At 47.3% G+C, this 60,948-nt stretch overlaps 1 protein-coding gene across 1 annotated transcript; it reads left to right on the top strand.

Moving 5' to 3' along the window:
- Positions 1-15,528: 15,528 nt before the first annotated feature.
- Positions 15,529-47,258, top strand: FBXO30 (F-box protein 30). The gene is made up of 3 exons (XM_075267392.1): positions 15,529-15,611; positions 39,168-41,163; positions 46,047-47,258. The coding sequence occupies exons 2-3, from the start codon at positions 39,181-39,183 to the stop codon at positions 46,248-46,250; spliced, it is 2,187 nt and encodes a 728-aa protein (XP_075123493.1). The 5' UTR covers positions 15,529-15,611; positions 39,168-39,180; the 3' UTR covers positions 46,251-47,258.
- The last annotated feature ends 13,690 nt before the right edge of the window (positions 47,259-60,948 follow it).

The raw sequence follows: 60,948 nt of genomic DNA, 5'->3' as shown, positions 1-60,948 counted from the left end.
TGTCTTATCCTGCAATAAACAAGACCTTATACAGTAATGTGAATAGACAGATACAAAGGCCTTGTTGATAAAACAGTGTTGGCATTTAAACGGTTAACTCCTCAGGCTGCATCATCTGTCACCATGGTAACCGCAGCCACAACCAATAGGATTGCAGGACAGGAATTAGAAAAATCAGTTATCTGCGGTCAGTTATTAGATGAGAGAAGACGTCCACGTGAGCGCTCTGCAGACCGGAGGACGCTGGTAAGTGAGCGGGATCTAATACTGAAGATCTTATGACATGACTGATCATTACACAGACTGTATTACAGGGAACACTAGGGGGCGACTGTGAGGAACTGACCAGTATTAGTCTCTCTTCACATCAGCTTCTCCCTGTTTATAGGAAACATTTACATGAATGTCTCCAGTCATTTCTAATAAGATTTCATGGGCAATGGGACACTTGTAGCTTCTCTCCCATCCCCCAGCTCCCTGTGGGGTTCCCATAAAGGTAGGAAAGAGGCGACAGTATGGCCAGGACAAATGTATGAGCTCCAGTATAAGCTGGTGGGAGATCATCACATGACATCAGATGTATAACAATGTGCTTACATAGGCTCCATACAGGACTCAGATTTAGGTTTATGGGGGAAAAAACCCTAAATATATCAATTCTGTCATATTATATATATCTCACTGCTGCATGACTTACCATGATGGACTTCACTGGACTAGAAGATCTTCTGGATAATTGTCTCCTAATAAATAAGAGCAATGTATATTGTTATTGTGCCGGTGACTTCTATTGTACAGACACTATTCTATTAGGTCCATATCACTGCTCCTACCTGGCCCCTCCATACACCTGGCCCTGATAGAAATGCTTATTATCCCCTATTATCTTACTGTATATATCTGTAATATGTGATACAGTGACAGACGGGGGTCCCCGGGCCCACCAGAGGACATTATAGTCACTGCTGGCCCTCTATGGATACAGAACATATGTATGCCCACTATTACTTCTACCATTGATTGTAGTGGGCTGTCACTCGGTAGTTGTTAGTTTGGGTGCTCAGAAAAGGCATCTCACCGCCATAACCAAAAGGAATTGCTGGCACTCACAGGGAATCAGGAAGAATTATGTATTTATTTGCATCTAAAAGGGAGGGATGAGAGAGATGTGAGGCCTGGAGGGAGAGAGGAGAGAGATGTGAGGCCTGGAGGGAGAGAGGAGAGAGATGTGAGGCCTGGAGGGAGAGAGGAGAGAGATGTGAGGCCTGGAGGGAGAGAGGAGAGAGATGTGAGGCCTGGAGGGAGAGAGGAGAGAGATGTGAGGCCTGGAGGGAGAGAGGAGAGAGATGTGAGGCCTGGAGGGAGAGAGGAGAGAGATGTGAGACCTGGAGGGAGAGAGGAGAGAGATGTGAGGCCTGGAGGGAGAGAGGAGAGATATGTGAGGCCTGGAGGGAGAGAGGAGAGAGATGTGAGGCCTGGATGGAGAGAGGAGAGAGATGTGAGGCCTGGAGGGAGAGAGATGTGAGGCCTGGAGGGAGAGAGGAGAGATATGTGAGGCCTGGAGGGAGAGAGGAGAGAGATGTGAGGCCTGGAGGGAGAGAGGAGAGAGATGTGAGGCCTGGAGGGAGAGAGGGGAGAGATGTGAGGCCTGGAGGGAGAGAGGGGAGAGATGTGAGGCCTGGAGGGAGAGAGGAGAGACATGTGAGGACTGGAGGGAAAGAGGAGAGATGTGAGGCCTGGAAGGAGAAAGGGGAGAGATGTGAGGCCTGGAGGGAGAGAGGAGAGAGATGTGAGGCCTGGAGGGAGAGGGGAGTGAGTCAAGGAGGGACAAAGGAGAGAGGTGTGAGGCCTGGAGGGAGAGATGAGTGAGGCCAGGAGGGAGAGAGGAGGGAGATGTGAGAAATGGAGGGAGAGAGGAGAGAGATGTGAGGCCTGGAGGGAGAGAGGAGAGAAATGTGAGGCCTGGAGGGAGAGAGATGTGAGGCCAGGAAGGAGAGAGGAGAGAGATGTGAGGCCAGGAGGGAGAGAGGAGAGAAATGTGAGGCCAGGAGGGAGAGAGGAGAGAGATGTGAGGCCTGGAGGGAGAAAGGGGTGAGTCCAGGAGGGAGAGAGGAGAGAGATGTGAGGCCTGGAGGGAGAGAGGAGAGAGATGTGAGGCTTGGAGGGAGAGAGGAGAGAAATGTGAGGCCTCGAGGGAGAGAGATGTGAGGCCTGGAGGGAGAGATGTGAGTCCAGGAGGGAGAGAGGAGAGAGATGTAAGGTCTGGAGGGAAAGAGGAGAGATGTGAGGCCTGGAGGGAGAGAGGAGAGAGATGTGAGGCCTGGAGGGAGAGAGGAGAGAGATGTGAGGCCTGAAGGGAGAGAGGAGATGTGAGGCCTGAAGGGAGAGAGGAGAGAGATGTGAGTCCAGGAGGGAGAGAGGAGAGAGATGTGAGGCCTGGAGGGAGAGAGGAGACATGTGAGGCTATAGGGATCTAGATAGAGTTGTAAATGCAATTAATGTAAGCTGTGTACTGCATGTACATAAATCTGTAGTTACATACTTGTCACTTAAACATTATATACTATATACTGTAAGTATAAGTTGTGTATTGTGTATATTTAAACATATAGTTAATTACATAGAATACATATATCTGTTATCCATTATAGTACATTATTATCATTAGTATCCTATAGTAGATTACTAGGAGGAGAGTAGTGGTAGGGGGTTAGTGTAGGAGGGAGAGAGGAGAGAGATGTGAGGCCTGGAGGGAGAGAGGAGAGAGATGTGAGGCCTCGAGGGAGAGAGATGTGAGGCCTGGAGGGAGAGATGTGAGTCCAGGAGGGAGAGAGGAGAGAGATGTAAGGTCTGGAGGGAAAGAGGAGAGATGTGAGGCCTGGAGGGAGAGAGGAGAGAGATGTGAGGCCTGGAGGGAGAGAGGAGAGAGATGTGAGGCCTGAAGGGAGAGAGGAGATGTGAGGCCTGAAGGGAGAGAGGAGAGAGATGTGAGTCCAGGAGGGAGAGAGGAGAGAGATGTGAGGCCTGGAGGGAGAGAGGAGACATGTGAGGCTATAGGGATCTAGATAGAGTTGTAAATGCAATTAATGTAAGCTGTGTACTGCATGTACATAAATCTGTAGTTACATACTTGTCACTTAAACATTATATACTATATACTGTAAGTATAAGTTGTGTATTGTGTATATTTAAACATATAGTTAATTACATAGAATACATATATCTGTTATCCATTATAGTACATTATTATCATTAGTATCCTATAGTAGATTACTAGGAGGAGAGTAGTGGTAGGGGGTTAGTGTAGGAGGGAGAGAGGAGAGAGATGTGAGGCCTGGAGGGAGAGAGGAGAGAGATGTGAGGCCTGGAGGGAGAGAGGAGAGAGATCTGAGGCCTGGAGGGAGAGAGGAGAGAGATGTGAGGCCTGGAGGGAGAGAGGAGTGAGTCCAGGAGGGAGAGAGATGTGAGGCCTGGAGGGAGAGAGGAGAGAGATGTGAGGCCTGGAGGGAGAGAGGAGAGAGATGTGAGGCCTGGAGGAAGAGAGGAGATAGATGTGAGGCCTGGAGGGAGAGAGGAGAGAAATGTGAGGCCTGGAGGGAGAGAGGAGAGATATGTGAGGCCTGGAGGGAGAGAGGAGTGAGTCCAGGAGGGAGAGAGGAGAGAGATGTGAGGCCTGGAGGGAGAGAGGAGAGAGATGTGAGGCCTGGAGGGAGAGAGGAGAGAAATGTGAGGCCTGGAGGGAGAGAGTGGTGAGGCCTGGAGGGAGTGAGGAGAGAGATGTGAGGCCTGGAGGGAGAGATGTGAGTCCAGGAGGGAGAGATGTGAGTCCAGGAGGGAGAGAGGAGAGAGATGTGAGGCCTGGAGGGAGAGAGGAGAGAGATGTGAGGCCTGTAGGGAGAGAGGAGAGAGATGTGAGGCCTGGAGGGAGAGGGGAGTGAGTCAAGGAGGGAAAAAGGAGAGAGGTGTGAGGCCTGGTGGGAGAGATGAGTGAGGCCAGGAGGGAGAGAGGAGGGAGATGTGAGAAATGGAGGGAGGGAGATGTGAGAAATGGAGGGAGAGAGGAGAGAAATGTGAGGCCTGGAGGTAGAGAGATGTGAGGCCAGGAGGGAGAGAGGAGAGAGATGTGAGGCCTGGAGGGAGAGAGGAGAGAGATGTGAGGCCTGGAGGGAGAGAGGAGAGAGATGTGAGGCCTGGAGGGAGAGAGGAGTGAGTCCAGGAGGGAGAGAGGAGAGAGATGTGAGGCCTGGAGGGAGAGAGGAGAGAGATGTGAGGCCTGGAGGGAGAGAGGAGAGAAATGTGAGGCCTGGAGGGAGAGAGTGGTGAGGCCTGGAGGGAGTGAGGAGAGAGATGTGAGTCCAGGAGGGAGAGAGGAGAGAGATGTGAGGCCTGGAGGGAGAGAGGAGAGATGTGAGGCCTGGAGGGAGAGAGGAGAGAGATGTGAGGCCTGGAGGGAGAGAGGAGAGAGATGTGAGGCCTGGAGGGAGAGAGGAGAGAGATGTGAGGCCTGGAGGGAGAGAGGAGAGAGATGTGAGGCCTGGAGGAAGAGAAGAGATAGATGTGAGGCCTGGAGGGAGAGAGGAGAGAGATGTGAGGCCTGGAGGGAGAGAGGAGAGATATGTGAGGCCTGGAGGGAGAGAGGAGTGAGTCCAGGAGGGAGAGAGGAGAGAGATGTGAGGCCTGGAGGGAGAGAGGAGAGAGATGTGAGGCCTGGAGGGAGAGAGGAGAGAGATGTGAGGCCTGGAGGGAGAGAGTGGTGAGGCCTGGAGGGAGTGAGGAGAGAGATGTGAGGCCTGGAGGGAGAGATGTGAGTCCAGGAGGGAGAGAGGAGAGAGATGTGAGGCCTGGAGGGAGAGAGGAGAGAGATGTGAGGCCTGGAGGGAGAGGGGCGTGAGTCAAGGAGGGAAAAAGGAGAGAGGTGTGAGGCCTGGTGGGAGAGATGAGTGAGGCCAGGAGGGAGAGAGGAGGGAGATGTGAGAAATGGAGGGAGAGAGATGTGGGGCCTGGAGGGAGAGAGGAGAGAAATGTGAGGCCTGGAGGAAGAGAGATGTGAGGCCAGGAGGGAGAGAGGAGAGAGATGTGAGGCCTGGAGGGAGAGAGGAGAGAGATGTGAGGCCTGGAGGGAGAGAGGAGAGAGATGTGAGGCCTGGAGGGAGAGAGGAGTGAGTCCAGGAGGGAGAGAGGAGAGAGATGTGAGGCCTGGAGGGAGAGAGGAGAGAGATGTGAGGCCTGGAGGGAGAGAGGAGAGAAATGTGAGGCCTGGAGGGAGAGAGTGGTGAGGCCTGGAGGGAGTGAGGAGAGAGATGTGAGTCCAGGAGGGAGAGAGGAGAGAGATGTGAGGCCTGGAGGGAGAGAGGAGAGATGTGAGGCCTGGAGGGAGAGAGGAGAGAGATGTGAGGCCTGGAGGGAGAGAGGAGAGAGATGTGAGGCCTGGAGGGAGAGAGGAGAGAGATGTGAGGCCTGGAGGGAGAGAGGAGAGAGATGTGAGGCCTGGAGGAAGAGAGGAGATAGATGTGAGGCCTGGAGGGAGAGAGGAGAGAGATGTGAGGCCTGGAGGGAGAGAGGAGAGATATGTGAGGCCTGGAGGGAGAGAGGAGTGAGTCCAGGAGGGAGAGAGGAGAGAGATGTGAGGCCTGGAGGGAGAGAGGAGAGAGATGTGAGGCCTGGAGGGAGAGAGGAGAGAAATGTGAGGCCTGGAGGGAGAGAGTGGTGAGGCCTGGAGGGAGTGAGGAGAGAGATGTGAGGCCTGGAGGGAGAGATGTGAGTCCAGGAGGGAGAGAGGAGAGAGATGTGAGGCCTGGAGGGAGAGAGGAGAGAGATGTGAGGCCTGGAGGGAGAGAGGAGAGAGATGTGAGGCCTGGAGGGAGAGGGGAGTGAGTCAAGGAGGGAAAAAGGAGAGAGGTGTGAGGCCTGGTGGGAGAGATGAGTGAGGCCTGGAGGGAGAGAGGAGAGAGATGTGAGGCCTGGAGGGAGAGATGTGAGGCCAGGAAGGAGAGAGGAGAGAGATGTGAGGCCTGGAGGGAGAAAGGAGTAAGTTCAGGAGGGAGAGAGGAGAAAGATGTGAGGCCTGGAAGGAGAGAGGAGAGAGATGTGAGGCCTGGAGGGAGAGAGGAGAGAAATGTGAGGCCTGGAGGGAGAGAGTGGTGAGGCCTGGAGGGAGTGAGGAGAGAGATGTGAGGCCTGGAGGGAGAGATGTGAGTCCAGGAGGGAGAGAGGAGAGAGATGTGAGGCCTGGATGGAGAGAGGAGAGAGATGTGAGGCCTGGAGGGAGAGAGGAGAGAGATGTGAGGCCTGGAGGGAGAGATGAGTGAGGCCAGGAGGGAGAGAGGAGGGAGATGTGAGAAAAGGAGGGAGATGTGAGAAATGGAGGGAGAGAGATGTGAGGCCTGGAGGGAGAGAGGAGAGAAATGTGAGGCCTGGAGGTAGAGAGATGTGGGGCCAGGAGGGAGAGAGGAGAGAGATGTGAGGCCTGGAGGGAGAGAGGAGAGAGATGTGAGGCCTGGAGGGAGAGAGGAGAGAGATGTGAGGCCTGGAGGGAGAAAGGAGTAAGTCCAGGAGGGAGAGAGGAGAGAGATGTGAGGCCTGGAGGGAGAGAGGAGAGAGATGTGAGGCCTGGAGGGAGAGAGGAGAGAAATGTGAGGCCTGGAGGGAGAGAGTGGTGAGGCCTGGAGGGAGTGAGGAGAGAGATGTGAGTCCAGGAGGGAGAGAGGAGAGAGATGTGAGGCCTGGAGGGAGAGAGGAGAGATGTGAGGCCTGGAGGGAGAGAGGAGAGAGATGTGAGGCCTGGAGGGAGAGAGGAGAGAGATGTGAGGCCTGGAGGGAGAGAGGAGAGAGATGTGAGGCCAGGAGGGAGAGAGGAGAGAGATGTGAGGCCTGGAGGGAGAGAGGAGACATGTGAGGCTATAGGTATCTAGATAGAGTTGTAAATGCAATTATTGTAAGCTGTGTACTGCATGTACATATATGTGATGAAGAGATGTGAGGCCTGGAGGGAGAGATGTGAGTCCAGGAGGGAGAGAGGAGAGAGATGTGAGGCCTGGAGGGAAAGAGGAGAGATGTGAGTCCTGGAGGGAGAGAGGAGAGAGATGTGAGGCCTGGAGAGAGAGAGAGGAGAGAGATGTGAGGCCTGGAGGGAGAGGGGAGTGAGTCAAGGAGGGAAAAAGGAGAGAGGTGTGAGGCTTGGTGGGAGAGATTAGTGAGGCCAGGAGGGAGAGAGGAGGGAGATGTGAGAAATGGAGGGAGAGAGGAGAGAAATGTGAGGCCTGGAGGGAGAGAGATGTGAGGCCAGGAGGGAGAGAGGAGAGAGATGTGAGGCCAGGAGGGAGAGAGGAGAGAGATGTGAGGCCTGGAGGGAGAGAGGAGAGAGATGTGAGGCCTGGAGGGAGAGAGGAGTGAGTCCGGGAGGGAGAGAGGAGAGAGATGTGAGGCCTGGAGGGAGAGAGGAGAGAGATGTGAGGCCTGGAGGGAGAGAGGAGAGAAATGTGAGGCCTGGAGGGAGAGAGTGGTGAGGCCTGGAGGGAGTGAGGAGAGAGATGTGAGTCCAGGAGGGAGAGAGGAGAGAGATGTGAGGCCTGGAGGGAGAGAGGAGACATGTGAGGCTATAGGTATCTAGATAGAGTTGTAAATGCAATTAATGTAAGCTGTGTACTGCATGTACATAAATCTGTAGTTACATACTTGTCACTCAAGCATTATATACTATATACTGTAAGTATAAGTTGTGTATTGTGTATATTTAAACATATAGTTAATTACATAGAATACATATATCTGTTATCCATTATAGTACATTATTATCATTAGTATCCTATAGTAGATTACTAGGAGGAGAGTAGTGGTAGGGGGTTAGTGTAGGAGGGAGAGAGGAGAGAGATGTGAGGCCTGGAGGGAGAGAGGAGAGAGATGTGAGGCCTGGAGGGAGAGAGGAGAGAGATGTGAGGCCAGGAGGGAGAGAGGAGAGAGATGTGAGGCCTGGAGGGAGAGAGGAGACATGTGAGGCTATAGGTATCTAGATAGAGTTGTAAATGCAATTATTGTAAGCTGTGTACTGCATGTACATATATGTTATGAAGAGATGTGAGGCCTGGAGGGAGAGATGTGAGTCCAGGAGGGAGAGAGGAGAGAGATGTGAGGCCTGGAGGGAAAGAGGAGAGATGTGAGGCCTGGAGGGAGAGAGGAGAGAGATGTGAGTCCAGGAGGGAGAGAGGAGGGAGATGTGAGAAATGGAGGGAGAGAGGAGAGAAATGTGAGGCCTGGAGGGAGAGAGATGTGAGGCCAGGAGGGAGAGAGGAGAGAGATGTGAGGCCTGGAGGGAGAGAGGAGAGAGATGTGAGGCCTGGAGGGAGAGAGGAGTGAGTCCGGGAGGGAGAGAGGAGAGAGATGTGAGGCCTGGAGGGAGAGAGGAGAGAGATGTGAGGCCAGGAGGGAGAGAGGAGAGAGATGTGAGGCCTGGAGGGAGAGAGGAGAGAGATGTGAGGCCTGGAGGGAGAGAGGAGAGAAATGTGAGGCCTGGAGGGAGAGAGTGGTGAGGCCTGGAGGGAGAGAGGAGAGAGATGTGAGGCCTGGAGGGAGAGAGGAGAGAGATGTGAGGCCTGGAGGAAGAGAGGAGAGAGATGTGAGGCCTGGAGGAAGAGAGGAGATAGATGTGAGGCCTGGAGGGAGAGAGGAGAGAGATGTGAGGCCTGGAGGGAGAGAGTAGAGATATGTGAGGCCTGGAGGGAGAGAGGAGTGAGTCCAGGAGGGAGAGAGGAGAGAGATGTGAGGCCTGGAGGGAGAGAGGAGAGAGATGTGAGGCCTGGAGGGAGAGAGGAGAGAAATGTGAGGCCTGGAGGGAGAGAGTGGTGAGGCCTGGAGGGAGTGAGGAGAGAGATGTGAGTCCAGGAGGGAGAGAGGAGAGAGATGTGAGGCCTGGAGGGAGAGAGGAGAGAGATGTGAGGCCTGGAGGGAGAGGGGAGTGAGTCAAGGAGGGAAAAAGGAGAGAGGTGTGAGGCCTGGTGGGAGAGATGAGTGAGGTCAGGAGGGAGAGAGGAGGGAGATGTGAGAAATGGAGGGAGAGAGATGTGAGGCCTGGAGGGAGAGAGGAGAGAAATGTGAGGCCTGGAGGTAGAGAGATGTGAGGCCAGGAGGGAGAGAGGAGAGAGATGTGAGGCCTGGAGGGAGAGAGGAGAGAGATGTGAGGCCTGGAGGGAGAGAGGAGAGAGATGTGAGGCCTAGAGGGAGAGAGGAGTGAGTCCAGGAGGGAGAGAGGAGAGATGTGAGGCCTGGAGGGAGAGAGGAGAGAGATGTGAGGCCTGGAGGGAGAGAGGAGAGAAATGTGAGGCCTGGAGGGAGAGAGGAGAGAGATGTGAGTCCAGGAGGGAGAGAGGAGAGAGATGTGAGGCCTGGAGGGAGAGAGGAGAGATGTGAGGCCTGGAGGGAGAGAGGAGTGAGTCCAGGAGGGAGAGAGGAGAGAGATGTGAGGCCTGGAGGGAGAGAGGAGAGAGATGTGAGGCCTGGAGGGAGAGATGAGAGAAATGTGAGGCCTGGAGGGAGAGAGTGGTGAGGCCTGGAGGGAGTGAGGAGAGAGATGTGAGGCCTGGAGGGAGAGATGTGAGTCCAGGAGGGAGAGAGGAGAGAGATGTGAGGCCTGGAGGGAGAGAGGAGAGAGATGTGAGTCCAGGAGGGAGAGAGGAGAGAGATGTGAGGCCTGGAGGGAGAGAGTGGTGAGGCCTGGAGGGAGTGAGGAGAGAGATGTGAGTCCAGGAGGGAGAGAGGAGAGAGATGTGAGGCCTGGAGGGAGAGAGGAGAGATGTGAGGCCTGGAGGGAGAGAGGAGAGAGATGTGAGGCCTGGAGGGAGAGAGGAGAGAGATGTGAGGCCTGGAGGGAGAGAGGAGAGAGATGTGAGGCCAGGAGGGAGAGATGAGAGAAATGTGAGGCCTGGAGGGAGAGAGTGGTGAGGCCTGGAGGGAGTGAGGAGAGAGATGTGAGGCCTGGAGGGAGAGAGGAGAGAGATGTGAGGCCTGGAGGGAGAGAGGAGAGAGATGTGAGGCCTGGAGGGAGAGAGGAGAGAGATGTGAGGCCAGGAGGGAGAGAGGAGAGAGATGTGAGGCCTGGAGGGAGAGAGGAGACATGTGAGGCTATAGGTATCTAGATAGAGTTGTAAATGCAATTATTGTAAGCTGTGTACTGCATGTACATATATGTGATGAAGAGATGTGAGGCCTGGAGGGAGAGATGTGAGTCCAGGAGGGAGAGAGGAGAGAGATGTGAGGCCTGGAGGGAAAGAGGAGAGATGTGAGGCCTGGAGGGAGAGAGGAGAAAGATGTGAGGCCTGGAGAGAGAGAGAGGAGAGAGATGTGAGGCCTGGAGGGAGAGGGGAGTGAGTCAAGGAGGGAAAAAGGAGAGAGGTGTGAGGCTTGGTGGGAGAGATTAGTGAGGCCAGGAGGGAGAGAGGAGGGAGATGTGAGAAATGGAGGGAGAGAGGAGAGAAATGTGAGGCCTGGAGGGAGAGAGATGTGAGGCCAGGAGGGAGAGAGGAGAGAGATGTGAGGCCTGGAGGGAGGGAGAGAGGAGAGAAATGTGAGGCCTGGAGGGAGAGAGGAGTGAGTCCGGGAGGGAGAGAGGAGAGAGATGTGAGGCCTGGAGGGAGAGAGGAGAGAGATGTGAGGCCTGGAAGGAGAGAGGAGAGAAATGTGAGGCCTAGAGGGAGAGAGTGGTGAGGCCTGGAGGGAGTGAGGAGAGAGATGTGAGTCCAGGAGGGAGAGAGGAGAGAGATATGAGGCCTGGAGGGAGAGAGGAGACATGTGAGGCTATAGGTATCTAGATAGAGTTGTAAATGCAATTAATGTAAGCTGTGTACTGCATGTACATAAATCTGTAGTTACATACTTGTCACTCAAGCATTATATACTATATACTGTAAGTATAAGTTGTGTATTGTGTATATTTAAACATATAGTTAATTCCATAGAATACATATATCTGTAATCCATTATAGTACATTATTATCATTAGTTTCCTATAGTAGATTACTAGGAGGAGAGTAGTGGTAGGGGGTTAGTGTAGGAGGAGAGAAGGGTTCAGCGGAGGAGGGAAGGCAGAGGAGAAGAGGGGAGGTAAACGGAGAGCTGAGGTAGTAGGATGTGTAATATATCCTCTATCCTATGGATAGAAGATAAATACTGTAGTATATCCCATTTAATATGATAATACTTATAGGAATCTATGTAAAAAATATAGGTAAAGGTGTGTGTGCTAATTATATATGACGTGTCTGTATCTATTTTACTTATTTGTATGTACAATTTGTGCAGATGTCTGCATTTTATATATGTTTTGTCCAGTGTGTGTATATATATATATATATATATATATATATATATATATATATATGTGTGTACACTTATTAGGATGTATACATATACAGTTCGGGTACATTACATAAGTGGATACTACTTACTGACTATTACTAAGGTCGCACTACATGATAGGTGAATGAGCTCAGTACAGATTTTTTTCACAATACCTTGTAGTGCTTTCTTTCATTTTGCCATTTGTCCATATACAGTATGTGTAAGGTGTGTATTGCATGTATATATTTCTCTAGTTATATACTGTATATATACCTGTTTTAAGTTGTACCACTTATGTATTGTATCTCTATATACATTAAGTGTATAAGGTGTATATTTAAACATTGAATAGACAGATGTTATATTACATTACTATTACTAGTATCCTATCATATATTACTATGTTTTAGCCATAGAGATGTTAGAGCAGAAATTCTGCATGACATGTTTGATCCCATCGACCACTTAGTGGCCTTATTACGATGGGTCCCTATACTAACACTTTACATATAGGGCAGGAGATCACCTTCTTATAGACTCACTGTTACAGGGCAGTTTATAAGAACTTGATCTTTGGGGTGTATAGAGGGTGGGGGTCAGCATTTATTCTAGAAGTATAGTCTTAGTGTAGGGACCCATCTGAATGAGGTCGCCGTGACGTGGCAGATGGGCTCGCACAATTTACTAAATTGTGCGCCAAGAACCTCACGTTTATAACTGTAGTCAGTGATACATGAAAGTGTAGTCTAAGAATTATATCATTACAAGCTCCGCACCAGAAGTATCAGCTCACTTGTCAGAACTGGGTCTAGTCTGTGTATCTAGAACTGGATCTAGTCTGTATCTAGAACTGGGTCTAGTCTGTGTATCTAGAGCTGGGTCTAGTCTGTGTATCTAGAACTGGGTCTAGTCTGTGTATCTAGAACTGGGTCTAGTCTGTGTATATAGAACTGGGTTTAGTCTGTATATCTAGAACTGGGTCTAGTCTGTGTATCTAGAACTGGGTCTAGTCTGTGTATATAGAACTGGGTCTAGTCTGTGTATATAACTGGGTCTAGTCTGTGTATATAGAACTGGGTCTAGTCTGAGCCTCTACAACTAGGCTCTGGTTCCTCTACAAACTTTCCTGGTTTCATCAGTCCTCATCTAATCTACCTGCTATTTTACTTTCCATCCATCAAAGTGTAACATTTTCTTTATTTTTATTGCACATTATATAGGAAATGTTTCTGTAGCTGTTTTCTCGTATACTTTAGGTTTGGCTTCTTATTAGTAAAAAAAAAAAAAAAAATCAGGGTGACAGTACCTATCAGATGATGTATGGCAAGGGTCCTCAAACTGCGGCCCACCAAGCACTTCTGTCTGGCCCCGCTGACAACGCCGGCAGGCGTGCATTTATAACGAAGCTCCTGGGGAGCTCGGGCCAGGCCATGGAGCGCACTTCACTTTACCTATTGGAGGGCACCGCTCCCGATGTCTGTGCGACCTGCTCTGCCTCCGGCCCACTGTTTAAAAAGTTTGAGGACCCCTGATGTATGGTATTGTTCTTTTTGGATCTGTGCCCCAGGTGAAGAGCTATAGGTGCTGGTATCGTAGCTCTTCACTGTCAGAAGACGTTTCTGACAGTCACTCAGGAATGCCCTTCCTCCCAGTAGTGCCTATAGCTCTGTACTGTAACACCGGGGAGGAACGCCCCCCGCCCCTCCTGATAGTCCATAGAAGAGTTCCTCACTGCTCAGGGCTCGTTCACATCTGCGCCTGGCACTCTGTTATGCAGGTTTCCGTTTCCTGCATAAAACAGAGCAGGAGACGGAAGCCTGCAGGATTCTTTCTCACCCATTCATTTGAAACCACAGAATGGAGACCCGAACGCAGGTGTGAACCTAGCGTCAGTGTTATCACTAGGCAGTAAGCAACGCCCCCTTCACAGTACAGAGCTATAGACACTGCTGTGAGGAAAGGTGTCCTGACTGTCTGAAATGCCCTTCTGACCGTGAAGAGCTACAGTACCGGCACTGATAGCTCTTCACCGGGGGCACAGAATGGGAAAGCTGAATTCAGCGCACTGTCGGCTTTCTAGCGGTATATTACAGCGCATGTGCCCCAGGAGGTGAAGGGTCCTCTTTAAAGACCTTAGGAACACTTTAGTAAACAGCAGTGATAGGCAGTGCAGTACATCAAATCCTACTAATATATGTGTGTTTGGATGTTTGTGTGTTTGGATGTTTGTTCCTTAATCACGCAAAAAAAACGCTCAACCGATTTGGCTCAAATTTTCAACAAACATAGTTCCTAGGCAGGATTGAACTATAGGCTACTTTTCGTCACAATCACAGACATATGTTTTTGCCAGGACCCCCACAAAACCACAACTCATACCACCAGCTCTGCAATCCCACACACTTTTTAGTATAGCAAGCCACAAACTCCCTATTGCCCACTCGGGCCTAGCTTCTAACCCCAGGCAGGGGAGGAGGCCGAGGCCGGGGTTGCGGAGGTGGGTGCAAAGGGGTCAGGGGGGAGGGAGGGGGTTGGAAAGGGGACTCAATGACACCTAGACAGGCGAACGGATTTGGCTGAAATTGCACACATACATACCTTGGGTCCCGGATTGAACGATAGGCTACATGGAATTCCCGTACACCACTGCAATTCACTCCCGTGACCGATGCTTTTCACTTTTGAATTCGCTGCAGGACCTTGGATGTTGTAGGACCTGGGATGACGTCATCCCAGCCCCATCAGCAGCTCACCTGGATGGGTGCTGCTTCTCTATGTGGGCGGAGCTATCGGCCGGTGTCCACAAGAACATGGCGGCTCTCAGAGGTCCAGAGCATCCTGAACCAGCGCCCGTACTCTGGGGCAGCGAGAAGTGCGTATGCTGCCCCGCCTGTGTGGGCTTACCACAGGACCGCAGTACTCTGCTGCGGCCGGACAGGGGGTCGCCTGCGCCGCGGTCTGGAACGCCGGTTTGGCCTGCTATCCCGTGGCGGCTGCGGCCTCTGCATGTCCGTCGGGGATGTCGCCGATGTCTGCTCAGGGCTATCTACAGTGTCATTCGGCCGCAGGAGAAGGGTTGTGACGACAGGTGAGTTAGGGGACTTTGCGAAGGGAGAGGGGTGGGGTGTTGGGAGTGAGGAGGTTGCTGGTCCAGTGGGGGACATGGGAATGTGAGGCCTGGGCAGGTAAACCCGGGGGCCCCTGGAAGGGGGACAGGACCGCCACAGCGCCCACAGATGGAATGGGGGCACATGGCTTGCTGCGGGAGGGGGGCCCTCATAGGCACCCCTGTAACATCGGTGCACGGGGAGCCTGGGGTTTGGTGAGGCCGTGGGCACAGGTTGGTGGGAGGAAAGGTGACACAGGGTCTGGGGGGGGGAAGGGGTCACTGGGTAGGTAAGACAGGGAAGGGGGCATGGGGTGGTGGGAAAAAGGGGGCACAGGGTAGGTAACACGGGGGAAGGGGGCATGGGGTTGGGGGAGAAGGGGACATGGGGCTAGGGGGGAAAAGAGGCACGGGTTAGGAGAAAGAAGCGAGCACATGAGGGAGTGGGTAGGAAAAAAGGGGGTTGGCGGGCACCAGGGGAGAGATGAGGAAAAGGGAGCCACTGTGGACACAAGGCAAAGGAAGAAGTCTGCGTGGCGCTACAGGTGGGTCGCGCAGGGGTTCAGGGTTTTGTGGACGAAGTCGCGGGTACTGCTAGTTAACAATATGATTATGTGGCAGGTACAATATTTAAACATTTGGGGCCCCAACTTTAATTTTTCCGAGGGCCCCACTTTGTCTAAATCCAGCCCTGGTCTGGTATTAGTTATCCATTGTAGATTTGCCCCACAAGTCTTGTAAAAGTTACAGCCTAACCCTACACTCGGCATGTTCATTGCAATGTGTGTATGGCCATGGCCTGAGTGACAGGAATCAGCCCCACACTCAATCCTTCCAACAAAATGGCTTCGAGCGCTCGCCTGGCGACAGCTAGTGTCAGGCGAGTGACGTCACCTCCTCCTTTTTTTCGTATTAGAGCTGGTGGGCGGGAAGTGGGAGGAGACTGCGTGACGCGACTGATGACGACATAGCGACGGGAAGGACGGAACAGAAACAGAGCTGGGAGCCAGGCGAGTGCCGGGGGTGCCGCAGATGCAGGGGGAGCAGTGAGCGGACAAGTCAGGTATAAAGGAAGTGAAGAGGCGGCAGCTTGTGGCACTGAGGAGGCTCCGTCCAGACGAGAGGAGGCCGCAGCTCCGGTGCCCGGCTCTGGTTTCCTGCACACAGGCGGGACGAGGTGAGACCTCTAGGCCCTTTGTAGCTCCCTGGCCCGGCGCACTGTTTATGTCAGTGGCCTCAGTGTACACAGGCAGTGACGTCATTAGGACAACTTCAGGGCAGCCGGTGACGGCAGACTGTGCTCGGTCCTCACAGCCGGACTACTGCGCAGCTGCGAGACTGCACCGTGTGGGAGAAGTTTCCTCGGAGTTGTGTTGTCTCCATCTGTATGTGATGCCTGCCGCCCTAGTGCTTGTGTGGGACTGTAGTGATAGCAGTGAGTGACAATACACAAGCGCTGCTGCTGCCCCGAGGACCCTCAGTGTCCTGGGAATAGATACACTACATGGCCCGGGCTCAGGCTCCGCCTCTGTGTGGGCTCCTGCAGTTTTGCCTTGTCACTCTGACTGCACTTGTGTGACCTGAGGAGATGGTTGTGTGTGTGGGGAGGTGATTGGGGTCGGGACTGTCAGGGGTTGTGTTGTGTCACAGTTGTCGCCTGTAGTCATAAGGGTTTCGTGCACATGTTGTCACTCTGGATAAAAGATGTTACGCAATGGTTGTCATGGGACAAGTCCATGTGTAGCCTGACCATAGATGTAAGGTAGATGTTTACTGCCCCGACACCCCCAGGACCATGTAGTCTTGTGTAGTGCTAGTGTGCAGATGTATTGTAGGGAGGAGGCGGGGGGCGTAGTACTCAGCATCTTAAAATCAAACCCATCGTGACTTATTCTCTCTATTTGGCCTCATTCAGACATCTTTGTTTTTTCCGTGTTCTCCATGGACGATACACTGACCCAACTAATTCTATAGGCGTATTCGGACGCTACATAGATATATATATATATATACACACACACACACACCCATTGAATTCTATAGGTGTACTGAGACTTAAAGGGGTATTATAGTTTTTATTTTTACTGGATAGGGAGGCATAACATAACACCCACTATATACTCACCGATCTCTTCATCTGGGGGTTCAGTGTAGTCTCTGTGATATCCTGAGCGTGAACAGAACGTCACTGCCCAGCTGACACGTCCTGTGTGGGCCAAAGCTCAGGAAGACCGGGGACCTGAGTTACCTTTCTGTTTCGGGGATCCAGAGGAGAATCTCAACTCAGGTCCCCAGTCTTCCTGAGCTTTGGCCCACACAGGATGCGTCAACCGGGCAGTGATGTACTGCTCACGCTCAGTCACTGACTGGCAGGACATTACAGAGTATATACAGTGTTAACCCCGTTATTTATTAGAATGAAGTACGGGACACCCCTTTAATGGGTTCGGCACTGGAACACCCCTTTAACAGGTGCTTGAAAATCACAGACAGCACATGAATGTCCTCTGTGTGTTGCCCATTTTTCACAGGCCATTGTAAGCAGGCTCTTAGAAAAGCAATGTCATGTGACCTTTTCCATTTGTTAGGGCTAAAATTGTTCATTTTTTTTTTTTTTTTTTTTTGGGCATAGTCTGCTTTTCATGACTGTTTATGCGTGGAAGGAAAAGCACAAACAAACCACACACAGATGTGTGAACTACGCCTTAGCAGTGGTAACATTAAAGAGTATCTGTCGGGGCCAAATTATCTGCCATTCTTGTGCCACATAAGGGGCTTTAATAGGAGCAGAAACCTACCTTTGTGGCACAAACCAATAGAGCAATGCAGACATAATCCTCTTTTTAGAAATATGCAAATCGACCTTTAAGTGCATGAGGGGCGGGGCCAATGTGCCAGTGTGAGAACCGAGGCTCAAGAGGTTGAAAACGTTATTCACAGCGAAAGGAGCGGCACTTCCATAGGCCTGTCTGATACACTCCTACACCGCACTACTATTGGTTTGGGGGACTTTTTAAACCCCCTTAGGCTCAGGCCCCACGTTGCAGAAACGCAGCTTTTTTTGTTCCAGTTTTTTGAACAAAAGTCAGGAGTGGATGGAGCAGAAGGAAGTATAAGAATGTCCTATATATTTCCCATTCCTGTTATAGCCGTTATAGGCTTTGGCTTATAAAACTGCACAAAATCTGCAACAAAAAAGATCTGCGTTTCCGCAACATCGGGCCTCAGCCTTAAAGAGCACCTTTCATGTTCTCATAAACATGGAACAAACAATTGTACCGAGCGACCAAATTCTGTCCGCTCCAACAGTCCTTTTGGAGGTATTGACAGTAATAAACTGGAGCACCGATGAGCAGCAGGAAACCCAACACCCACACCGGGTGGTATAACAGGGATAAATGACCAGAATTCGGGAATAACACTACGCTGACTACAAAATTTGGAGTCAGCACAGTGTTATTCCCGAATTCTGGTGGTTTATCCCTTTCGTGTTCTCAGGCACATGTGGATTTATATGCTGCTACTAAGCCAACAGTATTCTGAATTCAGCCCACTGTCGGCTTTCCCGTTCTGTGCCCCGGGGCTGGAGATATCAGTACCGTTAGTTTTGTCACCGATCTCTCCCCACTGTCAGAAGGGCATTCCTGACAGTCTAGGTGGACTATGAGCAACACTCCTGACTGTACTCGTCCATATATACTGGGGAGGGGGAACGTTCTTCACAGCTTAGCGTCATCAGTGGGTGGTAAGGAACCCCCCCGGCGGCGTTGGTGTTTCTCACAGCCCAGCTAGACTGTCAGGAACACCCTTCTGATGATGGGGAGAGGACGGTGACAAAAGGCACCAATATCTCCAGCCCTGGGGCACATAATGGGAAAGCTGACGGTGTGCTGAATTCAGCGGTATATAAAAGCGCATGTGCCCGAGGATGTGAAAGGTCGTCTTTAAATCTAAAGATGTAAAGAAGCAGAGGTGCATGCTCCATCCCATGCCGGATTATGTGAGGTATCGGCATTACTTCTAGAAGGAACTGTCACCCTAATACGGCACCTAACAGAGCGTCATATGGCAGCACATGTAGTATATGGAGCCGCTGATGTCTGTGACCAGCCCTAAGATAACTTTAATAACATTTAGTCTTCCTTTAATAGAAACCTAATGCACTTTTCTCAGTGACTGCACAGGAGGATGCTGGGTTGCAAGTTTCCATCTTATTGCTGGGCGATGCCATCACTTTATGCCCAGGGGTCTGATCCCTGCTGATTCTGAATATGACAGCGACACAATGCCGGCTTAGCACTGACCGGTCAGTTTCCCTATGGCCAGGAGATAAAAACACCATGCACCATGGCCTCTCCAGTTTGGGTACAGAGGGGTCACAGACATCAAACCCTCACCAGGATCTTAATGGGAAGGCCTATTGTAGTAATGTGCCGTCACTTAAGGAGAAATTTACCTTTTAAAACTCTTTGAACACGTCTGTGAGATGTCAGTAAATTTCTTCTGCGGGAATCTGCATCATGGGATCCCAAATTATCTCTAAAACAAAAGATTTCTAGGACCATAGCTTTGCGCTTCTTTGTTGTCTTTGGTGAAGTCTGAGACCACTCCATGGCTAAGGAGCAGTCCGCCCCCTCTGGCACTACCTAAATTTTTCTTATACTGGGCATGTAACAAGGCCTTCTGCTTCAGAGAGATGGATGCGGTCTCCAGATGTCCCATAGAGATGAATGGAGTAGCGGTATGTTTGTGCCCCCTGCTGCTCCATCCATACAGAGCAAATGGTGCCCCATTCTTGTGACTGGTGGTGTCTGGTCACTGTGATCTCCTCTGACTGGTATCCGTACGCTTCTATAGGCTGCCGTGACTGGTATCCGTGAGCTTCTATAGGCTGCTGTGACTGGTATCCGTACGCTTCTATAGGCTGCCGTGACTGGTATCCGTACGCTTCTATAGGCTGCCGTGACTGGTATCCGTACGCTTCTATAGGCTGCCGTGACTGGTATCCGTACGCTTCTATAGGCTGCCGTGACTGGTATCCGTACGCTTCTATAGGCGGCCGTGGTGACCTTATTTGCTGGATAGAGCTAACCTTACTTTGCTGTGGTCTGTAGAGATAGTTTTATGGAGAAGGCTGTACATCTGCTCTCCATAGAATAACCTTATCAGTCTGTGTTGCCCCATCACCATTGCCACCACCTGTAAGATCCGCAGCCCTACCCCGATGTCATAGATTTGGGCTTTCTCCATACTTGTAGGGACTATGGCTTCTGCTAGTTCAGTGTCTGCGATAATGGGGGACTTGGCGAAGCCCCAGCAGGTCCTGCCCTTCTGTATGATTCATGAGGAACAATACTCTTATCCGTGTCTCTTATTTGCTCTGCTCTAACCTGTGTGTGATATAGATATATACTGGTGGAGATATATACTGGTGGAGATATACAAAACCATATCTGCTGATGACAAGTATGGGGTGACACATGGCATTCAGCGCCCGGCTCGCTGCACATTAATGGCTTCTTCATCTGCTAATGTTTCATTTGCCTTTCTCAAGACCGGACAGGCCGAGCGCTGCAGGGAAGATTTACTGCTGGATATAGTTCAGATCCCCTGAATATTTCTCACTTCCCAGTATAATAGATCTGGAGGTGAGGACTAGAATGTCTCGGCCCTACACATTTACAGCTGTGTGTGTGACCCTATAGCTGGAGGACCTGCTCGAGATGGATGTCTGTCTCCTGTCTGGTCCTGTTCTACTGTATGTCCAGTGTCAGGGATATCGGGCAGCCATGTGCCTCTCCCTCCATAGAGTTTAGGATTTCATTCAGATTGCATTTACATTGGTGTGCGGGTGACAAGCACTTAGTTGTAGAGTCAGAGGGAAGGGGGTGAATGTGGGAAATTCTTGGCCAGTCACTGACATAGCAGTAATGAATGCTTCAGGATACTTGGGTGACTCCAGCACAATTTATAAGACTTGGATATCCCTTTAATACAGTGTAGTGTCATCATGAACCACCTTACCTGGGCAAGTCTGTAGTCTGCCCACCGGGCCTTTAAATGGCTTTCTCATACTTACTAAATTGATTTCTTCTTAGGACGGTGACTTTTTAGGGAGTCTCACATCCGGACCTCCAGCCGATCAGCAGTTTTCACTAGTTATCAAGCACAGCGCCATATATTGTACGGTGTCTGGTCGTGGTATCGCAGCTCAGTCCATTCACTGAACCCAATGTACGTGATGTCACGTAGCCCATGAGGTGGAAGCCATTTCACACAGCTGATCTGCTGGGTCCCCGGGTGTCAGACACTTGCTGAGCGTCAGGTGATAACCTTTCCAAACCCTTAAGAGCTCATTTTAGAGTATCTCTCGCCACATCTAGAAACTCCAGCTCTTTGCATCCTTTGGCCCACTCCATTGATCCTGGTGCAGTTGGTTCCCCTGTAGTAAGTGCAATGGGTTCCTGTGTTTGATATACTTATCAATGTCTCTAATGTCACATGGGTGATCTTGGACCAGAAGAGGCGAGCAATGGCAGAGTTTGGAGTAATCCTTTATATCTTCTTTCTGAAATCCTAAAAAAATATAATCAGAAAGATTGATATACGTCTACGTGTTTGCAGGCAACATGTACTAGGCACAGCGAAGGGGAGGACTTGACCACAGCCCCTTAATTTACAACCCCCTTCCCTCCCTCTAGACCAGGGGTAGGGAACGTACGGCTCTCCAGCTGTTGTAAAACTACAACTCCCAGCATGCATACTTGCTCTGCTGTTCTTGGAACTCCCATGGAAGTGAATGGAGCATGATGGGAGTTGTAGTTTCACAGCAGCTGGAGAGCCAAAGGTTCCCTATCCCTGCTCTAGACTATACATTTGGAAGGGGGGGGTGGATTCCCAATTTCTGAATTAGAATGGCAAGCATTGCTTGCACATCCAAGCTGATCCGACCTAGGGCCGCAACTCAATTAGGCCTAGCACGTTCCTCCATCACCTTTATTGGGAATCGGAAGGAGCACCCAATGTTTGCCATAGGGGGCTAGACTCCACTAGGTCCCCTTTCTATTGGTTTCTAGTGTCCTAACCAGGAGCAGCAGGACCCAGCGACAGATCCCATAATCGCCATTGACTGTTTAACTCTATAGTGTCTGCTAGGCCGCTTCCTTATGGTTATCAGGTCTGTGTTTTCCGTGTAAATCTCCCTTTATTTAGTCACGTCTGATATTTTTAGTGTCCTCCCCTCTTACATGTGTGAGGTATTGTGCATGTCCTAATAACAGTCCTGTTTATACAACGGGCCCCACAGAGTCCTATTGTAACGGCTGTGAAAATCAAATCACTTTACCTAATAAGGATTACTAATAGGGTTAAGCTGCTCATCTCATGCACGGCCATTGATTTCCACATAGCGCACAGTTTATAGGACATTAATCCCTTAAATATTTAGCGTGTTCGCTTGTGCGCGGTCACAGGTCCTAGTACTAAGATGTTATCCGGGTAAATCCAAGGTGCCGTTCCTCGTCTTATTCTCAAATCATATGTAATAATGTTTTCCTTAAATTTTTTTTTTTTTTTGTGTGTGTGTGTTTAACCCCTTCCTGCATCATCCTGTTTAGGTGTTTCATACAAATATTTCTATACTGACATTAGGCCTGAGCGGGTGATCAAATTAAAGGGATTGTCCAGGATTTATCTTTTTATCGGCTATGAGTATCTGATTGGGGGGAAGGGGGGGGGGGCAACAGACTGCACCACATGGGAAGAGGGTTAAAGCCAAATTGCAGATTGCAGTTCTAGCTAAAACAAAAATGGAGAAATCATTTGTTAAAACAGGTGGGAAAGTGATTTTTCTATACCACATATACTGCTGAATGTAACGCTCTCAATCCTATCTCAGCTTTCATATGACACCAGAACCACTGTTCTGGGTTGGCTAAATCCAGCGCGATACAGCTAGTTCACACGTAGTTTTTTTGGTCCCGCGTCAAAAAACTGCCTCCCATTGAATTCAATGGGAGCCGGTCATTTCCTTTTACCGCTCACGGAAAAAAGAAGCGACCTGCCCTATCTTGACGTGGATTCCCCTGCGTCCACGTCAAGACAATCCCTCCGGACTAGGCCGATTCATTTGGGCCTAATCCTGAGCAGAAAGCCACGGTTGTTGGGAGCCACGGCAGGCGCATTTTGGTCCGGATTGTGACGTGGCTTCCCGTGTCAAAAATCAGGACCAAAAAAACTCACGTGTGAACTAACAGGAACCTGCTTGCACAGAAAAGGGGGAAAATTATCAAACAAAATTTAAAAAATGATATACAGTAATTTCTATCAGGAAGCAGCAGAGGCCTCCCAACTGCAGACTTCATTGCAATCCCTACACTATGTTTAGATACAATAAAGCAGAAAAGGACCAGAAATACAACGCTATATTTAGCAAATGGTGTGAACAATAACACGCCTTCTGAAATCAGACACTGAAGTCCGTCTATTCTCATGAGACACCAGGAAAGTGTTTTTACTAGGTTTGCCTTATGTAGGGTCTGTGTGATACATATAATCGGGCAGTATGTTACAGTTTTTATTTTTCTATTTTAATCTTACAGGTATCACAAAAATTTTTTTTTTTTAGAGTATGTCCCGATGGAATTAAATTCCCAGAATGAAATTTCTCCAGCAAATTTTACTTCATTTCAGCGCAAAATCCAAATATTATGTGCGGATCTCTAATGGAAGCCACCATGTAGGCTGCCAATGGTGAAAATCTGCAACATAAATTGACATACCGTGTATTTAACCCCTTAAGGACCAGGCCATTTTTTGGTTTCGCATTTTCGTTTTTCCCTCCTCACATTTCAAGAGCCATAACTTTTTCATTTTTCAGTTCACAGAGTCACATGATGGCTTATTGTTTGCGGGACAAATTGTACTTTGTAATGGCATCATTCAATATGCTGTGCAATGTACTGGGAAGCTGGAAAAAAATTCAGAATGAGGTGCAATTGGAGAAAAAATGCATTTGCGCCATTTTCTTATGGGTTTAATTTTTACAGCGTTCACGGTTTGGTACAAATGACATGTTACCTGTGTTCTACATGTCAGTACGAACGCGGTGATACCAAATTTATATAGTATTTGAAATGTTTTGATACTTTTAAAAAAATGATAAACTTTGCAAAATAGAAAAAAAAATTTGTGTCATCATGTTCTAACACCTGTAACTTTTTCATATTTCCATGTATGGAGCTGGTTGTGGTGTCTTTTTATGCGGGACAAGATGACATTTCTATTGATACCATTTGGGGAAAGATCTGATGGTTTGATCACTTTTTATTCAATTTTTTATAGGAGGCAAAGTGTTGGAAAAAACGCTTTTTGGCTGTTTTTATTTTTTTTGCCGCTACGCCGTTCGCAGTACGGGATAAATGTTTTAATATTCTAATAGTTCGGGCATTTTGGAGCGCGGGGATACCTAATATGTTTATGTTTAATGTTCTTTAATTACTTTTATAGCTAATCTAGGGAAAGGGGGGTGATTTGAACTTTTATATTTTTTTTATTTTTTTAATACTTTTAAAAACTTTTTTTTTTCTTCTGTTACATTTATGATCAGACCCCTTAGGTACCTTGAAACCTAGGGGGTCTGATCGCTCATACTATTCACTGCAATACTACAGTATTGCAGTGAATAGCAAAATCGCAGCACTTCTATTAGACGATGCCTCTGGCCTCTGGCATCGTCTAATAGATCTAGTGCAGAGACAAGCCTGGAAGCCTTCAATAGGCTTCCGGCTGTCATAGCAACCGATCACCGCCCTCTTGTGACGTTCAGGAGGGCGGCGATCGGGGAAACATGGCGGCGCCCATGCCGCCGGCGCCGTTTACACACTGCGGTCACGTTTGACCGCAGTGTGTAAAGGGTTAACAGCAGCGATCGGCTCGGGCACCGACCGCTGCTGTTATTGGCAGGTCCTGGCTGTATTATACAGCCGGCATCTGCCGTGTATGGAGCGAGCTCAGCGTGTGAGCTCGCTCTATACATCCCCATGCGACCCATGACGTACAGTTACGTCAAGGGTCGCTAAGGGGTTAAATCCTCACGACAGGTCTGATCGCAAAACTACTTCTCTGTCCTTTCACCCGTCACCTGATCTGGGCAGAATCCGCCATCCGCCACAATTTGCGTGTGTGAGGTCCCCCCCCCCCCCATGCGTTAAATAGCCATGCGTCCCCTCATCTAATGGGTCTTTTTATATTTAGCCCCCCCCCCCCCGTGATGTATTACCATGGTGATTAGGAGCTGCTGAAGATTGCCGCCATGGTAATACATTACGGGGGGGGGGGGGGTTTAAATACAAAAAGACCCCTCTGTTGCTACCAAATACTTTCACTTTCATTTTGCAATCTATATTCTTTTGCTGTGTAGAAGCATTGCATTGTATTATAGTAGCAGGTGTGTCGCCTAGTGTTCAAGTGGCCGATAACTTACTCACCTGTCCACACTTCTGTTCAGACCGGCCTCCGCTACCTGATTTAAGCATTGCTGGAGGGGGCGCACACATTTTTCGGTATGGAACCCCAAAGTTTCTGATGGCAGAATAAGTCCTCTTGCACTCGTCGTGTTTTTCATGGCGAGCTTGCTGACTAATTAATTTCTATGGTCCCATACGCACAACTATGAATTTTCTTTGAGCAAAACTCGGGGCAGGTCCTATTCCTGTCAGTTTGCGTCCCCTGCCTGCTGATTCCAATGAATGGGGCCACAGAAGCGCAGTCCGTGCACAGGCTTTTAATGTCAACATTAAAGGGGTTATCCAGTTTCTAATAGTGAAGGCCTATCTTAGGCCATCAATATTAGAACTTATGGAGTCTGACACCCAGGACCCCCACAGATCACCAATATTAAGGCAGCGAGGGAGAGTTGCGCTGCTCACTTGCCATACAAACTGTATGGTGACTTTCCCACGCTGACTCTCTGATCTGCAGGGGTCAGACCTCTTCAAATCTAATATTGAAGACCTTTTCAAGGATACCGTATATACTTGAGTATAAGCCGACCCGAATATAAGCAGAGGCCCCTAATTTTACCACAAAAAACTGGGAAAACTTAGTGACTCGAGTATAAGCCAAGGGGGGGGGGGGGGGAATGCAGCAGCTACTGGAATATTTCAAAAATTAAAATGCTTGGAGTTTTTGGGTGCAGTAGTTGCTGGGGAAGGGGAGGGGGTGTTTTGGTTGTCTGTCTGCCCCTTCCCTGAGCTTGAGGACTGTTTCCCCCCCCCCATTTGTAATTCAGTCTGGCTGTATATAGGGTATCTGCAGTGCTCCTATTAATCCCTTCCCCATGGAACAGGAGCACTGCAGATCCCCTGTATTCAGTAGACCGGGCACTGTCAGACACAGGGATATCTAATGTGTATGTGTTTTCACAGTCATTTTCTACTTTTATATGTATTCTAGGGAAAGGAGGGATTTAGAACTTTTATTCTTTTATTACATTTTTTTAAAGCTTCTTTTTTTCACTATTTTACGGGAGATTCTATACATTACTATTGTGACTGGTCATAGACCACACACACACACACACACACACACACAAAATATATAATTTTTTTTCTTTTTTTTTTTTTTTGCTTGACCCGAGTATAAGCCGAGGGGGGCTATTTCAGCACAAAAACTGTGCTGAAAAACTCGGCTTATACTTGAGTATATATGGTAGGTCATCATTCTTTGAAGCCAAATAACCCCCTCACTGAAAATGTTCTGGTTTTAGAATGTAACAATTGAAAAAAAATTAAATAAGGATCCATGTCTTTAAGTATCAAACTAGGCTGTGTCCTTAATGGGTTAAAATCAGCACCATCAAAATATATAATTTTTTTTTTTTTTTTTTTTTTTTTTTTTGTCCCCTTAGGGTGTGGACCAGATTTAGTAAAATCACATCCACTTTGCAGCCACTGTAAATGTTGTGGATTCCCCTTTGGATAGTTTTCAGCCTATTCTGTCTCACGTGGACTTGCTCTTAGAGTTAATTTAGTGTTTCCCGGTAAGTCTTATAACTCCCTAGAACACGGTACAGATAGCAATCATGGACGGCTCCAGATTAGAGCGGAAATGTCACCCTTATGACTCAGCATCTGGCCGCGGGGAGAGTCTGGCCGTCTTTTATAACACACAGACTGTAGAGAAGTGTCAGAGTTGTGTGCGAGGCGGCGGTGTCATTTAGTGTACAATATAGTAGGATTTATGTAGGTTTTATTTCTTACAGTATTTGATCTTCTATAGTCTGATATGTGGACCAGTTGGATCATTATATTCTTCTCTCCGCGCCCTAGGTCAAGTGTGACCAGCAGCAGCTGTCTTGGCCACAAATGGCAGGGAGGGCTGATCAATGGTGAGGAATGCTCAGATGTCTCAGTAAATCATTGCACATTGGGATCTGTACATACCTCTCCACCCCGGCATATGCCGTACTGTACTAATCCTCACAGCAGACACTACTCTGTTCCCAACAGAATTGACTTCTATTACATCATTATCTTCTACTTTTCCCTTCTCCTTTTTATAGCCTGGTAAACCTAAAAAGCATCTGTCACAGTTTTTTCGAGTTACTGATCTATTCCCATGGGTAACTTTAAATAAATGTCCCCTGAAAGTGTTACCGGGTGCAAAAGAGTCTGAGAGGGTTTGTCTGTCCTTGAAAGAGTCTGAAGACCAGAGATCCAGTGAGCGCTCTGACCAATCACATGGAGCGTTGTTGACCAGTGAAGGTAATGTCACATAAGGCAGTCAGCACGTAGCCTACATTTTCAGCATCCTTCCAGTCCTTTATTACCTCATACTATAGTTAAGGCTTCGTTGACATCTGCGTCACAGATTCCACCGAAAAGTGGTGGAAAGAAAAGTCCTGCACAGAGGACTCGTCTCTCCACCAGTTTCAGTATAAAAAACGGTCAGAGGATAACAACACTTCTTAGGGAGTGGGCACCTTTACAGGCGTATGGAGTCTTAAAAGCCATTTTCGCTCCACTGGGGGATTATGGGAAAAATATGCAAATCTGTTTTCCTAATTACATCCTGGAAAACTTATTCATAAAAACGGTGGGACTCTGACATACACCTCATTATAGTCTATGGGGTTAGCAGGTTTTATTGGGTGGGCTCACCGGTGTTTGGGTCCCCTGGTGGATTAAAAGCGGACAGCACGGCACAAGTAAGAACCTAGCCTAATACTGTAAAACATGCAAAGAAATGGCCCATGGCCCTGCAGATCAGTTTAAAAGGACTTTCTCTGAAATCATCAGAGCATTGGACGCCCCCTCGGACAGCACTCGCGGTTGTGTACAAGGAGCCTTAGTCTTAATGCAAAGCTTGGTCACACTACCAGACCTGCAAACTTTGGGGTCCATTCATACAGAGGAACATGGTGAGGAATTTGGTGTGGAATTTCAGCGCTGAAGAAAAAGCCTCCCATTGACTTCTATGGGTTCCTTTTTCTACTAGAAGAAACCCATGAAGTCAGTGGGAGGCTTTTTTTTTCTGCGCTGAAATTCCACACTAAATTCCTCACCGTTTTCCTCCGTGTGAACGGACCCAAATAGAAGTGGTGCAGCAGCTCTGTCCACTGCGTAGCGGCGGTTCTGGGGAACTTATTACCTGAATAGGAGCGGCGCTGCCCATCCATGAACAGTTTCTAGCACCCAGAGGCTGCTGTAACAGCTAGTTTTGTATGGAGGTCTTGTTTTAGACCCCCACAGATCACATACTGATGACCTAACCCCATGTTTAAACATGTCTGGGGCAAAGGAAGGGTGGGGGGGGGGGATTGGTCTGGGCTCAACCTTTAGTTTTTAATATAGGCAATGCAGTAGGTAGATGGTAGTATAGATAGATATTATACACCTATATACTGTGTATAGCTCATATATTATTAGTTGCAGTTTCTTGTGGCAGATTATATTTAGAATCGGTCACTAACAAGTGGTGTTGCTGACTGACCTGGGTTTTTCACCCCTTTTCCCCAGTAAGTCACAGGGGGTTGCCCTTTTTGTAGGAGAGTTCTCTGTTTAAGAACCTACAGCGGGTGGCAGAAGCTGGTGTGAGACGTGCAATAGATTGCAGAATCCTCTATTCCCTCTTGTGTCCTCTAGGGGACGCTCTATAGGTTACAATGTAGTACGCAGGCCCCACAAGTGGCATCTATAGTCTGTGGCTGGCCATACATATTACATAGCCGTTGGCCTAATATTCCTTATCTTGACGACTCTGTGAATGAAGTTTCGGTGCGTTTGCTTGTTTGGCCGATGCTTCATTCATTTCTATGGTCTTCCGGAATTGCAGTCTCCCGAAAAGTCATAGAAATAGAGAACTAGTCGGGCAAGGACAGCAGCATTTCCTGCAGACTTGTGGGCCCCTGTTCTCCTGATCCCTGGGGGCCCAGTGGTCTGACCAGCAGTCCTACACTTATCCCTTTACTGGTAATAGGGGATAAAGGGGCTTCATCATTACAACCACTTGGCGCTTTATTTATAGCTTTTGCTGTATGACTTTCCACGTGTGAGGGATGAAGAATCCTCCAGGTACCCGCTTTATACTCTGCAATGAGCTGCCCATAGTATGTGCCTTTTATTATGTGTGCAGGGTTATATACTGCTGGACTCCGTCTCTACTGGAATAACCTGATAGACTACGTTTTTTTTCTTTCTGGTTGTTTATAGTCGTTGGAAATGTATCTGGTCCGCTGCCCGGAATTGAATGTGCAGGAAATCTTTTTGCTTTCCTTTTAAGGCCTGACAGAAGACGGTGCTTTTCATTTAGTGTAGTTTGTGCATCTAAGTGGTACTTGGCCATCCAGAGGAACTCCTATATTGTTTGTGGCCTTTGTTAAGAGCCTTGCCAATAGCAAACCGGACATAAACATTCAAGCAAAATAATAGTAGAGCGCAGTCTAGTTGGTTGTAGGCGCTTGTTATCCACAAACCTGTTTGCAGGGCATCAAAAAGAACAGCGTTTGGCTTTATGGACCCCAGTGCTGCTTATTAGAGATGAGCGAACAGTGTTCTATCGAACACATGTTCGATCGGATATCAGGGTGTTCGCCATGTTCGAATCGAATCGAACACCACGTGGTAAAGTGCGCCAAAATTCGATTCCCCTCCCACCTTCCCTGGCGCCTTTTTTGCACCAATAACAGCGCAGGGGAGGTGGGACAGGAACTACGACACTGGGGGCATTGAAAAAAATTGGAAAAAGTCATTGGCTGCCGAAATCAGGTGACCTCCATTTTAGACGAATAGTGGATTTCAAATCCGGGTCATATGAGAATGTGAACTTTGTGACTATGAGACAGGGATAGCTGTACAGGCAGGGATAGCTAGGGATAACCTTTATTTAGGGGGGAATGTTATTAAAAATAACTTTTTGGGGCTCTATCGGGTGTGTAATTGTGATTTTTGTGAGATAAACTTTTTCCCATAGGGATGCATTGGCCAGCGCTGATTGGCCGAATTCCGTACTCTGGCCAATCAGTGCTGGCCAATGCATTCTATTAGCTTGATGAAGCAGAGTGTGCACAAGGGTTCAAGCGCACCCTCGGCTCTGATGTAGGAGAGCCGAGGGTGCACTTGAACCCTTGTGCACCCTCAGCTCTGCTACATCAGAGCCGAGGGTGCGCTTGAACCCTTGTGCACACTCTGCTTCATCAAGCTAATAGAATGCATTGGCCAGCGCTGATTGGCCAATGTATTCTATTAGCCTGATGAAGTAGAGCTGAATGTGTGTGCTAAGCACACACATTCAGCTCTACTTCATCGGGCTAATAGAATGCATTGGCCAGCGCTGATTGGCCAGAGTACGGAACTCGACCAATCAGCGCTGGCTCTGCTGGAGGAGGCGGAGTCTAAGATCGCTCCACACCAGTCTCCATTCAGGTCCGACCTTAGACTCCGCCTCCTCCGGCAGAGCCAGCGCTGATTGGCCGAAGGCTGGCCAATGCATTCCTATGCGAATGCAGAGACTTAGCAGTGCTGAGTCAGTTTTGCTCAACTACACATCTGATGCACACTCGGCACTGCTACATCAGATGTAGCAATCTGATGTAGCAGAGCCGAGGGTGCACTAGAACCCCTGTGCAAACTCAGTTCACGCTAATAGAATGCATTGGCCAGCGCTGATTGGCCAATGCATTCTATTAGCCCGATGAAGTAGAGCTGAATGTATGTGCTAAGCACACACATTCAGCACTGCTTCATCACGCCAATACAATGCATTAGCCAGTGCTGATTGGCCAGAGTACGGAATTCGGCCAATCAGCGCTGGCTCTGCTGGAGGAGGCGGAGTCTAAGATCGCTCCACACCAGTCTCCATTCAGGTCCGACCTTAGACTCCGCCTCCTCCAGCAGAGCCAGCGCTGATTGGCCGAATTCCGTACTCTGGCCAATCAGCACTGGCTAATGCATTGTATTGGCGTGATGAAGCAGTGCTGAATGAGTGTGCTTAGCACACACATTCAGCTCTACTTCATCGGGCTAATAGAATGCATTGGCCAATCAGCGCTGGCCAATGCATTCTATTAGCGTGAACTGAGTTTGCACAGGGGTTCTAGTGCACCCTCGGCTCTGCTACATCAGATTGCTACATCTGATGTAGCAGTGCCGAGTGTGCATCAGATGTGTAGTTGAGCAAAACTGACTCAGCACTGCTAAGTCTGCATTCGCATAGGAATGCATTGGCCAGCCTTCGGCCAATCAGCGCTGGCTCTGCCGGAGGAGGCGGAGTCTAAGGTCGGACCTGAATGGAGACTGGTGTGGAGCGATCTTAGACTCCGCCTCCTCCAGCAGAGCCAGCGCTGATTGGCCGAATTCCGTACTCTGGCCAATCAGCACTGGCTAATGCATTGTATTGGCTTGATGAAGCAGTGCTGAATGTGTGTGCTTAGCACACACATTCAGCTCTACTTCATCGGGCTAATAGAATGCATTGGCCAGCGCTGATTGGCCGAATTCCGTACTCTGGCCAATCAGCACTGGCTAATGCATTGTATTGGCTTGATGAAGCAGTGCTGAATGTGTGTGCTTAGCACACACATTCAGCTCTACTTCATCGGGCTAATAGAATGCATTGGCCAATCAGCGCTGGCCAATGCATTCTATTAGCGTGAACTGAGTTTGCACAGGGGTTCTAGTGCACCCTCGGCTCTGCTACATCAGATTGCTACATCTGATGTAGCAGTGCCGAGTGTGCATCAGATGTGTAGTTGAGCAAAACTGACTCGGCACTGCTAAGTCTGCATTCGCATAGGAATGCATTGGCCAGCCTTCGGCCAATCAGCGCTGGCTCTGCCGGAGGAGGCGGAGTCTAAGGTCGGACCTGAATGGAGACTGGTGTGGAGCGATCTTAGACTCCGCCTCCTCCAGCAGAGCCAGCGCTGATTGGCCGAATTCCGTACTCTGGCCAATCAGCACTGGCTAATGCATTGTATTGGCTTGATGAAGCAGTGCTGAATGTGTGTGCTTAGCACACACATTCAGCTCTACTTCATCGGGCTAATAGAATGCATTGGCCAATCAGCGCTGGCCAATGCATTCTATTAGCGTGAACTGAGTTTGCACAGGGGTTCTAGTGCACCCTCGGCTCTGCTACATCAGATTGCTACATCTGATGTAGCAGTGCCGAGTGTGCATCAGATGTGTAGTTGAGCAAAACTGACTCAGCACTGCTAAGTCTGCATTCGCATAGGAATGCATTGGCCAGCCTTCGGCCAATCAGCGCTGGCTCTGCCGGAGGAGGCGGAGTCTAAGGTCGGACCTGAATGGAGACTGGTGTGGAGCTATCTTAGACTCCGCCTCCTCCAGCAGAGCCAGCGCTGATTGGTCGAGTTCCGTACTCTGGCCAATCAGCACTGGCCAATGCATTTCTATGGGGAAAAGTTAGCTTGCGAAAATCGCAAACTGACAGGGATTTCCATGAAATAAAGTGACTTTTATGCCCCCAGACATGCTTCCCCTGCTGTCCCAGTGTCATTCCAGGGTGTTGGTATCATTTCCTGGGGTGTCATAGTGGACTTGGTGACCCTCCAGACACGAATTTGGGTTTCCCCCTTAACGAGTTTATGTTCCCCATAGACTATAATGGGGTTCGAAACCCATTCGAACACTCGAACAGTGAGCGGCTGTTCGAATCGAATTTCGAACCTCGAACATTTTAGTGTTCGCTCATCTCTACTGCTTATAGCCAATGAGACTGGGAATAGTTTATTACTAGATTGGCAGATTTGCATAGTAAATGATGAAGGAGCTCTCGTATGTATCCGTGTTTGTCTGAATCCTGACATTCTGATTCTGAATATAAATATATTCCCTTGAGTTTCTTCGTCTTCTGACAATTATGCTGACTGTACACATAAGATAGCTGTCGGACGAGCAACCGTCCAGCCAACAGCTATCCTGTTCAATCCCATCACATACATACGGGGTCTGCTCACCTCAGCGAGTGCTCTTGGTCCAACCTTTATTGACCAGTGTAATTGCAGTTATCCAGCACTTTTTTTTTTTTTTTTTTTTTTTTTTAAAAGTCCATCATTTTATTAGTAAATCATTAAAGGGATCCTGTCATTAAAACACAATTTTTTTTTTTTTTCTGGTTGACACGTAGGAATAGCCTTAAGAAAGGCTATTCTTCTTCTACCTTTTAGATGTCTTCTCCGCAGTGCCGTTTGGTAGAAATCCCGGTTTTCGACTGTATGCTAATGAGTTCTCTCGCAGCACTACGGGCGGGCCTCAGCGCTGAAACAGCACTGGGGGCGTCCCCAGTGATGTGAGAGCACTCTCTCCGGCGACACCTCCATCTTCTTCAGGAATGTCCTCTTCATGCGTCTTCTTCCAGCGCAGGCGGTCAAATTTGCACTTACGGTGTAAGCGGCCAATTTTCTTGTGGCTGCGCGCATACGCAGTCGGCTCTGCCCGAGGTCTACAAGTTTGACTGCCTGTGCCGAAAGAAGATGCGTGAAAGTTGTGTTTTAATGATGGGATCCCTTTAAAGGGGTTGCCCAGTAATTGAAGCAACCCAAGGTGTGGCGGCTGTTGCCCATTCTGTATCACGTTGCTAGTAGCCCTGAGGATCAGGAGAGGGACTCTGTGACTTATCACTATGATTGGTCCCTTTCTCCAAAAGCCGCTGTCCGGTGCGAGTCTGGAGAGCCCATATAGATTGGACTGTTAATCGATCTCCCTAGAGTTGGTGTGTCCAGCCAGTAACCATTCAATGTATGTGGCCATTTTTACGTTGAAAGGTAACACCTTTTTATGAAGCTGGAGCAAAGGATGACGTCGTTAATGACTTTGCTCCTCCCCCATCTTGCACCATTACTGCTGCACGTGACACAGAGCATGCTCACAACACTCTTACACAGGTCTCTACTGCAAACTGGATCTCTGAAATTGCTATTATAGGAGCTGCAGCAAGGGGAAAAAAAAGTAAAATAGATGACGGATAGGAAGAAACCCGAATTCTTGCGATAATCTGCATTTAGTTTTAAAACCAAGATTTAATGACTTTTAGTCGTTTGCCTTTTTCAATACGGCTGCATGCTAGATCCATACTGAAATCTGAGATTAATGACACTGTGTCCTTAAATACACTCTTGAGGTCTTGTCCTGACAACTCTCAAGAAGCCCAATACACGAAGCCAAAAGCGTTCTCAAGTAGAGCGAGCCGCATCAGCTGTGTATGCGGTGGGGGAAGGAGGTGACCGAGGCGTCTAGGGGAGAATGTGCACATGCTGTGTAATAAGGACATGGCACCATTTCGTTTGCTGTCAGATTTTTATGGAATCCAATGCAAAATACTTCTATGCCTTAATCTAAGCTATAGAGACCCCTAAACTGGAGCCATGTGAGTACATAGCAGTGGGTATAGGGATAGTCCTATTATAGCTCCGTGCAGGTCTCTACAACATGGAGCCATCCTATCAGCCATAGAGACATACATAATGGGTAAATAACTATATAAATATGATGGAAACAAACAATGCTGAGGTTATAGGGTTTTGTTTGGGCTGATTTCACTTTAGCAGACTGTAGATTTTTACCTTGTTTATAAGGGTGAGTCCTGTGGATCTGTCTGTGCACCCCCGAGGTCAGTGGCAGGTGAAGGACTCTATTACTCAGTCCTGCTCCTGCCAAGAGTGGAAGTGACTCCGGTCCTGGTAAGTGAACCCTTTAGATGCCATGGTCAGTACTCGCCCCACTGACTAAGTGCTTAGACACAGAGAGGGAGCTACGGAATAAAGTGGCGCTGATTCTACCACGATAACTTGCGTAAGAATCAGCGCTGCAAAACGGAATCCCATTGACTTCAGTGGGTTCCGTTTAATGCGCATAACACATTGAAATCAATGGGAGGCTTTTTAACCCATTGATTTCAATGTGTTCCATGTGGAAGACGGAACCCACTGAAGTCAGTGGGAATCTTTTTTTTTTTTTTTTTTTTTATCAGCGCTGATTTTGCCACAAGTTATCGTGGTAGAATCAGCGCCACTTTACTCCGTGTGAATGCTCCCTTACCTTTTTGGCCCGTCCACAATTTAAAGTGCAGGCTCTGCGGCCGTTTATGGCCCAGGACACACACCTGGGGGCGCAACCTATTCCAGACCCACCCTGGACCACGCATAGGTCAGGAATCTTCGGGATATATCAAATCAAATAGGCTTTATTGGCACGTCCGAATAGATATTTGGCATTGCCAAAGCTAATACAGTGGGGGGGGGGGGGGGGGGGGGAGAGAGAGTTGGAGTCGAGGGGGAGAGTGTGTGTGGGGTGATTTGGGGTATATATATCGGGACTCCAGCACTCTGCCTGTTACTTTCTCACAATATATATATCTCTCTATCTAATTTGGGGATACAGGCTCAATTAATATCGGTAATGTTATTTACACTGCATAAACATTACAAAATGTAACTCCGAAATAGGACCATTAAAAATTATATATTGTCCAGCAAAAATGTAAGTATTGGTACAGCTGGCCCAGCACAAAAAACATATCTGTTAAGGCTCTTGGTAGGCAATGAGAAAACAGAGCTGGGAGTAGACTGCTTTATAGTGGCCGATCTCTGCTATTACAGCTCTGCTTCTGTACATTGAATAGAGTCTGCTACTACACAGTGTACACAGTCGTCTGTTTTCGCTACACTATGCAGGTGTCGGACCTCCATATCCTATGTATAGGCCATTAATTCAGTATCAGTTAAGACCTAAGGAGATAAAACCATTTTATTTTAGCATTGTTATAAAAATCTGCCATAGTTCACACTTCCCCCCCCCCCCCCCCATTACACCCTGGTTTCTCCTCTGTGCTGTTTTGCAGCAGTGCTGCGATCTGAGGACGTTCCTAGTGCTGTGAGCTGCGATCTGCCTCCTACGTGAGCGGAGACGTTGCATAATCCTGTTATACAGAAGGCACAAGCTGCTGGTCACGGGTTGTTGTGGGGCCGCCGGCCTTATGGCCTCTGCAGGAAATACCCTCTCCAGCTCTCCGCTCAGCTGCCGTTCATAAAACTCTGCTTATGTTCGTGGAAACCATTGCATGGACTTCTGTGGAAATGTTATTTATAGTTTTCTCTCCAAGCAGACTCTTCTTGTGGATTATCTTTCCTAGAAAACAGCTCGGTTACAAAGAGCTTCGTAATGTAAGGAGGGAACAGAGTGACTGTGCTTAGTCAGTGGAGCCGGCCCTTTACCCTCAAACACATGCATATCTGTATAGCCCAACTCTTGTAGCTGTCTGTATATACAGTACATATACACTACCTCATATGTAGGGGAATTCTCTAAAATACCGTATATACTCGAGTATAAGCCGAAGCCCCTAATTTTACCACTAAAAACTTGGTAAACCTATTGACTCGAGTATAAGCCAGTCATAAGTTGCAGCTCTTCAATTTGGCCCGGACACAAAGCCGCAAAAACAACGGCTGTATGTATGGGACCATTGAAATATAATATAATACTCCATAACTTTATCCACCCTTAGAGATAAAAAGTCTGGTCGTGTGTATTATAGCTTAGTAACTCCATGGGGATCATAGTAATAGCAGTTAAGCCCATCATGTCCCTCACATTAACCCCCTGTTTGCCTCAAATAAGAATTAATGATATGTGGGACATATGGAGGTAATAATTAGGTGTCTTCATAATTAAGGTCCTTTATCAGTACCCCCATGTGTCTCACATATTAGTAACCCTTATATGGGGCACACAGGGGTTAATATAAGGGACATGAAGGGGTTAACTGCTACTAATGTGAGGCACATGGAGAAACCTAATCCATATAAAAAAGCGGTTACCTTAGGGAATCCGCAGACCCCATAGAATATAAATGGGGTCCATGTGGTTTCTGTTTGGTTTCCACCTGAAAAGGGCAAAAAATGCGAGGGAAAAGCAGGTACAGCTAGTACAGTCTCTAGCTGCCTATGCAGTGTGGTTGGGATTGATAGCAAAGGGAAAAGCAAGGAAAAATGTGGCATAAAAGCCAAGATGGTGTCAGATCAGGAGCCTAGGCAAACCTGGAGTGTAGTATACATGAGGCCTGGACAGTGATGGGTGCCGCGGTAGAATTATTTGATAATTTTTTATTTTTAATTTAAAATTATTTTTTTTAAATGGTGAGGAAATGATACAGCAACTACAGCACAAGGTCATGTCATTGTACAGCGAATAAGAATATTTACATAAAATATATTCATTTATTTTTTTTTACTCAAGGCTGTGGAGTCAGTTTTGGGTGGAGTAGTTGGAAATATACCGTCTGCAAAATAAAAATATCAATTATACATTGTGTAATTTATCAACCACCTAGCTAATTGTATTTTTCCAATCACAGGGATGTAGGAATACATTTTATTTTAATTAATTTATTTCATTTTATTATTGTATACCCATTCGTTTCATTGCATGGTAGTAGCTGATCTTGTTTTTACAGCTAGCGGAAAAAATAAACGTCCTGCTCGTTCTTCAGGTGGATTCTGCTTGAGAACTTGCATTGAAATGAATGGGAAGTGTTGAATGCGGAATTAGGCCCTGTCCAATAAAGGTAAAATACAGTGACACACTTCTCCAAATTCTGCTTCAATTCCTACGTGTGAACACCCCCTACTTAAAGAGGACCTTTCATATCCTCAGGCCCATGCGGTTTTATATACCACTAGGAAGCCGACAGTGTGCTGAATTCAGTGTAGTGTCTGCGTTCCGGTTATGTGCGCCACAGCTGGAGATATCTGTGCCATTACCCTTCTCTGCCCGCTGTCAGGTCGCTCCTGACAGTCTAGCTGGGCTGTGAGGAACGCCCCTCTTGACTATCCGTAGCCCTGTACTGTCAGAGGGGGTGATATTTCCCGTCTATTAATGACCCCCTCCCCCCCCCCCCCAGTACTACCCTATGAATGAGTACAGTTGGCGTTCCTCACAGTTAAGCATCATCGCTGGGCAGTAAAGGAACACCCCATCTGACAGTGGCACCGATATCTCCAGCCCTAGGGAACATAACGGAAAAGCTGACAGTGCACAGTATATTTTGTTGCATTTTTTTTTTTTGAGTCAAAGCCAGTAGTGGATTGAGCAGAAGGTAGAACAATAAGAGCTCCCTATATATTTCTCATTACTTTTGTAGACTTTCTTAGCTTTGGCTCAAAAACCGCAACAAAATCTGCAACAAAAAAATTTTCATCTCTGCAGCGTGGGGGCCTTAGCCTGAAGGTGAAAACAGCGTTTCTGCTGTGGCAGTAAGGGAGCCTTCACATGGAGTAAACGTGCGCTCATTTTGGCAAAATATACGTGTAAAAATAAGATTCCCATTGACGTCAATGACGTGTATTTTTTACCTGTGTATTTTGCCAAAATGAGTGAGCGTTTACTCGGTGTGAAGGCTCCCTTAAAGCTGGATGGGATCCTGGCTAATACCATTTACACATTGCAGAAAAAAATCCACAGCAGAAAAGCTGTGATTTCAGAAACGCTGCAGGTCAATAATAAGGGCAGAAAATCAGCAGCTTCTTACTTTTTTGTTTAAAAAGAAAAAAATAATGCAATCTGAGGCTTTTCTTGCCTGCGTCCATAGAACATCAGTAAGGCTGATCTTACACGACCGTAGTGGTTTTTGCGGTCCGCAAGTTGCTGATCAGCAACACTAAATTTCACTCCAAATAGTCATTCTGCAGACGTCCGTGTCCAGCTGCATGCACCTGTACAGTTCTATGGGACAGGCCGTGATGTCTGTGACTTTGCAGACCTGCGGTATTCAGGGCGAACATCGGCCACGGCTCAACTCACCACGGATAAAATATCTGGTGGTGTAAGAGGCTGCACTGAATACAATCAGAGCTGAGCGAGTACTGTACGGATCAGCCGATCTGAACCGCACGCTCGCATAGAAATGAATGGACGTAGCCGGCACGCGGTGGGTTAAGCGGCCAGCCGATGTCAACGCGGAAGTACCAGGTGCATCCATTCATTTCTATGGAGCGTGCTGTTCGGATCGGCTGATCCGAACAGTACTCGCTCATCTCTAAATACAATGTGTACACAAGTGAGAACCCACAATTGCGCACCATTTGCAGCCTAAGCTTACTGTCTTATAAGACCAGCCTAACTCTGACACCTTTATAGGCAGCAATAGTTTCTATTTGGAAATAAGCCTAATTCTAATATCAAAAATAGTAATTTTTTTAATATTTTTTCTTTTTCAGACCTGGCCTCACCATGGGTGAAGAACCTCAACATTCGCATTGTGCTTGTTGTGTCAGTCGACGCTGCATGATAAGACCAGAGACTGGAATTTCCTGTGATCTGATAGGCTGTCCGCATGTCTGTGGGGCAGTCTTTCATTCATGCAAGGCTGATGAACATCGAATGTTGTGTCCCCTGGAAAGAGTCCCTTGCTTAAACAGCGGTTTTGGATGTCCTTTTGTCATGACTCGTAATAAACTAGCCGAACATTTACAGATCTGCCCCGCCAGTGTAGTCTGCTGCACTATGGAATGGAATAGGTGGCCGGTGAGCTACGCGGATAGAAAATCTTACGAAAATCTGAGCAGAGACGTCGATGAAGTAGAACAGCTAGACATGGCGCTCGCATTGCAAGATCAAAGGATGCTCTTAGAATCTCTTAAAGTGGCTACCATGATATCGAAAACGACCGAAAAACTTGAACCTTCTGAACCTATACCTGTCAAAGCAGAAGAGGAGGAGACCATGATTACTAATGGTGTATCTGGCGATGAAGATTCCTACAGCGCACTTTATCAAGCGACAGTCGAAACCACTAAAAGTTTAGCTGCTGCTCTTGATATCCTGAATAACGCCACAAGAGACATCGCAATGCTTAATGGAAGACTGCGAGACGCAAGTTGTGAGATGAACAAAAATTTCCAGCTCTCCGAGCACCATGGTTGTCACGATAACCTGAACGATCAGGAATTGGATGATGAAGAAGGCTTCGGGGCTGCTAGTGGAATGGCCTGCAGCTCCTTGAAGCAAAGGTATCAGAATGGATCCAGTGACTTCTATCCAGGAACAAATGGTAGTTATGTGGTGGAAAGCGACCACGATCATGTTGGCCAGGTATCTGTTCTGTGCAATGGTTTCCATGATGACAATACGCTTGCTCCTCAGGGAAAAGAAAATCTGCTCGCCGTGGGACCGAATGAAAATGGTGCTGTGGTCACCTTAGAAGGTGTTGAAAAACTTGTGGGTCAATGTAGTTCTTTGCCAGGTGCTGAACCGATCTCCTCTCCTCCGTGCCTAAATGGCTCCGATGAACAAATGTTGGATAAAAAAGACGATCAAGGATTACGAAACGTCGCCGTCTTTGGAAGACGACCTTTCTTGGTCGATGCCTATTGGTTCAAAGCTAGGACGGAGAATAAAGCGGTGGACACTTCAGACTTGGAAGTTCAAGAAGATCCCATGGGGCTGAATGGTATCGATTTAATTACAGCTGCTTTGCTATTTTGTTTAGGGGATTCTCCTGGTGGTAGAGGGATTTCGGACAGTCGCAATGTAGACGGTTATCACGTTGACTTTGGAACACAAACCTTCTCCTTTCCGTCTGCAATCCTGGCAACGAATACCATGGTCGGAGAGATAGCTTCAGCTTCTGCTTGTGACCATGCAAATCCCCAACTCTCCAATCCTAGTCCTTTTCAGACTCTTGGTCTGGACTTGGTTCTTGAATGTGTTGCAAGATACCAAACGAAGCAGAGGTCTATGTTTACATTTGTATGCGGACAATTGTTCAGAAGAGATGAGTTTTCTTCTCACTTTAAGAATGTTCATGGTGATATCCACGCCGGTCTAAATGGCTGGATGGAACAGAGATGCCCATTGGCGTATTATGGATGTACTTATTCCCAACGTAGGTTTTGTCCTTCAACCCAAGGATCAAAAATTATCCACGATAGACACTTGAAATCATTTGGGGTTCAACCTCATTTACCCATTGACATTGAATCTATAAAGAGTTCTTCACTAGGACCAGCTGTTGATCATTTTAGTAGTTTGCCTTATGAGGTTCTGCAGCACATTGCAGGGTTCCTTGATGGATTTTCCTTGTGCCAACTTTCGAGAGTGTCTAGACTTATGAGGGATGTATGTGCCAGTTTACTACAAGCCCGTGGCATGGTGGTTCTGCTGTGGGAGAAAAGACAGTATCCACATGGAAGTTCCTGGCAAATCAAAGAGAAGGTCAGTATTTCTTATTCTCCCAACCATCTTGAATCATTACATCTATAATGAACACTGTGGGGACAATTAACTCATTTTTTAAGTAATTTACACCCTTTTTAAAGAGGACCTTTCTCCAATTTGGGCACAGACAGTTCCATATACTGCTGGAAAGCAGACAGTGCGCTGAATTCAGCGCACTGTTGGCTTTCCCGATCTGTGCCCTGGGTGAACAGCTATCGGTCCCACTACTGTAGCTCTATACAGTCAGAAAAGCGTTCCTGACAGTCTCTCAGGAACGTCCTTCTCCACAGCAGCACCTATCGCGCTGTACAGTGTGAGCGGGGCGGAACGCCCCCTCCCTCTGCTCACAGTGCTCGTCCATAGACAAGTATTATCAGGAGGGGAGGGGGCGTTCCTCCCCGCTCACACTGTACAGTGCGATAGGTGCTGCTGTGGAGAAGGACGTTCCTGACAGATTGTCAGGAACGCCCCTCTGACTGTAAAGAGCTACAGTACCGGGGCAGATAGCCCTTTACCCGGGGCACAGATCGGGAAAGCCGACTGAATTCAGCGCACTGTCGGCTTTCCAGCAGTATATAGAACTGCCTGTGCCCAAATTGGTGAAAGGTCCTCTTTAACAGTTTCTGTGCCTGACCTGGCAAGTGGGCAGTGCTTATTGTAGAACGGGTAGGTATGCTGAAAATGGGTGGGGCGTAATGTGTCACACTACCATAGTTTTGGATGTTTTTTGTTGTTGTTATTGTTGTTGGAAGCTACGCCAACTCGTAAGTGGGATAAAGTTAGATTAGTCAGCTGATACTTTAGAAAATATTATACCGTTTAAGAAAGTCTAGTCTGAGATTCAGGCAAAACAACTGATCTTAAGGGCCAGTTCACATCGGCGCTCGCATTTTTCATATGGAGAAGGGAACGGATTGGCCCGAATGCAGATGTGAACTGGGCCTAAGGGAACTTGTCAGGAAGTTCATGCCACATGAACAAAGGGCAGCCTAACATGCCAGCAGGCTAGCCCATTAAACACTGCTTTGTTTTACAGTGATTGAGGGAGTCCCCCTGCTGTCCTCTCCGCTAGGCCTTACCAGCTAATTGAAAGGACTCCCACATATGGGGCGAAGCTTACTGTGGACTACCCATTGGACATTAAGGGCTAGTTCACATGGGGTTCCTGTTATCCTGGCACCCCATTGCGGCTTTCCGCTGTGGATTAGGCCCAAATGAGTCCCTAGTCTGGAGGGTGGTGTTGCGAGGCGGACGCCAAGGCTGAATTAGCCGCAGAATCCGCCTGAAGAAAGGGCAGCTCGCTTCCTTTTTCCGCGAGTGGGAACAAACCGCTTGCGGAGAAGGGAAATGACCGGCTCTCATTGATTTCAATGGGAGGCGGCAGGATATTAACGTGGATCCCGCACAAAATTTTGCCCCGTGTGAACTAACCCTTATGTAGCAGAAGTCTCCAGACAGGTTCTCTTTAAGAGTAAATATTATATACTGTATACTTTCCTGCCCCTTTTTATTTTCTTGCACTGTGTGATACTGAATTATTCTTGAGGGACATTACAATATACAACGATATGCAGCGATAACCGTAGTGTGAACATGCCCCATAACCATAGTTGTCTTAACAATCAACGGTCTTTATTTCAGTCTGAATGAGAAGGTGCAGTAATTTTTTTGGCAGGTATTACAAGAAAATGCCCTTATTGTTCATAGGAAGTGTTATTGGAATGGAAAGAAACCTTCTGTGCGACTAATGATATATGTAAGCGAAAGGAGAAGCTTATTAGGGAAAACTGTGCAAGGAGACTCTTGTGTCCTATTGGGCCGCCTGGATAAAAGATGAGATCTGGTTGGGCATGGAAGTATACGGGGTCCGTATGGTATCCTGCAGAATATCTCATAGGTGTTGCAGCTTGGCCTGTGGATCCTGAACAGTCATAGGTTGCCATAAATGCTCAATTGGCAATAAACCTGTTGGTAATACAAGTGTTGCTCGGTGAAGGAGGATCAGGATGTGGGTGAGCATTATCCTGCTGAAAATTGTCAGATGGAAGCCCTGCCATGAGACACAACATGGCTGCAGGATGTCCTGCCTAGATCAAAGGGCTGTTAGTATCCCTCATAGTATCCCTTGGGGTGGCCGGCTGTTATGCTCTCCATGTCCTCTCCAGTAATGGGGCAGTGTTTAGTTCCAGAGCTAATGTAGGATTGGGGAGGTCACCCCAAGGCCCCCATACTCGGACCTGACTGTCGTCTGATCCCGAACTGACAATAAATCCAGGTCCTAAGACTGTATGGATCTTTAGCTGTCAGGGTTTCTTGTTCACAACACCACTTGAAACGAGGCCGTCAATGACAGGACACATAATGGGTGCTGTGACACCAGAGACTGGTGTGTCATGACGGGGCCACGTGTGTCTGTACGGTGGATAAGGAATCTGTGGGAGCGATTCATACAATCCTCTGTACTGGAGGTCTGTCAGAGCCCTGTTTGTTGTGTGTGTCGGCCCTCACGTACCCACTGCCCATAATGGTGGGCATTCAATGAAACAACCATCCTGCTTAGTCCAGCGATGCGTCACCTCTGTGTCTGTCAGGTGAGCTTTTTGCTGATACTTGAGACGTGACTTGCACCTTGTGATAAGGCACATTGCATTATAATCCTATTTGGGTGATTTGTAGGCTTAGATGGAGGAGGACGATAGAAGCTCTTATAGGATCTGGCTTATCCACTTCACGGCCTGCCCTGTCATTGCTTTTCCTTTCGTTCCGCATCGTCCTGTTCTATTTGTCTCTTGTCTCGAGTCTTTCCTGGTCTGTCCTGTTCTCTTCTCCGCACTATATCCTTTGGCGAGCAGATTTGGGACGATGGTCTTCGCCAGTCAGCATGTTGGGCCACCAAACCTAATTTAGCAGTGAAAGCAGCTGTTACTGTGCAGTTGTGGGGTGGAAGACACCCGAGCCTTGTGTATTGTGACAGACATGTGTGCATGTGCTGATGGGAGTCCTAAGGCCTGGGCGCTGCTCTCGTCACCTCTCACTAAGGTGATGATGGGCACCCGTCTCCTAGGGAATCAGAAACAAAAGTAAGAGGATCCTTTGTTGGCAACAACTAGAAAACTCTGTTTGTCATGATCTCCCCCATTGATATAAAAATGTAGTGTGGAGTTTGAGTTTCTACCTAAACCCCCCCCCCCCAAAAAAAAAACAAAAAAACTGCAGTATGTCCATGTTGTAAGTGGGAAATGGAGGAGACTACACTATATATTGCATAAAGATGATATAGGCAACGTGTGGTGTATACGCCTGGTATACACCACATAGCATAGTCTTGGAAAATATAGGCTATTAAAGGGATGTCCATTGATAGAAAAAAAAACATTAACTATACAGCAATTTCTTCCAGCCAAATTCACTGATGGTCAGGGGATTCAGGGACTCGGGCCATCACTCGGGCGGCATTCTTTTGTAGAGATTGTTCTATGGAGACGTCTGTTCTCTGGACAATTCTAATTGTCTGTTCAGAGGATATGAGATAAGTGTGTGATCACTTGGGGCGGGCTGACCACTGGGACCCCCCCCCCCCCCACCACTATCGGATAAGCAAAGTTGTGTGGTCACTTGCTTGCCTATGTGTATGGCTGTGCCACTCCAGAATATGGAATTGCCATAAATGTGGGCAAGCGCTGTACTTGGTGATCTTTGGCAGTGTCATACAATTGATTTGAGTAACCCCTGTAAGTGACGGTTGTCGTCCCATCTAACCAGGGGACTGGGCATGAGACCTCTAGGCTTATGATGGAGGCGGTTGGACCCTCAGTAGTTGACCTGTCCATGGAATATGAGATAAGACATGGTGGTGGGAGCACATAGTTACAGGCTGTATCATCTAGACCTGCATTCACCATTCTGCTGGCTTGAAGTGATCACAATGTCATAGAAAAATTGGCTATAAATAAAACCACCCAAACATCCTATTGTGAAGATTATAATCGTGTAATGTATGAAAAACATAGTTATCCTTTAAAGCTGAATGCTAGATATAGTTGCTTATGCTTGAAACTGGTATAATGTTATAGGATAAGATGGTGCCTGCATCCAGGACCGGTGCAAGAAAAACAAATGCTTGGCTTGCTACCAAACGTCAGCTCCCCAAGGTGACCACGCAGGACCGGGAGTAGCTGGCTATATATGGAACTGCTTAGACTTTTTCTTTTTGATTGAGATGTCCCATGCCAATCAGGAATGAATATGAAAACTTACGTTATTGTTGTATCATTTCCTTTCTCTATTATTTAACCCCCGTGGTTTTAAATAAGTGTCAGCACACGTTCCTTAGCTCAGAGAGGAACTAATACCAACATATAGAGTGGTGTGACTTCTTTACCGCCTGGCACTCAGCCTAATCAATTAGGACAACGACAGTTACTCGGGATTATTGGTCAATTAGTCCTAAACACGGCTTTGACCTTATCAATATTAAAGAGGTTGCTCAGGCATGCTCTACTACTGTTGGATGGGGGTATTCGCAGTTGTCTGTGCTCAATATCCATCTGGGTGAAGAACATATGGGTAAGGCTCTTCAGATGAATAATTTTATTAAAACATCCATTTACTGGATGCAAAAAAAAAATATGGACACCAACAAATGCAAACAGATAGCCTTCTGTATACATAGACCTCCATGTTCAAATGTGATCTGAATAGCGCCCAACTCCTGTTAATGGAGCCAGTGAGCCGGCTGGGCCTGTAAGCTGGGTGCCAAAGTAGCTTCACCAACCTCCTCTCTACCTCGGCCAGGGTACTTCCATACAGGGCTTGGTTGGCAAACTGAATCTTTGCCCCATATGGTGGAAACCTTTGCTAACGTCGCTCTTGTTTTTCAGGTATGGCGGTTCAGCACTGCGTTCTGCACCGTGAAAGAGTGGAAGTTTGCGGATATTGTAAGCATGGCTGACCATCTGAAGAAGTGCAGCTACAATACTGTGGAGAAGAGAGAAGAGGCAGTCCCTCTACCTTGCATGTGTGTGACTCGGGAACTGACAAAAGATGGCCGCTCACTGCGCTCCGTCCTGAAACCTGTCCTTTAATAGGAGGCGCACGGCCACTCTCCAAGCACCAACGCTCGAGCACCGGTTTTAGACGCTAAACCATATCCTGTGACACTTTAATATTAAATTAAGAAGCCACTCTCACTGTATAGAACTGGTTTTGGAAGTGATGTTTATTTTTTTATAAATCTATTAAAGAGAATTAGTTTAGGTGGAAGTGGTAAGAAATGCCTTAACGTTTGTGGGACTTTGGACTTTTCCAGATGTGTAAATGACAAGAACTTCCTCGTGGATCTCCCATCTGTGGGATCCTGGCTCATGAGTGCCGGTAACAAGCACTTAACAATACTAACCTTTTCCTTCATCCTGACCAAAAACCGAATGTACATGTCACATCAGTTTAGCATCGGTCAGACCCGTTACGTGACAGACCTGTGACGCTCTGAGAGTGTTCCCATTAATCTTATAGATCGGCCTTCCATCAGTACTGTACATGGGATCCCTGACCTCTTATCGTGCCATTAACCCCATAGATACCTTCCAGTAATACAGATTATGCACTTGGTATCTGGATCTGACTCTATGCTAGCAGTTGGTATCTGGATCTGACTCTGAGATAGCAGTTGGTATCTGGATCTGACTATGCTAGCAGTTGGTATCTGGATCTGACTATGCTAGCAGTTGGTATCTGGATCTGATTCTATGCTAGCAGTCGGTATCTGGATCTGATTCTGAGATAGCAGTTGGTATCTGGATCTGATTCTATGCTAGCAGTTGGTATCTGGATCTGATTCTATGCTAGCCGTTGGTATCTGGATCTGATTCTATGCTAGCCGTTGGTATCTGGATCTGAGTCTATGCTAGCCGTTGGTATCTGGATCTGATTCTATGCTAGCCGTTGGTATCTGGATCTGATTCTATGCTAGCCGTTGGTATCTGGATCTGATTCTATGCTAGCCGTTGGTATCTGGATCTGATTCTATGCTAGCCGTTGGTATCTGGATCTGATTCTATGCTAGCAGTTGGTATCTGGATCTGATTCTATACTAGCCGTTGGTATCTGGATCTGATTCTATGCTAGCCGTTGGTATCTGGATCTGATTCTATGCTAGCCGTTGGTATCTGGATCTGATTCTATGCTAGCACTTGGTATCTGGATCTGATTCTATGCTAGCACTTGGTATCTGGATCTGATTCTATGCTAGCACTTTATCTCCAGGTTCTGGAAGTTTGCAGACTGCGCTAGGTATCAAGTTCAGCCTCTTGTTGTGCAGCATATTCTAGGAGTAAGGAGGACTTTGATCTGGGCTGTTTTCTTGGGGAATGTTTTATTACTTTTTTTTTTTTCCCTGCATGTTTGGTCTTCTCAATTGCACTAACTCCCTTATTTATGTACAGTGGATTCCACTCCAGACTTGGGTTGTACGCCATCGCGCTCACGCACACACACCTACCATTTTAACCTACGGCTTCTTTTACATTTTTAACGTTGTTGCTTCTGTTTTACCGAATGATATTTAAGACTAAGAATTTATGCGATGGACTTTTAAGACTTTTTTTTTTTTTTTTTTTTGGTTTGGTTTTACTTATCATCTTTGTGAGATGAGACAAATCAGTTTTCGATTATGCATTTGGAATACAGATTTTTATTTCTAAGCAAGTCTTCCGTAGCTGAGCTCCACTACAGTGCCTTCCAGGCAAAAAGTGCTGATTTATTTCTATTTTTTTTTTTTCACTTTTTGGGTTATGGTCATAAGACTCCTCTACACAGGCCATGGATATGGGGGCAGGGAGCGTAGATAGTGTTTTGTATGGACTGAAGTGGCCCCTGTGGCTCCCCAGTTAGCAGTATTGCCCAAAGGACCAGAAGATTGTGTTGCATTTGAAACCATTGGCTCACGTAAAATTCGCATTTTTTAATTTTCACCACTTGCAGCCCCTTTACTTTTCGAGGAGCTTTTCTAGTAAAGGCCATTCTATGTGTTTAATACAGATGCCTTATTAGATTTGTATGGATCTGCACAAAGTGAGTGTCCTATCTATGTAGGCTCTAAGGAAGGGGCAGATTAATTTAAGTCTTTATAATAGTCTGCTTTGTTTCATTGATAGAAGGCTTAAATAGACATGTAATATATCCATTATTTTGACTGCCTTGCAGCCTCCACTAGGGGGACTACAGACCTTACTGTGAACATTGAACTCCTAACATTCAGTGTGCTGTGCTCCACCTAGTGGTGGCTGCAGATAGTCAGAATTTTATTGTGGATGTGGAGCATTGTATTGGGAAAACGGCGCTCTGGTAACTTTGAAAAGAGAAATTAAAAGGCAGGGGGAAAAAAGAGGCTCAAAATAGGGTAAAAACATCCTCACCAATCCTCCTCTGCTACTCTGGTTGCAACCCTTACTGGGTTCCTGGTCCCATTTAGCCATCCTAGAATTAACTTCCTAGGCCAGTTCTGATAACCCAGCTGGTGATTGGTTGAGAGACCAGCAGGGGGCCCGGTAAACCTTTGAACTGGAGTGGCAGGGGGTAGGTTATTACTAGAGTTGAGCGAGTACTGTTCGGATCAGCCGCTCCGAACAGCACGCACGCATTGAAATGAATGGAAGCACCTGGTGCTTCCGGTTTGACGGCAGCCGGCCGCTTAACCCCCCGCGTGCCGGCTGCGTGCATTGATTTCAATGCGTGCGTGCTGTTCGTATCGGCTGATCCGAACAGTACTCGCTCAACTCTAGTTATTACTAATTTGAATTGGCTCAGAATATTGGACCTAAAAACTGTGGCCAGTCCTTTTTTAAGGTTTTCACTGTGACACAAGTACTCTGTATACTATCTATACTTGTCAGTCTTGTCAGTGTTTCACAGAATATTCTTTACAGCAAAGCACTTTGTATATGTAGTACTAACGGTGACGAAGTCTCCGCAAAGGGTGAATGGCGGCCTGCGCTATAGCCTCGGTGTAGGAACGTACATTCATACATTTCCATAGGCACCATGTGAAGAAATGTTTTATTCTTAGAAGTAGGAGGCCGAGTCCAAAGTGTTAACCTAGAGTATGCGCCGCTGTAATAATAAGTTACAAGTTAAGTGTGAACAATCTATGTACACGTCCTTTTATTCGATACAAGTTTGGGGTAGGGTGCTATTACATGTGCATTAGCAGACGGGGTTAATGCTCCTGGTTTACTGTGAAATAAGGGCAAGTTTAGGAATTGATGGTAAACCGTGAGGCCTACCGCCTGTGTAATGATACCCTAAGGCTCCGTTCCCACGGAGTAACGCACCGCTCACTCTGACACGTAAACACGTGTCAGAGCGAGGCGCTTCAAAACCGATCCCATTGACTTTAATGTGTGCCGGCTTACGCGCGCTACACATTGAAATCAATGGGAAGCTTTTTAACCCATTGATTTCGATGTGTAGCGCGCGTAAGCCAGCGCCCATTGAAGTCAATGGGATCGGTTTTGAAGCGCCTCACTGTGACACGTGTTTACGTGTCAGAATGTGCGGCGTGTTACTCCGTGGGAACGGAGCCTAAAAGCAATGGGACAATCTCATTGTTACGACTGAAATCCTCTTGGTTGTCTCCTCTTGGGACTGCGACTCTGAATAGCGAAGCCTTGCTAATACCTCATGATCTACCTGATTATCATAGACCGTATCCAGATCTGCCTCGTAGCCCGCAGTACATTACTCCTAGCCATGCATGGTGCCTAGACTATTCTCAATCACATAATGACGCCTTCTCCCCTCTCCTAAGTTACATTTTGATCAGTAAATTTGATTCCGTTACTTATTGTGTTCAAAAGGCTTTATTTTCCGTTATGAAATATTTTGGTGTATAATAAAAGCTAATAAAACAGTTTCACATTTGTTTGCACTTTTTGTGAATTTTTTTTTTGTTATACTGTCGTGTTTTTTTTTTTTTTTTTTTCTTTTAAACAGATTTGGTTTTTGTTCTGTTGGTCCCCTAGCAGACTGCCCAAATGGAAACCCATGCACAGATGTGAACCGGGCATAAAATGTTTACTCAAGTTTAGAGGCACAGTTTGCCTTGGACCTGCACCAAAATTTGTGGCTGTTGTATGTGATATTCCAAGGATTGTTATGAATTGTGCAGTGTGACTGTCACGTACAATATATCCTAGTCCTACTAATATTATGGATGTTTGTGTATTTGGATGTTTGTTCCTCAATCACGCAAAAACGAGTGAACGGATTTGGCTGAAATTTGCAACATACATAGATCGGTACCCCACTTAAAACATAGGCTACTTTTTATCCAGCTAAATTATATCACTACATGACTGTTAATTTAGACACACATTACGTTTGATTACGTCATCACAGGCCCTTCAGCTGTCCCATCAGATCACGCTATGTGGTGGGTGGCGCTACATGCTAATTTGGGGGTGGAGCTAAACAGGAGGGAGCCCGACAGTGTGAAAGCTGAAGAAAATGGAGTCTCATGGAAGATCAGGAGACTACAGATCATACAAGCTGTGTGTGGCCATATGCACAGATGTAGCATAGCCCACACGTGGACGCAGGTGGATTACCGCCAACCACATTTGGCAAATTATAAGTGGCTCATCATCAACAAAACCCGCAGACTATGTTGCTGGTAGAAGCTTATAGGTTGAGAAAAAGACTTAACTACATTGAGGTAAGGTCCAAGTTGCGTCCAAAGCATCATTATAGATGGAGATCTTGAGGTTTTCCTATGAGTTGATTTAGTATTTTACTATCAGAGTGAGCGTTCGAGTCCTGCTTCTCCCACCCCTCCACAGACCCATGTGAAGTTGGGTAAGCTCAAGCTTTATTAACTGATACAAGGTTGTCTGAAAAGTTACTGATAATTTCATTTGTCTCAGAATTTGGCCCTAAAATAACACAGTGATCCTTCCCTGTTCCCTCACACCGCTATTGTTCAGATGCTACTAATACTTTCCTATTCTCTACTTCATGCTGTTTCCCATTAGTCAGGATCTGCGTACCCTCCCCATTGTCAAAAGATAGACAAAGGGACGAAAGCTGCCTCATGTACAATTAAGCACCAGCCGTTTCCATTTTGACGCTGCCCGTTCCCCTCTATTTCTCAATGTGCCCCCACAGTATAAACTCCCCCTCTACCTACCCACACGATATTCTACCTCTCTGCTGGTACCAAACAAACACAAAAAACCTCCCGCAGCAGAGATGCCTGCTCCTCCAATGTATTATACTTCTTTGTGTCCTCTGAAAGCATATGGGTTGAACCTGGGACATACCGGGTTAGCTGGAGAACAACAGGCAGCAGTGGTGGCTACCCATGCCAAGGATTGGCAGAGCGGGCATTTCCTATGTGTCAAGTGAGTGTAATTTTTTTTTTATTTTTTTTAAATATAAATATTAAAAAATAATCCGGTTAGGACTCCCATTATGAGCAGATAATTTTAATTTGCTGGAAAAAAAAAATAAAGAAATAATTTATTCCATTCAGAGCGCCATACATCCCTGAGCTCAACATGTCTCCCCTATCCTGTACTGTTCTCACATAGGATAGCACACCAGGCAAATCTTTTTGTGTTCTTGGTCACTTATTTGCCCCCCCCCATACTTGCACCCCTGATTACATGGACCTCGGTATAGGGCCATACCTTGGGGCAAAACTCCGAACAGGTTCCATTCCTATCTGTTTTTTTCAGCCAGTGCTCACTGAAGTCCCATGTTAGCCCAAACCCAGCACATGAACCCATTTGTGTGAATGTACTTGGATGAGGTAGGGCTGCAGTACCACATATAGCCTCATAAATGACATTGGCGCTGTTTATATGGGGAAAAGCCTCTAATAACCACACTACAAATGTATCTGCAGAAAATGTCATGGCTGTCTTGTGTGATAATATAAACGCTGTTTCCATTTTTAATGCCACTTCTTCTCATATCTACTCAGAACTTCCGCTTTATAAGTAGTGTTTCTGCAGATTCAGGAAATAACCTTTATTACAAAAGGCGCCCGCTCCGATGTCACAATGGAGATCTAATTTGTGCGCTATTTGCTTATTTGCCTGGAGAGGCCTTTCAGTCTTATTACATTTGGAAAGGTCATGACATTATATGAATTGTTACAAAGCTGAGAAGTTAATTCGGTGCGACATCTCTATATCAGAGCCACATGGAAATGTCTATTATTTGTCTGCAGCTGACTGAGGATAGGAAAATGAGAAGCAAATGAACTGCAGGTCCTAATGTAAAGCGGTATACAGATGTGCAGATGTATCTGTCTCTACACTTATGGAATGGCGTGTGGATGTAAAGATACAGAAAAGTTCTACATTCAGAGTGTGGAATAGATCCAATTGTTACTGCCTCACAAATCAACTGAAATGGTGTCCTGGGGCAGAGAGCACCCATGTGCCCACTCCCCTCCTGAGACACAGATTGTCTATGTACCCACTCCCCTCCTGTGGCACAGATTATCCATGTACCCACTCCCCTCCTGGGATAGAGATCATCCATCTACCCACTCCACTTCTGGGCCAGAGATCACCCATCTACCCACTCCCCTCCTGGAGCACAGATCACCCTTCTACCCACTCCCCTCCTGGAGCACAGATCACCCTTCTACCCACTCCCCTCCTGGAGCACAGATCACTCTTCTACCCACTCCCCTCCTGGAGCACAGATCACTCTTCTACCCACTCCCCTCCTGGAGCACAGATCACCCATCTACCCACTCCCCTCCTGGGATAGAGATCATCCATCTACCCACTCCACTTCTGGGCCAGAGATCACCCTTCTACCCACTCCCCTCCTGGGATAGAGATCATCCATCTACCCACTCCACTTCTGGGCCAGAGATCACCCTTCTACCCACTCCCCTCCTGGAGCACAGATCACCCTTCTACCCACTCCCCTCCTGGAGCACAGATCACCCTTCTACCCACTCCCCTCCTGGAGCACAGATCACTCTTCTACCCACTCCCCTCCTGGAGCACAGATCACTCTTCTACCCACTCCCCTCATGGAGCACAGATCACCCTTCTACCCACTCTCCTCCTGGGATAGAGATCATCCATCTACCCACTCCACTTCTGGGCCAGAGATCACCCTTCTACCCACTCCCCTCCTGGAGCACAGATCACCCATCTACCCACTCCCCTCATGGAGCACAGATCACCCTTCTACCCACTCTCCTCCTGGGATAGAGATCATCCATCTACCCACTCCCCTCCTGGAGCACAGATCACCCTTCTACCCACTCCCCTCATGGAGCACAGATCACCCTTCTACCCACTCCTCCTGGAGCACAGATCACTCTTCTACCCACTCCCCTCCTGGAGCACAGATCACCCATCTACCCACTCCCCTCCTGGAGCACAGATCACCCATCTACCCACTCCCCTCATGGAGCACAGATCACCCTTCTACCCACTCTCCTCCTGGAGCACAGATCACCCATCTACCCACTCCCCTCCTGGAGCACAGATCACCCATCTACCCACTCCCCTCATGGAGCACAGATCACCCTTCTACCCACTCTCCTCCTGGGATAGAGATCATCCATCTACCCACTCCCCTCCTGGAGCACAGATCACCCTTCTACCCACTCCCCTCATGGAGCACAGATCACCCTTCTACCCACTCCTCCTGGAGCACAGATCACTCTTCTACCCACTCCCCTCCTGGAGCACAGATCACCCATCTACCCACTCCCCTCCTGGAGCACAGATCACCCATCTACCCACTCCCCTCATGGAGCACAGATCACCCTTCTACCCACTCTCCTCCTGGAGCACAGATCACCCATCTACCCACTCCCCTCCTGGAGCACAGATCACCCATCTACCCACTCCCCTCCTGGAGCACAGATCACCCTTCTACCCACTCTCCTCCTGGAGCATAGATCACCCTTCTACCCACTCCCCTCATGGAGCATAGATCACCCTTCTACCCACTCCCCTCCTGGAGCACAGATCACTCTTCTACCCACTCCCCTCCTGGTGCACAGATCACCCTTCTACCCACTCCCCTCCTGGATCAGGGAGCTGGGGGGTTGGGTGTCCCATATCAATTGTTTGCCTTGGGGCCCTGCCATTCATAGTTAAGCCACTGAATAAGGGACATAACAGGTAAATCAATACCCTTAGTTTTGTCCTATACACCCCCTGTGGGGTCTATGTTTTTCATGTCATGCATTGTTCCTTCATGTTCTGTACTTGGCTTCATATAGAGCGCAGTTTTCCCCTATAGAGTTCCCATATTTTTGCAGTGAATTAACCTCATTTTCCGTGGATTTGCCATGGAATTCTCCTGATGAGAAGGTGAAATCTGCTAAGACAAAATCGGCTTTGCTTGTACTGTATTACACTGCAGATTTTCTGATTCAAAAGCTGGAAACTATGCAGTGTACATATCCCTTGTGGATATATCCTAAATCTGCAGATATTAAACATTTGATGCGGACTGCACCAGTACAAGTATTCTCTTTATTGCTTCCATTAGACTACAGAATACACTTTACTATGTAGCGTCCGGGGACACTTTATTATAATCAGTAGACCATGGGATGGCTATTATTGTATTTTGCTGGTATCAGATCACTGAGATTTATAAGAAGGTGAATATAAGGGGGATTCAGTGACCCCTTGTTCACATCTGCGTTTGGTAATCCGTTTGGGGAGTCCGAATGGGGACCCCCTTCCCCCCCCAACGGAATACTAAACGCATTGGCAAGCGGTGTGCAGTGAAAGCACCCAGACCCCATAGACTTATTTGGGGTCTGTATTCTTTCCGTGTGCTGCCCGCACAAATTATTTGGACATGAAAGTAGATCACAAATTACTTTCCTATCCGCATGTTCCCAGCAGAGATCTCGCGGAAAGTACACAGACCCCATTATAGTCTATGGGGTCTGTTGTGCTTTCACTGCACACTGCTTGCCAATGCGTTTGGTATTCCGTTCAGGGGTCCCCATGCAGACTCCCCAAACAGATTACCAAATGCAGATGTGAACGAGGGGTGAAAGACATGACCTTACACATCCTATATATGGGATGTGAGTGAAGCCCCGATGTGGGCATCAATGAGACCACTGCGATTGTTCCAGTGAAGTAGTAAAAGCTTGCACAGGTTGGAGAATAAGACTACATGCACGCGGACATAGTTCTCATCTGCAATTTTTCATACATTTCTATGTCCCCGCACATCAGTGGTTTTTACCAATGTGTGTCCCAGTCATAGTAAAGAGACAGAAAATATGGAGCAGGTCCTATATGCAGTTGTGTGCATTTAGCCTAACACTAGCTTCACTTCTGCTTTCAGAAACCCAATCCGCTTAAAAAGCAGAAACCCACAAATCCAATAGACTATAATGGGGTCCGCCCTGTCTCTTCCCAAAAAAATGCAGAGAGAAACAGATTTGGGGACGGAATGCGGAGAGGGGATTCGGGGATGGAATAACCAAATGGAATCCAGGTGCTAGTGTGAACCTAGCCTGAGGCAAAAAGAGAGACTGCTTAGCAATGACGGCTTTCACACAAACGATCCAATTTGAGGGCAATAAAAAAATTGATCAATATAATAGAATTAATTGAAAAATTGCAGCGTTTATAAAGCGCGGGTCTCCAGCCTTAAAGAGGATTATGGTAGTATATGCCACTCATTTACTTGATAATGTAATATAAAAAAACAAAACCTTGAGCGTCTTCAGTAGGTGATACCTTTTCTAATGGCTGACTAATAATGATGACAGATTACAATGTTTCGAAGCTCTCAGCTACTTCTTCAGGTAATCTAAAAACAATTTCTGAAGGCTGCGTATTTATGTACAAAAGGACACTCAGGAATAGAATTCTAGGGGGGATAATAATATCCAATAACCTTCTTCCACCCACCCTCCTAGAATTCTATTCCTGAGTGTCCTTTTGTACATAAATATGCATCCTTCAGAAATTGTTTTTAGATTACCTGAAGAAGTAGCTGAGAGCTTCGAAACATTGTAATCTGTCATCATTATTAGCCATTAGAAAAGGTATCACCTATTGAAGACGCTCAAGTTTTTTGTTTTTTCTATTTCCTACCCACTGGCTAACACGGTACAAACAAACATTGTAATGCAGAAACTTTTCTGTCTTATCTGGCCAATAGCTCAATACCAAGCACAAAGACAAATGCACCATCTGCTGGTCATACCATATATTACAGTGGTAGTCCTCTGAAGTCTTGTTTATATACTCAAATCAAATCAAATCAAAAAAGCTTTATTGGCACGTCCGAATAGATATTTGGCATTGCCAAAGCTAATAAAGTGTGTGTGTGTGTGTGTGTGTTGGATTCGGGTGGGTGAGTGGTGGGTATGGGGGGGTGGGGGTGGTTTGGGGTATAACAGTCCATGGAGTCTCGTCTTCCTCTTAGTTGGTGACCACTATATGGGGAGGTGTGGTCCAGCGCAGTCCCATTAATGTGACCACCTGTCAAAATCCAGGCTAACCACCTTTGGCAGAGCGGACCGCTGTGAGACGTGCAGGAAGAGAGGGGATGTTGTGATGATGTTCACTGGGATGTTGAGCCATGCCGACTCCAGTGCCGTGTCCAGCTGTGCTAGGGTACGCAGTTGAGCATCCATGGCGCAAACAACCCGATGGAGGTGGTCCCACAGATTCTCAATTGGGTTCAAGTCCAGAGAATTTGCTGGCCAAGGGAGTACGGTATACTCATCCTGGTGCTCCTCGAACCACGCACATACACTGCAAGCTTTATGACATGTCGCATTGTCCTGCTGGTAGATGCCATCATCCTGAGGAAAAACTATTCACATGTAGGGGTGAACATGGTCCGCAAGGATAGATGCATACTTGTGCTGATCCATCGTGCCTTCCACAATGATGAGTGCACCAGATGGTTGATGACGCGTGCCTTCTGCGATTGGTTATTTAACGTTGACGTCAAAAGTAGGCGGTGGTCACATTAATAGGACTGGACTGTGTAGTATATTCATGTAATAATAATAATACATTTTATTTATATAGCGCCAACATATTCCGCAGCACTGTACAATTTGTAGGGTTCGAGTACAGAAGAGTACAAACCTTGCGAACACCATTATAGTCTATGGGGTCTGCAGGTTTCCGCAGGTAACCGCTTTTTTAAGACTGTAAACCTACAGGTGAAATGTATCCTATGCGCAGGCTGCCGTTCTATTCCTGCCTTTCCGTCTAGCAGACATGTCTTTTTTCCATAAAGCTTGTTAGACAACTCAAGGACGTATATATAACATTACGGCAGCAGCGGTAAAATAAACCTGCAGCGGAAGTTTCTTGTCCTGCCAGATGGAGAAAGGAGTGAAGTGACATTATCCACAACGCCGCTCCGCTGAGTGCTGGAGATGACAGTCCTGGAATATAGAACACTGCTATATCTAATAAAGGGAGGCTGTAATGCTGATCTCTGTAATAGATCACGTACATGTCTCTGCTTTATTATTAGCTAGTTGGAGACAGACGTATAACAGGGTTTTGGCTTGGGAAGTAAACCTTCTTCATTGTGTAATAAACTCTTATGCAACGTTTTAATTTACTGTACTTTAGGTTTAGGATCCCTGCTGGCAGTCATTGAATGGAAACCAGTTTGCTTGTTATGTTTACATAGTTACATGCCTCTTATTGTCATAAGCTATACAAAGTATGAAAGATGTGAACCTTCTGCGAGGAGCTGGGAATCTTAAAGAGGACCTTTCACTACCTCCATCTGTTCTGGTTATTTGCATCTGTTAAAAGTCACTGCTCCACTGATTCCAGCACAGTTGGAAATTTCTCTCTAGCTCCCACCATTCTCAAGCAACAAGTGCAGGTAGTTTTGGTGCCTGATGTTCTCTATAAACTCTTTAACGTCAGATGGGCGGTGTCAGGCCCGCCTGCCATGATTTCGACCTCCAATCAGAAGCAGCCAGTGTCAGAGCTCAGACTCACAGCCCTTGTCTGCTCCTACCTGACACCTCCCTCCTGACAGTACAGAGACTAAATACACTGTCTACCAATAAGTATTTAGACACCTTTTGCTGGAATAGAAAACCATCATTTCTTCCTATCCAATAGTTGGTAGCCCCCAGCAGATGCTTCCTTACGGATGGAATTGAGCAACACAATACTCCCGGATGCCTGGTGAGACTCCTGGTGTATGTGAGCCATCGGTTGGGTCCGGTTTCTCTGGCCAGCACTCGTCGGTCTCTATCTCCCAGTTTCGGGGGTCTGCTGACTCGGGGCACATTCCACTTTGTAATCACATAGGCCACTGTCGATTTTGGGTAATTCAGTTTGCTATGTTCCTTAACGATCGACCATTTCTGTGGTACCCCACAATTACCCCTTTCTCAAAATCGGACAACTCTGCACTTCGTGGCATCTTGCATGTGACTAATGCCAATGCTGTTTCCTACACAATATTTTACGGTGGAAGGCGTGACGTACATCACGGCTGCAGATATCTTCATTTGCATGGATGTCCATACTTATTGGTAGACCGTGTAGCACATCAGGCACCAAAACTAACAGCAGCTATTAAATGATGTAAAGCACTGAACTTGTTAAAGGGGCTCTATCAGCAAAATCATGCTGCTAGAGCCCCACATATGCGTGCATAGCCTTTAAAAAGGCTATTCAGGCATCGGTAAAGTTATATTAAACTACCCCCCCCCCCCCGTTTTAAAATAATAACCTAAAAAAGAACGTGTTCTACTTACCGAACGTGCACTGTGGGCGGGCATTCAGGGTGTGTCTTCATCTTCTTCCACGCCTATGCTTCCTCCGATGTCCTCCGGTCCCGTCTTTCTCCAGCGCTCGCGAACGGACAGTGATAGCCTGGGTGCATGCGCAGTAGCCGTAGTAGAAGCCGCATGCTACTGCGCATGTGCCCAGGCCGTTCTTTTATATCAGTGTCCGCGAGCGCCGGGGGAAGACGGGACTGGAGGACATCGGAGGAAGAAGAGGCGTGGAAGAAGATGAAGACACATCCTGAATGCCCGCCCAGTGTGCACGATCCGTAAGTAGATCACATTCTTTTTTAGGTTATTATTTTAAAACGGGGGGGTAGTTTAATATAACTTTTACGGTGCCTGAATAGCCTTTTTAAAGGCTATTCACGCTTATGTGGGGCTCTATCAGCATGATTTTGCTGATAGAGCCCCTTTAAAGAGAGTCATCTGCATATGGGTAATCCTCTTAACATTATTGCACAAAATATTAAAAGGCGCCATTAAGAAGTACAATTTGTTTCACAAAAAAGAAGCCCTCATGAGACTCCATGAATGGGAGGATAAAAAAGATGAATTTCTTGGAATGAGGGAAGGAATTGAATTTGTCAGCAGCAACATTTTTTGTACCTGTGAACAGTACTGACAAAAACTGGTCAATAGATGTCGCCAGAATCCACACCCTCAGCTTTCCTATTACACAACAGATTCTTTTGACTCCAGCCATTACAAATAATCGCAGTCCTGTTCAAAGTCCCGGGTGGATAAAACCGTGTCGTCAGACGAGACTAAATCCCACAGGTTTCTTTCTCAAATATGACTATATCACAATTCTATTTAGCCCTCAACATTTCCCCTACGGGAAGGCTCTTAACCCCTTTCTGACATCCGTTGTAATACTGCGGCGTATGTCAGGTATTTAAAGGGATTCCACCATTAAAACCCTTTTTATGTGGATAAGACGTCGGAATAGCCTTTAGAAAGGCTATTCGTCTCTTACCTTTAGATGTGATCTCCGCCGCGCCATTCCTTAGAAATACCGGTTTTTACCGATATGCAAATTAGTTCTCTCGCAGCAATGGGGGCGGGCCCCAGCGCTGGAAATGCAATGAGGGCGTCCCCACTGCTGCTCGAGAACAGGCTCCAGCGACGCCTCTATCTTCGGCTGGATCCTCCCCTTCTTTCGGCGTCTTTCTTCGGCGTCACCTCCGACGCCTGCGCAGTTGGCTCTGCCAGTGAGACACTAGTAGAGTCAACTGCGCATGCGCGCAATTGCGGCCTTGGAACAATGGCCCCCTTATTTCATGAAATAACCCCATTAAATATTCTTTGAGAGTATTGGTCTATGTTTATTGATCCAATTGTCAATGTTTGTTACGTTTGGCCAATATACTGTGATATTTAAGAAGGTAAGCAATACATGAAGGCAGTCTATTGTTTTCTTGATCTTATTTGTCGCACTGGATTTTGCCTGTTTACTGCTATAGTTCACGTTTCGAGACTTTGTTCATAAACCCTGGTCATAGTTTCTTGTCTGTTTATATATAATTTGTTCTTCACCAACTCCAACTCTGGTTCTTAGCCTCTGTTAATAGCTACTGCTCCACTGATTCTAGCACAGGTGGAATTTTGTCCTCTAGCCAGTGGCGTAACTAGGAATGGCGGGGCCCCGTGGCGAACTTTTGACATGCCCCCCCCCCCCCAACCGACACCGAAGACCACGACCGACCCCTCCTCCGCACTCTATTATGTCCCTTAGTGGCCCCTGCACACAGTATTATGTCCCATAGTGGCCCCTGCACACAGTATTATGTCCCATAGTGGCCCCTGCACACAGTATTATGTCCATTAGTGGCCCCTGCACACAGTATTATGTCCCTTAGTGGCCCCTGCACACAGTATTATGTCCATTAGTGGCCCCTGCACACAGTATTATGCCCCATAGTGGCCCCTGCACACAGTATTATGCCCATTAGTGGCCCCTGCACACAGTATTATGTCCCATA

This window comes from Leptodactylus fuscus, chromosome 3, assembly GCF_031893055.1.
Source record: "Leptodactylus fuscus isolate aLepFus1 chromosome 3, aLepFus1.hap2, whole genome shotgun sequence".
In the NCBI taxonomy this organism is placed as follows: domain Eukaryota; kingdom Metazoa; phylum Chordata; class Amphibia; order Anura; family Leptodactylidae; genus Leptodactylus; species Leptodactylus fuscus.
The sequence above is the reverse complement of the archived record's forward strand: the minus strand, read 5'-3'. Positions and strand labels throughout refer to the sequence as shown.

Bases quoted from the DNA above. Each gene is read 5' to 3' on its own strand.
- FBXO30 (XM_075267392.1), top strand. From the start codon at position 39,181: ATGGGTGAAGAACCTCAACATTCGCATTGTGCTTGTTGTGTCAGTCGA. The intron at 41,164-46,046 runs GTCAGTATTTCT...CTTGTTTTTCAG, and splicing joins CCTGGCAAATCAAAGAGAAG to GTATGGCGGTTCAGCACTGC.